This window comes from Haliotis asinina, chromosome 5 (assembly GCF_037392515.1).
Source record: "Haliotis asinina isolate JCU_RB_2024 chromosome 5, JCU_Hal_asi_v2, whole genome shotgun sequence".
Classification (NCBI taxonomy): Eukaryota; Metazoa; Mollusca; class Gastropoda; order Lepetellida; family Haliotidae; genus Haliotis; species Haliotis asinina.
The window spans coordinates 5,311,348-5,383,436 of record NC_090284.1 but is presented as its reverse complement, the minus strand read 5'-3'; the positions used below and the strand labels follow the sequence as shown (position 1 = coordinate 5,383,436).

At 42.8% G+C, this 72,089-nt stretch overlaps 1 protein-coding gene across 1 annotated transcript; it reads right to left on the bottom strand.

The window, feature by feature from the left end:
* Positions 1-26,527: 26,527 nt before the first annotated feature.
* LOC137284780 (bone morphogenetic protein 3-like) lies at positions 26,528-71,759 on the bottom strand. The gene is made up of 3 exons (XM_067816759.1): positions 70,860-71,759; positions 36,951-37,933; positions 26,528-27,958 (listed from the first exon to the last, which is right to left on the bottom strand). Exons 1-3 carry the CDS (start codon positions 71,155-71,157, stop codon positions 27,767-27,769), a joined length of 1,473 nt encoding a protein of 490 aa, XP_067672860.1. The 5' UTR covers positions 71,158-71,759; the 3' UTR covers positions 26,528-27,766.
* Positions 71,760-72,089: the final 330 nt, after the last annotated feature.

The following is a 72,089-nucleotide window of genomic DNA, read 5'->3' as shown; positions in this document are numbered from 1 at the left end:
GTAACGCTGATCTATCTGTATTGCAGGTATGTTCGAGAACAGCAAGACATCGATCGGAGAAGTACTGTGGTTTTATATCGTTGCAGACATAGACAAACATAAAAACAATCTCCGTTCCGAGAAACTTGAAAAAAATGTAATGATTCCAGTTGCCACCAGTGTTTACTCCGCCAAACAAGCCCCAGTAGCTGGCAACTCCAGCATCAGCTACAACCACATCACACATACGATGTCAGGAAGTTTTCTTCAAAAGAGCTGTTGATGATAAGTGTCCTTATCGTTGCTTTCCGTTTCTTCAACAGTTTATATGCATGAAATATTTGCGATAACAAAAAGTATTTGTTTACTTGAAGGAGGAGGCGTGTGCGGCATAAATCGTTTGATCCAATATTGATGAGAGGCCTGTATACCAACAATTAATGTCCATGACGATGATCACAAAAAAGGAGTGTTGTTTGTTTGATCCCAGAACCGCGGGCTGGAAATTAGTTTTTATCGTACATATAGATCTACGTCTTCTAAAAGGAATGCCATGTACAGATGGGTAATTGTAGACTTCAAGACGAGATACGTGATAGTTGTTCGTTGTGATACGTTACAGTCCCATTTGATGATGTATGTGGTATTTGTGTTGCAGGTTCCTTGGAATATGATGAGGGGCTCTTGATTCATCATATACGGAATCCTCGGTCTGTGAGGACCAATTGTATCGAGTAGGGGTCAGTGACCCTTTGACCACCGTGACCCCACTTACATTAATCCTGTTATATCCCGCCGTATATCGCTGAGGTTGAGCCATGGTACATTGACGATCTCGGGTGTGTGGGCGAGACTCTTAGGAAATAATGTTTTCTCCTGTTTTCCACAAAAATATTATGTTTGGATGGACCAATGTGAACTATATATTAAAATGAATTAAACAAAAAACGTCAAACACCGTGACAAATTGTGCGTTGTTTGCCCAAACTCATGTAAACTCAAATCTAATCAAGCTTCTGCTGACAACAACGACCTCGCAGATATTCAACAATGCCAGTTTCTCTCATGTTTCTCGATCGTACGGGTTTATGATCACATCTTACTACCTAGTTTGCAACAGATCCACAATAAAAGAAATCCGAATGTTTTTTGTGTTGTGTTCTATTCTGCGATTTATGATAACCAAGTTCCCGAATTTGTTGGTAGTTTCAATTGCGTTTCGAAATGTCAAGAGGCGCCACGTTTCTTTTATTAATTACTGTTGTATATATATCGTGACATTTTCAGCTTAACTGGGTATCCTTATCACAAGCCAGCTTCTTCTGTCCATTGATGTCTGTGTTAACATCTGTGCTGTTAGACAGACCTTATTCCAACTGTTTGGGTCAGGACCATCATGAGCAGAATTTGCCTCCTGCTTTCATTAAAAACTGTTGTATTTTTTGTGACATTTGAACCTTAATTGGTTATCCTTATCACAAGCCAGCTTCTTCTGTCCAGTGTTGGCTGTGTATATATGCTTACATCTATGCTGTGAGCCAGTATTCTAACTGTTTGGGCCAGGTCGATCACGAGCAGAATATGCCGCTCGTGGAAAACGCACTGAAGTTGGAAATCCACTGAAAGGTATTTTGCCCATTATAGAGTATGTGACAAATGATAATGCCACGTACATGAGTATATAGCATAACGACAATGTGTTAGATACTGGTGTGTGGCTTTATAGTAATACCTGGTATGCGAATATATGGTATAATGTCAACTTTATTGAGTAGTCTCCTGGTGTATGGCTTCATGGTGATATCTGATATATGAATCTATGGCAGGTGGACAGAAAAAAGCCCCACAGTACCGAAGCCTCATAGACAATGCCCCTCGGACAAAAACCTTTTTGGACAAAAGCCCCATAACAATGAGACAAATGCCCCAAATTATGTTTTCTAAAGGTGGTCTTAGTAGGTAGGTGGTCTTGAGCAGGCTGGTCTTGAGAAAGGTATTCAAGATATTACGTTTGAAAAGGATTAATTAAGACACTTATCTCATCCTACAGCGTGGCGTGGAATACCAGGATTTCAACTTGGCCACACACTAACTGACACTCGACTTCTCCACTTTGCCAGGGGTGACACACCCACCAAAGGATCATAGAAACTCCATGACCAACAGGCAAGAAAAGGCTGCAAAACCAGTGTATGGACTTAAAACAATGTGAAAAGTGTTCCAGTTTCTTGAGAATGTTGTAAGTTGTGACATGTGCTGCATTAAGAAAATATTCTCAGACTGGATAGGACTAGGCTAAATGTTTGTGACTTGATATGACAAGTGGTGCTGCTCACAAAATACGTCTTCAAATGCTATGTTGATTTATATATTAGAATGTAAATAGTCTTCTTAAATCTGAATTGTTTTCGTATATCTTATCATATGAGGCGTTTGTCTGAGATGTATGGGGATTTTGTCCAAGGAGCCTTTGTCTATGCGGCTTCGGTCCTGTGGGGCTTCTCCCAGGCAACGAAATGGCATAATGTCAATTGCGTTGAGCTGTTATACATTTGTTTATGTTAATACCTGATTTCTGAATCTACAGCATAACATCAACTGCGTTGAATACTGATATATTGCTTTATCGTAATACATCGATGATGGTGTTCACATAATGAAAGGTATGTGGATGCATGGCATTGTGATATTTCCTGGTATATGAGTACTGGCAGTTGAAACATACGTGCAGTATGTTGCGCTCCCCGTTATACACATACGTGCATATATTTGGACTTGATATGTAATAATGGAACACTGACATGATACACACTGCAATAATGAAGTGATACATGTAAGTAGATTATTTTGATGAATTGTTAAAATCAATGTAACATTTCAACTGGAAATGCAGAGGTTAAACGCCCTTTCCAATTAAATGATGTGGACAGGCACGGAGGCTGTGGTACCGTTATTGTTATTTCATTATTTATACATAGTTCAGGGAGAGTTTCAGTCAGTGGATCCTATCTCCGAGGCCATGGCGGTAGACAGGAGGTGCACTATTGTGTCAGGTTCTGCCGGGAAACTCTCCCGGGAGCAACAGCCAATAATTAATGGCTTTTTTATGCCCGCTTTCAAACTGCACATTTAAAGTACGATCAATAAAGATGATGTATGTGTTTTGTAATGCATATATACACTGCCCTCTCTCTAATCCTACACATTTTAGGTTTTTAAAAGTTTATCGTCTCACGACTGCTTGTTATGTCCTTAAAATGGAGTCTTGTCACGCGCAGTTCGGGATTGTAGAGGTGATTCTTACAGTTCGTGACCATTCCGCAGAAACTGGCGAGAGAAGTTTGGCAGTTGAATGCAGGTTTTGATACACTGAATATACTTTTGGTTTTCGCCCTCAGACCAATTAATACGTGGTTTTCCTTAATCTATTAAGAAGTGTCATCTCAGTAAATACAGATGTATGGGGCATGTGTGTTCAACACAGGCGTTGTTCTGTCACTAACAAACAGTTAGTATTACAACATAAAGTGTTCTATGTTCTATGTTGTGATTGAATGCAGTCACATTTGTATCTGAGGAAGTTCATTTCATAGGGGCACAAAGGTTAGATTTCTCATCCAAAACCTATATAAAGCAATGCACCTCAATCCATCTCCTTCAGCCATTCACATTCACAGCACACGTATCACCAGTGGTACTGTACAACTGTACAGAATAGATCCAATAAGGAATTCAGTCTCTTCACGCGCTACTAAAGCACCCAGCATGTCTGAATTCACATAACTTCTAACGACGTCAAATCCAATAATGTAGTACTTAATCATGGGGGGAAACGTTAATTACTTGCATGAAACACTACAGATTAATTTGCCCTGTGTAACTGTTGGTGCTCTTAATAGTACTTGGCAAGGTCGCGTCGTTCAATACTCTGACATCGATTTAAAGTGAGTGTTTAATCATTTAGTTATCGAACTGTCGAGGGCCACATGTGGTCATCCGTTACGTGATGTGCTCCAAAGTTGCAACCCACCTCACGGAATTGTCGGACGTGTTCTGACATATTATGCATACCAGTGCATTGACACCACAGCAGCTGGTTTGGAGAGGACAGTAGGTCATGTTGAAAGTTTTATAGGACGTCGCGTGAACGTTCGGTTGAAAACAGCTTCAACTCTTGGCGATGAACATCTATCAAATTGGTCACGTGAGGGAATGAAAATGATGTACATGTAGATATGGCTGTCATAACTGATCCAAATGATTAAATCTTATCAAACATAGATTTAGTAGTTGATGTTAACAGCTTGAAGATTAATGTGCTCATTTAGATAGATAGTGTCGAAAGTACAGTTATTACCTCCCTTAAAGGGGCCCTTTTATCAATTTGATGTCACGCTGACTTCACGAGGCGTTACTCAGTGCTGTTGACTACATTACTTGTGTCCAGAGGTCAGGTTCAGTATAATGTAAAACGTACCAGTGTAGTGAAATCATTGTCTTCTGGTAAGATGCCATTTATCTCTATACTAGTCATCAGAAGTTTAGACACACTTGAAGCACTCACTACATGTTATGTACATATATATGGTTACATCGAAGCTGAATTTCTTCACTCACTTGGGGGAACCAACTGCAAACCTTATGCAGATGTACTGCAGGATGATCATGCATCAAATTGCTGAAATGCATGTGCAAGCATCGTGCATGTGAACAGTTGTGTTTGGGTGTAAAGTTTTGTTAAGAAGTTGGCATCATTTCTTGAACTCATGACAATAATCTTTTAAATGTTCAGGATTTCTTTTACAGCACATCAGTTCACGTGTAAACATGTTTGTAAACAGTGTGAAATATTCTGCAAAATATAGTTTAGAACAGTTGACTGAAGTACGTGGCTACATTGACACCCATGAGTCTTAACCTTTGATACGTAGTATGTTTTCTTCACTCTTCATTTATATATACTGAGTCAAAAAAGAAACTTCACATTCCTTCTTCAGGGCACTATAAAAGAACAAGAGATGGTTAGATGGTTAAATTGTTATTATTTCATTGTGGAGATCTGTGTGATGTACTCGATGCACTGACAGTGCCACAATCAGATCCATTAGGCTACACCGCCGTTCCAAAACATGGGTATACAGAATGTCAAGTCACAAGAATAAATATTCGAAATCTCTCAGTTCAATATTGTGTATGGCCGCCCCGCACATTCACCACTGCCAAACACCGTCTCTTCATTGGATTCTGCGCCATTACTCTTGCAAGGCAGCGCCAAGTTGCTGCAAATTCTGAGGTTGGTTCCTGAGACCACGAAGCCTTCTCCCAGGTGCATCCCAAACGTGCTCTATTGGATTAAGGTCAGGGGATGGCCAGTCCATGACGACGATTCCAGCGTTTTGAAGGAAATTTCGTGTCAACATCGCGGTATGCGACCGAGCATTATCATACTGGAACTGTAAACCAGGGCCATGAGCCGCCATGAAAGGAACGTGTTCACGTGTGAGCAACTGGTCGCGGTTAGCAGCAGCTGTAAGGTTTCCACGGAAGACCAGAAGTCGGGAACGGTAGTTCCGACAGAAAGCACCCCACACCATGCAACTACCGCCCCCGAATCTGTCGACTTCCTGTACACAATCGTGGCATTTATAGTACCGTAAGAACAATCGTTTAAATTTTTTTTCAATTCTTAAGGCCAATGCAAACACATGCAAATGAAGAAAACTTCGATGATAAGATCACGTGATCGACTGCACGTGCAAAACCCGATTTGGCACTAACGTCATGTGCACGACGAATGGATGGGTTTGAGTGGGTTTTGTTAATATTTTTCTACAGTCGAAAGATGGGGATCCCATTTCGGATGCATGAATGTATCATCAGAGAAAAAATATTTATTTTTTTTAAAAATGACATTTTGTGAAGTTTCTTTTTCTTCTTTTCAGTATATATTAACTCTTCAGCATTAGGAGTGTACACCTCCTCCTCTACTAACTGTTCAGCATGTGGAGTGTGCATCTCCTACATTTACAGGTCGAGAGGGTTTGTTGGTTAGTGTTATTTTGAAAGATCGCCCAAACACGTAGTTTAGAATATTAAAATCCATGTTCACCGATACTGTACTGTAGATGCGGGTATCGCCCTAAACCCAACATCGAATCAGTTCAGAATCTATTCTGAATATCTCTACTGTTGACGGAGCAGAATGAAAATAATCACAACGTCCATCCAGAGAGATGACTTAAATGGCCTGTTTAATGGTTCTTGCAGTTCTCAATCACATGTTCTGGATTGTTGCATCGATAGCATTCAGGAAGACATCTGGAGATGAATATGAAATCGACAATTCGAACATCAATTATACCGCAAACTCACTCACTCACTCTGATTTGATGAAGTACTACGCGACACATGACTGAGTCACAATCTATCACAAAACTCTTGACTAATTTCCATAATGCAAACGTTCATGTATGTAGATTATGTCCATCAATGATTGTGGCTTTGTAATGGAATTAACCTGTTATCCATTAGCTCTGACACCAAGAATCAAAGTGCTAAAGACTAAGTTTGAACTCGGACCACATTTCATGCCTTCGTTTTTAAGCTTGATATTGATCAGTGTGAAGTTAGCTCACCGACCGATTCATCCCCAAGCAGGCATTATCTATACTGAGATCCCACTGCCCACCCAGACCATAACTAGCTTCCATGTCTACACCCACGACAGATAGTCGATATTAGCTGACTTCAGCTCTCAATAAGTCCCTCAAACCTTCACATATTACTTATACGCCATATACAGATGACGTCAGCATCTACTGGTTTAATATCAACAACATGCTTTTCTTGGTGTTGAAGAGGAGTTACAACTTGGAATAAACATACTGATGGGCTTTAAATTAACACTTGTATGTGTAATTGTTAAGAAAGGTTTATTTATGCCGGGCCTGTAGTTTATTGTATATTGTATGTTTATATACGTTCCACCACTTCATTTCTCTTCTTGGTATATATTTCTCTCATTACGCTCTTTGACAAGACGTTTTTATCCTAAATCAGCTGGGGTATTTTCAAGGAAGACGCCTAAAACACAAATTGTGGAGGCAGGCGTTTATTCTTGGTGGACGTTATGTTTTGTTTTTCACTGCAGGCATTCATTCAAGACAGGCGTTTATTCACTGTGACCGTTTATTCATTATGACGCAAGCTGTTCAAGACAGGCGGTTCTGTAACACGGGTGTTAACAAGACAAGCGTTTATTCACGACATGCGTTTATTCACGATGGCCGTTACTGAGGCAGGTGTTATTGAAGACCCAAGTTCTCCACGGTAACAGCGTTCACCGTGTGCCTCGTCCCAGAAGCTGCTGAGGAGTCGGTTTCTTGTGATGTGGGAGATGGACTTGAAACGGCACACCACGCTTTACAACCTTTAGCATTTGCAGATTACATTTACAGTATCGGCGACAGTTATTTCTTGCTTTTCTTTTGCTCAGCGCATGATGAAGTAATCATTTAAAGGAAACATGTTCATTCAAAATTCAACACCTCACAAAATGAATCCTCGGAGGAAATGGTGTTATTTGTGACTACTCGCCAGCACGAAATGGTGACGTCATATCAAATTTACTTTAACAGTTAATAATTTCCTTTCGGGCCCTCAGTTCATTGTAAATTGAGGATACTTCCAAGTTGATGGTCACATACACGATGGCTGTGTAAGACTTAATGCAGCTGTCATCATCATTAGAAACTAAACTTTAAAGGTCACACAAAACCACATGTTTCTTATTGACTTCCATGATGACGTGTTGGCTCTTAATACAATTGCCAGGACCTTGAGAGTCATTGCATGTTCATATATTACCAGCATGGCCTTTAGCTGCAATAAACACCTCATTTAACCAATTCCTTTCCCGAGTGCAAGAAGCTGAACACACCAACCAGTTCCTCACGTGAAAATATCTCTGCACACATGTTGCACAAGAAATTGAATTAAAATTTAAAGCGCTGACTATTCAAAAAATGCGGTCAATTTTAATAACTGGATGGATGAGCACTTAAGAAAACTAATTTCTTTCAGGACATTATCCAATCACCACTGCCACATGCCACGATCAGAACTGAGGTTGCTCCCTGAGCCAGTTTCATATTAGTGTAGTAGCACCTGATGCTTTCGGGCAGGCATTCTCTCAGATACTTTCGACATTTCGAGATTTCAGAAACTTGTGTTTATTCGTGTTGCGTTTGGGGATTTTCAACTCAACTTGAAAAGGGACAGATTTTTTATCATTAGCTGTCCAAAATAGGTATCAGAATTTCAGGTTCACGCCCACAGTTAATAGAACATAAAACACCGCAGAATTTTGTTTAGGCTGGGATTCTGCATGGAGATTGAATAGTTTTCAGTTTCTGCATTATGTTTAGTGTATCACCGTGAATAGAAACCAGTCTGAAGGAATATTCATATTTTCAATAGTTTCTCGGACAATATATTTTGTTTCGTTAAACCTACTCGTCATTGATTCTTCACATATTAAACAGGATGAAGCTCTTCTAAAGTTCATTTTCAAACAAACAAACTTCATCTTAAAAGACGTCGCTGGCTTTGTATCCAATCAGGTGTCTACGTTGGGAAGCTAAGCATACCAATCACAACTCAGTTTCACTTCTTAAATTATCTTACCACCCCACCCCCCACCCCCACCCACCCCAAAAAAAAAAGATGGGCAACACAAACGGTGCAGAGGTTCTCTAAAAGAGGAAGAAGGACTTCTTGCATATTTTGTTTTAAAGTTTCGGACCTGTCAGTTTGTCTGTATGGTTTCCTCCAAAATCTGAGTCGCACTGTGAACAAACCTTTGCAGTTGCGACCGCTGTCTTTGTTGACGCTGGCAAACACGGTTGTAACTCCTGTTTAGCTGATTGGTTACTGTGAGGATGCGGAGCCAGCAAAGGGAGGTTACAAAATTATAGGGCCGAACCGTAGATTCATCCATGGAAAAATGGGGGACTTATCGGAACGTACGCGTATACCCTGACGATATCGAGGATGTTCTCATGGACGCATCCCTGAGTCCACCATTGAGTGAATGTAGTTTTGCGCCGCAGCATATTCCAGCCATATGGTGACGGTCTGTAAATAATCGAGTCTTGACCAGACAATCTAGTTATCAAGAGCACGAGCATCGACCTGCGACATTGTGAACCGATGACATGTGTCAACCAAGTCAGCGAGCCTGACCACCTGTGCCAGTTAGTTATCTCTTAAGACAAGAATGGCTTACTGAAAATCAATTCTAACGCGGACACGACTAGGAACAGAACATCGGCAGCCTTTTATGCTGCAGTTCTGAACGCTAAGAACGCAGCTTATAAATTCAGAAGATTGTCAGAAGAAATAAGAATCATTTGTCTCATCACCACTACATGTATATCTTTATATGGCCACTCCAGACTATGCGTCTATCTATTGTTTTTGCGTGTCCCTTGGGTCTCAGCCGACTATAACAGACCCACACTTCACGTATTATCATCTACAAAGAAGGGAATTATTTCAAGGCTTCATTTTACATTCATATCTGAACCGCTTCATGTTATTCCCCTGGCAGCGTTTCCAAGGCAAGAACAAAATATTCCATGTGGTTAGAATCGCTCGCCCGCCCACATGTCTCCTGGCTACTATCTTGCCACGGAATGTTGTCATGCCTACGATGTACACAAACAAATACAGTTTACCCTAATAAAGTCGCAGATCTGAAAACTGTAGTCTATTTTGTCACTAAACAGCCCTGAGGGAAACAATTTACCTTAATCTTTCAAAACGGAAAGTAAGTTTGGAAATTGGAATAAAAAACTATAAGACCTCATAGGACTGAAGATGAACATTTGTTCATGAACATCCCATGTGAGTTGTGGACTTTAACACGCTGCATGTAAAACATACTCGCGACGTAGTTTCTGTAAAAGGCTGTTGATAAAACGAAAGAAAAATACATAAGTTGAATGGCAGTAAACGAGTAGAAAACGGATCGATAAGTTCTGAGCTTCAGGCAAAATGGTAATCGTAACAGTGAGTTATGTCTCCACACACATCAACTTCAACTTCATTTATTCGCCAAAGACCACCAATGGTGGTATGAGAGTACATGGTACACACATCAATCTTTACATACAGTCAAAATGGCGGCAGAGTATGACAGTATATTAACAAATCAGTTGATGATATGACATGTCTGTTACCTAACAGTTCTTATAGCAGAAGAGATAACATTCACAAATTCACAAACTTTGCTAAGTTTTTTGTACAGTAAAATGTAAACAAGTAAACAAAATTTTATACGATACAGTGTTTGAGTGTTTCAATAATTTGGTTGGTATTAATCTTTTCATAGATTCGTTAAAGGCAGGACAGTGAAAAATATAGTGAAACTCATCTGCAATTGCTGGGGAGTCACATAATTTACAGGTTCTATTTTCTCTTGGAATATTATTCCAGCGCCCGGTTTCAATTGGTAACCAATGATTGGAAGTTCTGAATCTTAATAATGGAAAATAGATATATTTGGGCAATAACAGAAAGGTTTCAAATGAGGGTAGAGTTTTGATATAGTTATAATATTGTCCCTTAGAGCTCATTTCTATGTTATTCCTCCATTCTTGAAAAAAATTATCTGTTAACCTACCTTCTACCATATTCAACAACCATGTTTGACTAAAATTCCTCGGGAACATATACACCTTGCTAAGTCCGCATGAGTTTAAGATATTTTCAACAAGTTTAAGCCAAGGATGGAAATGATTAGTGACATGAGATTATAGATTACCTGCGATAATTTGGATTGGGACATGGTCCTAGTAAGTTTATGCCAATAACTAATTCTTTTGGATACATGAATACTGATAGGATATCTTCCGAATTCACCATATAAGAAGTAATTAGGTGTGGACATTCTGAGACCCGTGGCCAATTTTTAAAATTTTGTATGTTCGGTTTCAAGTATATCAATTTTACCATGGCCCCAAAATTCAGAGCCATACAACATGATAGGTAAAATTATTATATCAAACGCTTTAAGTACGCAGTCTAGTGGTAAGTCATTATTTCTTGCCATTTGCAACAACAAAACATACATTTTTTTGCCTGTGTAGCTAGTACATTAATACCGAAGGAGACCTTTCTATTTCAGTGAAAATTAAACCCCAGGTAGTTATAATTATCTATTATTTCAATTTCTTTTGTGCCATAATGAAACGATAGCTCATTTACTCTACACTTCCCACTTCCAAAATTAACAACTTTAGTTTTATCACTATTTACAGTCAATCTCCATATCTGGCAATACCTATGAAACTGGTCCAGGGACCTTTGCAAGCATGCCACTGACGTAACAAATAGTACGGTGTCGTCTGCATATAAAAGTACCAGAAGCTGTATTACATTCATATCATAGTTGTTAATGGATATATCAACGCCATTACAATCACATGTTTTAACCATAATTTTTAATCATTTATGAATGATATGATGAATATATATATATATATATATTAATGAATCTGCATGCAAACGCCGATTAGCACATGAAATGAAACAAATTAATTTCAAAACATGTGTGTTTTCGTTTGGCAACATTGCCTTGAAATTCAATCGGATGGATAATTACATGCCGTGAACATGAGGTAGGAGATCTCCGAGAGCGAGTGGGAACTATACAGTACGACATGCCGTGAAGGCAACAAGAGTACTTCCCCCTTTCAAACTCCGCTTTCAAAATAATGAGACGCTCTATAAAGATCTGTTACCACGCCAGACAGCTGCTGAAATGTTAAAATATGGACGCCTTATTTAATCCATACGCTCTGTATATAACATATTTCTATTTTTAGAAACAAGAATAATCTGTGTTCGTGCACGTAACATCATAAGCATCACTAAATATGTTCTGAATTACCTTATTTCTGTCTAAAATATCCACCATTAACAACATCTTATAATTATAGTTTTAGCCTTAATTTATAGCTTAAACCTCAGTGCTCTGTCCTTTATAAAAAAGGGAAACTTTAAGGGAATAAATTTGGAATTTGTCTTTACCATATCTACATTCCAGATATGGTCTTTGAGGGGCATTTAGATATGGACAGGTTCATGTCCGATCGTGTGATGGGCTACATAGTAATCCATCGCACCGTCACCTATCAAACAGTCTCAGCACACGACAGCGACTCAATTCTTTCCTTGTCGGCAACAGTGAATCTGTGACCGTGGGTTCGGATCCCAATTCTCACTGATTATGTTTCTGCGTTTGTCACAGGGGTCACAGGTTGCAAACAGGATCCTTTCCTCCCGTAATAATATGACACAAGAAAAATGAGAAACGAAGAATATTTTTTAAAATGACCTGCCTGTGCATATGTACGGGAGACTGAGAGCGTGAACAGCTTCATATGTGAACTATGCATTCTTCGCAGGGAGTGACTACCTCTGCACGATGTTCTGGATATAACCTGTTGTAGAGGTGTGCAGAGGTGTGCAGATGCGCAGTGCGTAAGGGTATGGAGTCAAATTCCTGTTCTGTTGGTGTCAGAAAATCTGCTCTGGATTGGATTTATTACTCAAATGGCGGCCATTCTACTACTGCGATGTCAACTTCGTCTTGGTCGCCAATACTCGGAACAGTAGATGGACAGGGTGATTACATAAGATACACCCCGAAAAGGCTTCTGTACATTATGACTTGGTGTCACCTGTTGAATTCCGTCACATATATTTGCGGACGTCTCAGGTAGCACCCCCGGATCGGCCAGGTGCGCTTAGTTGCCATAATATTTGGTATTTAGTAAGCTGAGTGCTTTTGTTAATTACCAGTTTCTGTGCGAGTTGCATTTTCGGCCTAAGTAGCGAATATATATATTCGTTTCCTGCGAGGCGAGGTGTCCTGCAGTCAAAATCTTCTGGATTCTAACGCCAGTACGTAATTGGCAGGACAACGTCCTAATTTTCTCTTGTGTATTAGAAGTTCTGATCCTCAAATTGGGTGATTGCTTGTCATTGACGACATGGGTTGTTGTCGACGACATCAATCTCTCTTCCTTTTTCACGTAATTACGTACAGAGTGCCGTCACGTGTTACCGGAACATTGCCAATACATGTGACGTTAAACAAGTACATGCAATTATTCAATGTTGACAATTCTGAGCGTTGAATGTCATCTGTTGTGGCTGCAAGAAGTGGACTATCGGGGCATTTTACAGACGCTTCATCCACCACGTCCTAGAGAGATACACACCGTGTGAATTCTCGGGTTCCGATGCATGGGTTGTTTCTACGTCTGTCATGTGAGTCGTATATGTCTATTCAAAGAACAGACAGTGGCGAGAACAGATCTGACATCCAACAATGGCGAGAACGGATCTATCAACGGATCTAACACCCGACAGTGGTGGGAACGGATCTAACACCCGACAGTTGCTTGAACGGATCTAACACGCGACAGTTGCGTGAACGGATCTAACACCCGACAGTGGCAAGAACAGATCTAACATCCGACAGTGGTGAGAACGGATCTAACATCCCATAGTGGTGAGAACGGTTATTGTACCCACAACAGATGAGGGAACACATCTCAAACACTTGAACGGAACGGATCTCACATACTCGACAGTGGCGAGAACAGATAAAAAGCTCGTGGCAATACAGAGAAAATACCTAAGACACTTGGCAGTGACGAGAACGCATCTAACATGTTTAACTGTGGTTAGAACAGATCTTAGACTCTTGGTGGTAGAGAGAACGGATGTAAGACACTTGGCGACAGAGAGAACTGATCTAAAACACTAGACAGTGGCGAGAAAAAATCTAAGCCACATGACAATGGATCTAACACTCTTGGCAGTGTTGAAAAAAGATCTAAAGCGGTAGAGAGAACACATCTAATATTCTTATTGATAAAGGGAACAGGTCTAACACCCACGACAATGGTGTGAATGCATTTAGCTTACTCAACAACAGGGAAATTAATTAACCATTCTGGCGAATGCCACAAAGAGTATATTGTAAGGCGCTTCAACCACTATTCAAGTGAACGAAGATATACTGTTGTCTTATGTTGGATATCAATACAGCTTCACCGATAGCGTGAATGGCTGAAGCCTTCTGTACACTCTATACATTTCTGTATGTTAATAAACAAGTGGTTGTTTGGGGGAACCATGTGTGACTACATTCTAGTGATTATCTCACTTGAGACTGACATAGAAGGGAGACAACCTTTGGTGCCCTCATTTAATAACAATACACAAGCAGAACTCGTGCAAAAGAAAAAAAACATGATAAATTCACAATTAATAAATCCGTTTTAATTTGCTTGTGAGCGAAACTGAAGAGGACTACAATTAACCAAAAACTTTTAGCAAGGACAGTGTTTTAGTTTTTGGAAGATAAGCAATATTATCGTTCCAATCAATAAATATGTAGGCTCCACAAAAATGATGTTTTTCGCCAGAAGAGTATTTCCGAACTTCAAAGGGTTTCGTCTACGCAATGGGTTTGGTGTAACGGCCATTGTATTGCAGCGGTTCTTATTTTTACCCATTATGTGGAAATGAAATAGTTTAGAAAACGAACGAGATTAATTTTATTTTATTACAGAAATGTAACTGGTTAATGTGTGAAAAAACCTGATCATCCACAATCTCGTCAAGTTATTGATTCGGTATCTTCAACATTCGGTTAATGATTTCTTCAGCCCAAGCGTTCTCCAACAGTGAATACCCGTGACACGTGATTCATCTGAATTAGTTCAGCTTCATCACCATTGATTGGCCGTTCTCGAATGTGGCGCACACTACGTTGTACAGGCAGCGTCAAAACACACACGCCCCCCCCCCCCCCACCCCCCCACACACACACACACCCACACACACACACACGTACGTACACACACACGCACCCCCGCGCACGCACACACATGCAAACGCGCGCACGCATGCACAGTCATACAAACACGCACGGCCGCACACGCACGCACAACTCGGAAGCACACACGCATACATATGCTCGCACACATACACACACGCATGCATACATATGTACAGGCAGTGACACACACGCACACAGGGCCCCAACACTCGCCGTGAGGTTACTGAACAGCATATAATGTTACTTTCGGCCTTAAAAACTGTTTGTCTCATGGTTCCAAGCTGTATTACCACTAGCAGTCCCATAGCAATCCACACTGTGGCCCAAAATATGGCCCAAATGACCTGTTTTCCTAATTATTTTACTTGTGGTCATATAACATGGACACAGTCTAGGTGAGATGTTGTCAAGTTCATCACCATCATCTGGTACATGAGAGTATTTCCTTGCTCCAACCGTTTTCTTATCACCACCTTATACTCCCCGTGACCCATGAAGGTCCCGGGGTAGAATAGGCCTTCAGCAACCCATGCTTTCTTGCCATGAAAGTCGACTAAGCTTGTCGTAAGAAGCGACTAACGGGATCGGGTGGTCAGGCTTGCTGACTTGGTTGACACGACATCGGTTCCCAACTGCGAAGATCGATGCTCATGATGTTGGTCACTGGATTGTCTGGTCCAGACTCGATTATTCACAGACCGAGTGCGGCGTAAAACTAAACTCACTCACTCATACGCCCCGTCCTGCTGCTAGTATATTTGCGGTGTCAAACATGCGGTTACATACTAGTATGTCAGTACTGTAGGCAGTGGTCGTTACCACAGGTATCAAATCCTCATTACTTTATCTACATCTGAAATCGGTTGGGCAAAGACCACTAACTAGCGTGAGTATTGATCAAGACCAGAAACATAGCTCTTATTCAATAATGTTTCTAACTACAGAAGAAAGCGATGCCATAAACAATCTCTTCATTTCCTTCCTCATAAATACCGGGCGCTCATAAAACGCAGAAGTAGAATCATCTTTGATAATTCCCCTCATGTGCATGACAAATAAACTAGGATTGCGTTAGTTCTTTCTATTCAGATCACCAATACACGAAGTCGGCCGGATTTAACGCAATTGATCGGCCCTGAGAATTGAGTTATGTCGGAGCGAGTGATGCCAAGTGAGGGGTGCCTGATATGGCAGAGCTACTTTACAAACACTGTAAGTTGGTTACCACGGAGGGGTCATCGATGACAATAGGGTCGTGATTTGGTTCAAGATGTAGTTGTAACGAGCTGCCTATCGGAAGAAGTGGTCACGTGGTCACTTTGCTACGGTAGTCGTGGAATTAGTTTCATTCACCTGTGTGATTCGCGGCTACGTACCTGCCATAGTCAACTCAGATCAATATTCCAGATACACAGATAAGGCAGAGGGGCGATGGAACAGGTAGATGGCGAGGGAAAAGATAAAGAGAGTGTTGTGAGGGAGACTAGTATCTGAGAAGGAGAGAAAGGGTATCGTTGCCGAAACTTAGATAGAAAGAATGAATATAGGAGGGAAATAGGCGAAGAAAAAACAGGTAAATGATGATAGGAATAAAGAAATGAGTGTTAATATGTGATGGGGTGAAGGAGGGTGGGGTGAGGGGTTGTTGAGGGAGAGAGATAAGGTGATGGCGAGAGATGATAAATGATGGGCAACATGATCGCAGAACAGAGATTCTGTTCACAAAATAGTCAATTCTTTAATGCTCCTCATTCGTCTGCAAATAGTCATCAAAACACACGGTGTATTGTATACAGCGGGAGTTATTATTAGCTGACATCGATCTTCCAATGATCTGGACAGAAAGCTCGCTCTGGATAAAATATTCACACAATGCAATACCGCATCAACAACTTGGCTTTTAATGCTGGTATCGTAGCAGAATGACGATAACCTGTGTGGTGGTGTTAAGCGCATGTTATCGTGTGTATTTGATACCTCTAATTAAGGCTTGAAATAGAAGTTTGAAGATTGAGGTGAACACGTTTGGGTAACAAATTTACACATAAGTACAAAATAAACAATTATTTATTTACATTCTTTACATCATCTCTGTTGCGAGTTGTTTTGGCTTCTGTAGTGAAATGGTACCGGTCAAGGATCCTGTGGAGAATGTCGTCAAATTTGTTTGTGATAATTCGAGTGGTATTGTTGGTTTGGCGGTTTGTTTTAGGTGTCGGTTCAACAAAGCTGCTTTAGTCTCCACTGTCTGTCGACGGATACGTGCTTTAATAGGTTAAGATTGAACTTTCTTTAAACGTCGCCCTGAAAAACAGTGCTAGTGAGTTCAAATGAACTGGACCAATTATCGGTTATATGAAGCGCGTGTATTTTGGCCTCGTTTGTGTTTTAGCATTACATGGATTTCTCAAACCCCATTTAGACATATTGATCGTTCAGCTTACGAACCACCAAGGATTCTCAATGCCTAGAGAATACTGGTGGTCCACATTATTGCTTGGCTTGCTTGTTCCACACATAAACTTTGGAGTATCACAGAATCTGCGGACATGCAGTGAACGCAGGGTAAGGGGGGTTTTAGTAGGGCCGAGGTACGCCAAACCCCCGTGCAGGCACTGTTCTCACGTCGTAGTCCTTTTCAGGCGGCGAAAACTTTTGATTTCATAATTTTAGGAGAAGTATATCGCCATGCGAACCCCCAGCCTCACGGGTTATCTGGCACATATATCTTTATTAGCTTTGTGTGCGAAACTGGGCTCCTCAGCTAAAATCTTTTCACAATTGATCTGATAATGATGCCCCTGTAAGTGCTAAATAACCGTCATAAACCCACGCCGACACGTAGCAGGGCTCTCTCTCTGTGGGGAGACGCTTCATACCAGTCAGGAGGGAGGGGGAGAAGCAGGGGGTAGAAGGAGGGTTAGGAGCAGCGTAGGGTTCGGTGTGGTGGGGTTGGGTTAGGTCTGGGTTTAGGAGGGACGATGAAGAAAAGGGGGGTTTGTTGTAACATGAACACAAAGGACATGGTTCTGCCATAGCTAGTCATAAAAATGTTATAAAAGCTCGTGGTATCAGGATGCTACTTAAATTGAGAACCAGAGCAATGCTTTGTCTCTGAAAAAAAAACACTTTAATTGTGATGGAACCAAATACTTGCATTTAAATTGAAAACTGAGTAAAACTATACCAACCTCATACTGGGCTTTAGCATTGGAAAGGACTGGGTGGAAGGGAAGATAATACAGTTCATGGACCGTTAGGCAGACTGAGGGGAAGGTGGAGGGGGCGATGGGAAGGGGGAAAGGGTGGAAGCAGGGTGAGAACGGTCCACGAACACCTGTTCATCTTACTTAAGTCACCCCTTGTGTGCCTGACGACCGCATCTACATCGGTGCTATGTACAACCAGACTTGGAAGATGCATGTGGATAAAGAAGGCTGCATGACCTGTGTATTCACAGGACATTCACAAGACATCCACCAGATATTCACTGAACATTCACAAGGCATTCACAGGGCATTCACAAGACATTCACAGGACAGTCACTGAACATTCACAAGATATTCACTAAACATTCACAGGACAATCACAAGTCATTCACAAGACATTCACAGGGAATTCACAAGACACTGACAAGACATTCACAGGAAATTCACAAGACATTCACAATACATTGGCAAGACATTCACGAACTCCCGACTTGAATACCCTCTTACAGGAGTGGCTTCTTTTTGACTGACATCAACATCTTGACCCTTCACCCTTCCCAACACTCATCATACAAATATCGTTGAACAAACATAATAAAAACTGACCAAGAGTATCATTAGCATGCCGGTTTTCATGGTGTCAAATATACACAGACAATAACAAGCATGCCTTAGACATTACAGTGTAACAGAGTAAGACACTCCAACATTTACAATGCTCTGTGGCAGTTCTTTCGGAAATAAATATGTCCATTACTGCATATAGCGTTAAGCCGGCAGCCGTCTGTCATTAACACATTATCTGGTATATTTACTTCATCAAAAGTGAGTTTTGACAATGATAATAAACAAAACATTTGAGTGTTGTAAGTGGCACTGTGTTGCGTAATAGAAACTTGGAACATGGTGTTCTTGGAATGACAAAATAGTTCACGATAACACATTCCCGGCTCTGGAGAACAAACACTTTGAAACATTTTTTTAAATTGTCGCAGTTGTTTGTTAATCAGTCGGTAATCAGTAATCATAGATCAGTTAGCTGTCTGTTGTGGATGCTGCTTGTAACAGATGTAATCTTTCGTCGGGGAGTACACTAATGCTTAGTCTCTGAATATATATAATTTGGCTAGCAACAAACAATTTAGATTGAAACAGAGCCCCAGGGAGACCAGAGATTCAGGACCCGAGGAAATCTAGACTTGCTTCATTTAAGGCTTAACGTTGCGGAGTAGGATTGGCAGCAGGAAACATCAGGTGGTTCAGGACTATGAGACACGACCATTGGGAAGGATGTGGGGTAGTTGTGGATAGGAGGTCATGCACAGACGGATGGTGACATCAGTGGGATAGAAGCTACTGGCGGGCATCATTGTCTGGTTGTCTTCTGGTGACATGCAGACATTAGAGTGTTCCTATATGATGTGTGAAAAACAGTGTACAATCGATGGTCTGACAAACGTTCTTACTGTAGTGTACAATCGATGGTCTGACAAACGTTCTTACTGCAGTGTACAATCGATGGTCTGACAAACGTTCTTACTGTAGTGTACAATCGATGGTCTGACAAACGTACTTACTGTAGTGTACAATCGATGGTCTGACAAACGTTCTTACTGCAGTGTACAATCGATGGTCTGACAAACGTACTTACTGTAGTGTACAATCGATGGTCTGACAAACGAACTTACTACAGTGTACAATCGATGGTCTGACAAACGTTCTTACTGCAGCGTACAATCGATGATCTGACAAACGAACTTACTACAGTGTACAATCGATGGTCTGACAAACGTACTTACTGTAGTGTACAATCGATGGTCTGACAAACGTACTTACTCCATTGCCACGTTTATTATTCGATTGTGACCCATGAAGTCGTTGTCTGATCTGTTGAAACAACACCACCAAGTATGATGTACACGGCGTAAACAGGGATTAATCTACGGCAATATGAATAAAATAAGCAGCACTTTGCCCAAAGGAAAACATATAGCGAACGTGGGGTTTCACCCAATGTGATACTATTTTAAACACCGCTGTGTTATATCTGCACGCAGTGTGTATAACATACGCATTGTTATCCAGTGAAGCGCGCGTATGCTCTCACTCTTGTATTGTAGCACCCCCAGTACATTCCCATCTTGGATTCCACCTGCAGCTAATGTGAGTGTTCCAGCCATTGAGACCTCATTAAATGTTAGTTGTACCTGAGCGTTTCGCGTCAACGCCAACCCTGTCTGTGATGTTGCACGGTGCCGCAGTGTTAATAACAACAAGGGATCCTGACCCAGACAGATGATCTTCTATACAACAAAACTCCCCAGGAATATGAAGAGATAGTGAGAGGAGGAGGAGAGAACGCGGGCGGGGTGCCCTCAACTACCCCCAGATTGCATCTCCCTGTCTCCTACGCCAGATTTGACGCATACGCGTAACATACTTGGCTTATAGGATCTTAAACAAGTCTCGCGAGACTGCCGCCTTTTCGCGTGAATCCACGATAATCTGTCGCCACTGTAGTTTACCGGTGGTGACATTAAGAGGCCATTTATTCCCCTCAAAGGGACGTTTGATTAAAACATGTCATCTTTCAACGTTTTCGGTTAACTGAGTATAAAGTATTTCCGGGAAATGTTATCTAATGCAACATAAAGTCTGTGATGTAGCCATGGTTTGCGGTTCGAGGGGCGTAAGAGCCCCACCCTCCCCCTAAGCAGCAATAGTTCGATTAACGTGAGTCATTTCACCACTTACGTAGGGGTTTCTTAATAACGTACGAGGGAACGTCCTGAGGTTTGGGAGGAAGTGCGTTTGATAGTACAGAGATCTTTCTTTGCCCACTAAACGCTGTTACAAGTCGCGGATACCATAATGAATCAGATACCGGTTACACTGAAACAATTTTTACATTTGGGATTACACTTTCTCAGTAAAGCCTTCCTTCACCTGCTTTTGGCGTGAGATGGTGAGTTTTTCAGAGGACATCAGAAATGGGCTTCACACATTGCACCCATGTGGGGAATAGAACCCGAGTCTTCGGCGTGACGAGCCAACGCTTTAACCACGTGGGTACCCCGCCGCTCCCAAGACTGCAACAACCTGGAAACACTCTGTATATAGTCCAACACCTTTATAGCGACTTTTTAAGTGTCAAACGTAGGGGTGTCTTGAAGTAATGGCTTATTTAGTCAGCGGTTTCTGCAAACTAGGATAACTCAAGGTATTATTCCAAGGTCATATCAACTTCGACACAAGAATGTTGTTTCCACCTGATCCATCAAGGATACGTGGACTGGGGACTGGGAATCGTTGTTGCTCCAGGAGCACCACATTGGTACGAGTTCCCGACTGACCCACCAAGACTACATGGGCTGGGGACTGGGGACCGCTGTTGGCCCAGGAACACCACATTGGTACGAGTTCCCGACTGACCCACCAAGACTACATGGACTGGGGACTGGGGACCGTTGTTGCTCCAGGCGCACCACATTGGTACGAGTTCCCGACTGATCCACTAAGACTACATGGGCTGGGAACTGGGGACCGTTGTTGCTCCAGGTGCACCACATTGGTACGAGTTCCCGACTGACCCACTAAGACTACATGGACTGGGGACTGGGGACCGTTGTTGCTCCAGGTGCACCACATTGGTACGAGTTCCCGACTGACCCACTAAGACTACATGGACTGGGGACTGGGGACCGTTGTTGCTCCAGGTGCACCACATTGGTACGAGTTCCCGACTGACCCACTAAGACTACATGGACTGGGAACTGGGGACCGTTGTCGGCCCAGGAACACCACAGTGGTACGAGTTCCCGACTGACCCACCAAGACTACATGGACTGGGGACTGGGGACCGTTGTTGCTCCAGGTGCGCCACATTGGTACGAGTTCCCGACTGATCCACTAAGACTACATGGGCTGGGGACTGGGGACCGTTGTTGCTCCAGGTGCACCACATTGGTACGAGTTCCCGACTGACCCACTAAGACTACATGGACTGGGGACTGGGGACCGTTGTTGCTCCAGGTGCACCACATTGGTACGAGTTCCCGACTGACCCACCAAGACTACATGGACTGGGGACTGGGGACCGTTGTTGCTCCAGGTGCACCACATTGGTACGAGTTCCCGACTGACCCACTAAGACTACATGGACTGGGGACTGGGGACCGTTGTTGCTCCAGGTGCACCACATTGGTACGAGTTCCCGACTGACCCACCAAGACTACATGGACTGGGGACTGGGGACCGTTGTTGCTCCAGGTGCACCACATTGGTACGAGTTCCCGACTGACCCACCAAGACTACATGGACTGGGGACTGGGGACCGTTGTTGCTCCAGGTGCGCCACATTGGTACGAGTTCCCGACTGACCCACTAAGACTACATGGACTGGGGACTGGGGACCGTTGTTGCTCCAGGTGCACCACATTGGTACGAGTTCCCGACTGACCTACCAAGACTACATGGACTGGGGACTGGGGACCTTTGTCGGCCCAGGAACACCACAGTGGTACGAGTTCCCGACTGACCCATCAAAACTACATGGGCTGGGGACTGGGGACCGTTGTCGGCCCAGGAACACCACATTGGTACGAGTTCCCGACTGACCCACTAAGACTACATGGACTGGGGACTGGGGACTGGGGACTGGGGACTGGGGACCGTTGTTGCTCCAGGTGCGCCACATTGGTACGAGTTCCCGACTGACCCACTAAGACTACATGGACTGGGGACTGGGGACCGTTGTCGGCCCAGGAACACCACAGTGGTACGAGTTCCCGACTGACCCATCAAAACTACATGAACAGGGGACTGGGAATCGTTGTCGGCCCAGGAACACAGCATTGGTACGAGTTCCCGACTGACCCACCAAGACTACATGGACTGGGGACTGGGGACCGTCGTTGGTCCAGGAACACCACAATGGCAAGAGTTCCCGACTGACCCACAACAAGCGTTTTATGCCTCTAATGTTCTTCACATACTCTCTGTGTGATATCCACGGTGTAAAGGCGACCCGACAAGGAGGTGTCCATGTGTGAGCCAGCCTGTTATATACACAGGTAAGCCTTGCGCTTGGGACCGTGCAGCTCCGGAAGTAATTGTGCACGGCTGCATCGCATTCAAATGCACAATCGGAAATAACATAGGCTGTATTTAATATATCCCACTGCTTCTGGCAGAGGTTTTGATGTACTCCCGCCAGGTGCGACAGCATCGTTTAAATTGTGTGTTGCGTCACAGCGCCCACCCACCGTCTGAAATAATGGCAGACCGACAGCGTCCCAAAACGTTTACGTATTTTACTTTTGCTTCGACCACATACCGGATATGATGCAATGTTTACAAGAACTCTTTTAGAAGGTCATAAACTTAAACGTTTTCCGCATGTCCTTCTTGGTACATAACGTATCCTAAATGAAACACCTTCGTTTAATGCCCTCTTTCGGAATAAAAATGAAAAACTTACAAATATGTATGTGTATGAGGCGGAAGGAGACGGTAAGTGATAACTGCGACAAGGGCTTCCGGCTAATCACCGGTTTGGCGCAGTAAAACACTTTAATAGAATCCTGATGTGTTTCCCTCGGTATCGTGAAGTCACGAGATATCTCGGTCACTGCGTGATTATATAACATGCATAAAGCATACACACCGTGTTACATTATCAACATATAACTGTGTGTGGTGCAAGCCGCGAGAGGTGGAACATTCAGCCAACACGCGGGGCGTGACATGAATCCCCAAGCAGGCTGATGTTCTCTCAATTTCGTTATATATATGACTGGCACTTATGATTAACCCTATCCCGGAATAGATCAGTTTGATGCACGAAAGCTAAAGATCATGCTGATACACGAATTACTAAAATAGCAAAGTTGGTTCCCTGGTTCGGGAAGAGATTTATGATACAACCATATGAAATCTTCGCATGTCACATTATTTGTTAGGTTAGGTTAAGTCTTCTGGGTTCAAACTCATCATACATATTCAGATCGTAATTTTGTTGTTCAAGACGAAACCTTGCCGCCATTAACGTGTTAACCCAGTTAAGGGGCACTCGTAACCCTTACCGACAAATGAATCATATAGTCAGGCTCGTTGGCTTGTCAACAAAGTTGCTCCCAACATTGATTGCTGGTTCGTTTTGGTTATTTACAGATTTATAGAGCCTGATATTGACATGCTAAACATACTATGGTGTTACACTGACTTCGGTCGAATGACAAAATATCACAAAATATGCCGGTTCCACAACGGCAATGGAACTTGTCACGGTATGGTGTAGATAATATCTAACGTCAAATCAAATGGTTTCGGGTACCAACAATTTTGATAGTGGGAATATATTTTAAATTGCTGTGAAAAAGTGTTTCTCTTGATAATCCAAAAATATATGCTGGATGACTGAAAAACATATAAGAATTGTATGTTTTTAACACAAAGAAAAATCGTATCAGAGGCACCATTTTCCCTTACACAGATTCCATCGTTAGTAGAAGGCTTAAGAGCGATGTAAATTATGTGAATATGATGAAGAATTGTGTGAAAATCAGTTATCTAAAGGTTTCCGCTGCTTGAAGTCCAGAGAGATGTTTTGTAGCGTCGATGAAGTTTTCTGTGTCACAATGCCCCTTCTGGTACAGTCTCTCTCCCTGTACGATTGACCTTAATTGAGATGTACTTGCACATCGTGCTGACTAACTGGTTACACCTCTTTCATTCAACCCCATCCATTCACGACCGCCCAACACAAGTTTTTGACACCCACGAAAATCATGATGATCGCGGGACAAGACTGCTAGCAACATCTGCATCCCGGGTCAACTGATGCAGATCTGTAGTCCTTTAAGAAACACATTGAAACAAAGAAACTGTTTCTGTTGAAACTAGTTACCAACACTTGCAAGCACCAAGAGACAGTTATGTAGGTTATCCGTGAGTGAGTGAGTAACTTCAGTTTGACACCGCTTATAGCAATATTTCAGTAATATCACGGCGGGGGAAACCAGAAATTTACCCTTTGGAGAATCGAACCCCAACTTTCGGCGTGACGAGTAACGCTTTAACTACTGGGCTATTGCACCTCCCCTGTAGATTTCCAATAGTAGGGAACCACTGCTGGAGCTCAAGAATACCATGTTTTTATTCCCTGCTGTGAATCGTCAGATCATAAGAGAACGACAGACTCAGTTTGTTTTCCGGTATTTGTCCACGCGCTCGTGAAATTAAAGAGTCATCATTAGAAGATTGATTTCGTGCTTTTAAATGAGAATTAGTGTTCTCGTGTCTCATATTGAGTGAACGTGGCAAAGACGTCCTGTGATGATATCCAGCTTGAAGGATCGGTTAGCTCAAATAACCTGAGAGCACCCTTTGTCCCTCCTGCGCCTAAATTGCCCAAATAACGTGATGAGCTTGCTTGAGACAGTGCAAAGTCGATGATAGGCAAGGATATGCAGCGCATTGTTCCTTTGGAATTCAAACGTCGAGGTGACGAAAGAAAACCTGAATTAAAGATGCTTACACACTTCATACTACTCCAAACTGGTAGAGGTATTCTGAGTGTTATTTGGTGATGATGTATGAATAGTTTGGGAATTGGACATTGACCGGACTGCCATCAAGGCTCAATTCAAGCATTAATATGCAAATATGAACACTAATGTACGTTGTTGTCTCACGACTTTGGTGATCTTGAAAACAGGCAGTGTCCGAAGTTTGGTAGTGTTGTTTTGACTTAAGACATGGAGTATGGGGCACTAACCATTAAAGTCTTCCCACAGGTAACTACAACGAAGATATTAGGTCCTCTGCTTTTACACCATGTGATACAAAATATTAATGAGGATGTGATGTCTAATATGCTGGAAGTACCCCAATAGGAAAGACAACGGCAGTTTTACGATCTAACTTGTCACGTGTCTCCTTGTCCTACTGGAAACTAGGTCAGCACACAACGTTGCAAACATCTTTGGCGGAAGCTGTGTGATCAGCATGACATGAATTCGACTCCATCTGGACGAATGTAAAGTACAATTCGTACCCTTGTTTGTCATGACAAATACAACTCATACTATTGTGCGTCTTGACTAACACAGTCCGTACCGCCGTGCCTCGTGACTAACACAGTCCGTACCATCTTGCTTCGTGATTAACACAGTCCGTACCATCATTCGTCTTGACTAACACAGTCCGTACCATCTTGCGTCTTGACTGACGCAGTCCGTACAATCTTACGTCGTGATTAACACAGTCTGTACCATCTTGCGTCTTGACTGACGCGGTCCGTACAATCATTTGTCTTGACTAACACAGTCCTTCATGCAATCCCTGAGAGCACAGAGTGTAATGCCTGTACCATTAACACTGACCACATGTCTTGCGCCAAGAACAAGGCACGCCTGTATACAGATACTGACGGAAACTCTTTATTGACAACACAAATGCCGTATCAAGACTTGTTTGGCAAATAGATTCAACCCGCAAAATGACAAAAGATAGGGTCACGTACGTAAAGATGTTTAAATAATAGTAATTTTGTACAATGATAAATGTTGAGGAATATGTACATCACAAGTCCGACCTGACGAGTGTCACGTGACACCTTGAATTATGACACGTGAAACAAACTATGAAAACAAGCAAACAAACATTGATTTCAAATACACCACGTCGCCCTGTACTGCGGCGATTAATTCTGATCCAACAAACTTGGTTCCTAGCCATAGAGTAGATGACAGTCAGTGAATAACGCGGATGTGCTCAGGTGAGTTGTGATCAGGTCGTGATATATGTATTCATACACAGCCTCATCTTCCATCTCGGCTTTGTACACAAGGCGAACGGCAGTTCGCGAAGAGATGAAAGTGTTAATGCAAGATATATTTAATAGTCTTGTGTGTCTAAACCTTGACCATATGTCAAGGCCAAACAGTATATAGAGGTAGATGTGACCGACTGTCCGTCTGTCCGATTGCCCGGCCTTTGCCACAGGAAAACGCCAGGACATGTGGTCTGGATGTGACCCAGAAAACAGTATGTACACGTGGTGACATGGCCAGGTCTTACAGCTCCCGAACACGGAGGGAAACAGGCAGCAGGAACGGCCTCTTCACTCCATTAACAGGTGCTTTTTATGACCACGCATGCGTAATCACCCCTCTTGTCCCAGGAATACGTGTTTCTTCACAAAGGGAGATTGACATAAGCCTGCTGCGTGTGGGTATCAAGGTCGGTTGATTCGTGGCACTTTCCCTTATAACAGCATCAGGATGGGGCCATGTTCGGGCATCACTGAGTCCTAGCTACACACGTGTTTCCTCTCATCTGACGTTGACACCATGGACCAACCATCAGTAATTATGCAATACATACACTATGAAGTAACGCTGCATAAATTATATGCCTATTATACACATATGTCGACCAACTATTACCAACAATTACAGTCTAACAGTCACAGCAGGATAAACACTGTCTCCTCTCCTTGCTTCTCAGTCCCCAGGTAGTACCTTGAATCGTAACTGTTGATAACGGGCTCTGCGTGATCTCAGAGCCGTCGACCACAACCACGATGTAATAACGCTTCGTCAGGGCCCTGCAACCAGTGACAACGTCGAAGTGATGACGTCACACACAGCGCACCCTATCGACATGCGCACGACTGTACTGTCATCCCCGGGTAGTTCTTCAGCACGACGTTCCGGTTCTCGTCGAAGTAGAGCAATGTTACGGAGGACATAGCGTCGGGGACACAGCACGGGGCGGGCACATTGGAGTAGATTCCTATGGCGTTTACTATGCTCTGTATTGTCGCATGGTTGGATGGTCGGAGGCGCTGAAAAGAGCAAGAAAACCCATTGTTAGACATGGGATCACTGACAATACTTCAAAAATAGAAGTCAAAAGTCAAAATGATAATTCAACCATAATGGCAATGGTTCGACTTGTCGCTTTCTGGTATATGAAAAGATGGGCCAATAAGTGAGTGATATAGCTGGTTAAAGGGGAAACTACTGACTGGCAAGACGCTGAGAACAAAGACGAAGGACAGTGACCATGTCGACAGCGACAGATGTACATCATGTAGTAGTCACGTCGACTTCAACGACACAGTCGACTCCTAAAGGAATGTCCTCGTTAGGAACAGTACATCAACAACAGCCATTCTTACACAAGTAAAGGAAGCGTTGAATTGATTGAGGGGATATGTGTCTCAATCACGATACCCGCGGGAGACCCAACACAATGTACAAACATGACATAAATAAACGTCCACTTTTCTTTGATATCATACAAACGCGAACCACATTTAATTCCACTCATGCTTCATTTACCGTGCGTCATTCATCCAATATGGGTTCGGATAGTTAAATCTATTTGTTTTGAGACATTAATCAATGTAGAAAACTTTATAAAAAACACTACAAAGCATTCTTGTAAGGTTGGCCTTCTTGCCTTAATATCGGTCACATGTTTCCCAATTTGCTCCTCTTGGGTTGTAATGGTCTGGAGAGAATATAACTGCGATGAAGTAATTCAACGCTAAGATTCATTACTCCCGAGGGGTCAGGAATAATTCAGTCTTTGAGCAATAACTATTAATTTTCATGCTTTGAAGCACGTATGAATACAAACGAGAAATGTTTCATTACAACTGCGCATTGACCTTGAACTGACCTCCAGCATCTCGCGCGCCGTCTGCTGTGTCGTGGTAGGGTATGCGAAATAGAATGCACAAAAACATCATTAAAAACTACTCAAATATGGATAATTTGTTAATCAAAACGTAGCCGGCCTGACACGTGTCACGACTGTAGATAACAATGGACATAACACTCCCCACCCCCCGAGACACACACCCCCCTCCCTTCCTCTCTTCTCCTAAAACCAACGAATGATTCCCATTCACGCACCTGACTGTTTTCATGTTACGAGTCTGATTCCACCGCTGTGAGCCAGTAATATCTTTGTAAGATCACTTAGTATAGGTATGAGCGTCTTAAGGTAACTTCTGTGTCACATTAGGCGCGGTGGTCTGACAGGCCAAAGCCAGCTATTGTGAAACACTCACAATAAAGGGTGACTGATAAACTTTTAGCAAGTGTTGGATTCTGTTTAAATGCAGTGAATCTCTTGACACTACTTTTTCAAACAATTACCTACCCACGCGGCGTTGTATTAGCCATCCGCGCGGCAGGAATTCACCTATCTATGAAATATGACCCTCCATTGGGATCCCATGGATCTCTTTGACATACATGAATCCGCCGTAAGCTGGTATGTCCAATATTATTCGGTTTAACTGAACCTAGCTCCTTCGTTGCCCTCTTCCCAGCCCCGCATTGTCCCCGTCACCCACAGGGGGCTCTCACACCAAAACATCAAGCTTACATGGCCTGTCCTCGCTAATACCCGGGGGCGAGCCAGAACCACCCGCAAAGAGGCACAGCGCGGGCTGAAGGGTCGCAGACTGACGTTGAAACACGTCTCCATGGCGGAGGTTGGGTGTCTCTCATCTGGACACCTCCAGGAGACTTGCTGGCCCTGCAATCTCTCCCTGCATTGTGTCACTAGACCTACAGACGCTAAGGGCCTCTCGCCAAACAAACTACACATGAAAACATCGGACCCATACTGGCGGCGTCCTGCCTTCCTTTTGATTGAAATTAAACGATGATGGATCTGTTGGGATAAGCGTCCAGGTGCGGGCCGCATGTTAACACCTGGCTGGAAACAGATGACGACGTCAACACACCTGCTGTTGTAGAACAAGGGACATATGTCATAGCTAATTATCTTGTTTATTACATCAACTCAATATGTAATACAGACGCTCATACTGAAACAGCACTGTATTTCTTCGTGGAAGTGTAATAGCGAGAACTAGGAATATGGACATACGTAGATTCCGCTAACATGTCGCAGAAGCAAAGCAGAGGGATAGGTAGACTAACAACTAATCTCTGAAAGGAACATATTTTACAGCAAAATGTTCATAGTTAAAAATATACTGAAAAGGAGCCATGAGACTTTCTTCATTTTCTAGGTTGCCACATGTACCAGACTTGCTTGAGCTTTCTTAGATGTACTTGCTTCGACGCTGTGTGAGAGACAGGTTGTACCTTGTGAAGTTGAGTGAAGGTTTTTAAGGCGCCTTAAACAATATTAAGACTATTTGACAGCCATGTAAATCATTACGTCTTGCAATGGGAACCATGCTGGTACCATTTTGACCAGCAATCTACGGGGACTCTTTAATACGAGCAACCAGCCAAGTCGCATTCTGTACCTATCCAGTTGTCAGCAGATGTCTACAAGGGAAACGAATGGAAACTAAGACCTGACTCGGACCCGATAACTTGTGTCACGTGATGGCGGTGTTTCGCGAGAATACCTGAAACCTTGACCTAAGTAGAACGCATTCTGTGTGAGAAGCAGCTTGTTTTGGGAAGTGGGAAGACGTGTACCTATGGAAGTCCAATACTGACGTCGAGATGGTTACATAAAATGACGAATTAACATAATGTCAAAAACACATGTGACTGCCCATTGCTGTTTTATTGGCGTTCGGAAAAACAGGTAGATGTTGAGATATTGGCGGAAAAGATGGTCTAACTGAAGGTGATGATAATATCACTCATAAATGGGATCACGACAATGAAGTTCAAAACACGTGAAAACAACAAAGAAATAATAAAACAGTAACCATGGTAACAAGGTCATATTTCTCAACAGCTACCAAACTAATAAACATAACAAGTATACCTTAGGGTAATCTGGGCAATGGCCTCATACAGCGCGACATCATTTTATCATTCTGTATTTCTAAGACGTATTCCATCTGACAAAACACCTGTGGGCAAAGCATGTCTGAGGTATCCCTGCTGGTAGTTCTGTCACTGGCATCGTTTCTGCTATAGGTGGGCGGGTCGCACGAGGGTCGTAACTAAACACAAGTTTCCAATATCTCATAAACCAACTGATTAATACGCAACCTGGCGGGAGGTCCACCATATCGCTATCGGAAGCTCAGAACGATTGCTTATATTTATAGTTTTCATTTCAGGCATGTTGTGATTTTACGTCTTCCTTAACACGACTAAAGTCGGACCACACAGTAAAGGCGGATAATCAAAATATGGCACCGTTTACCTGTTCAGAAAGCGTATATCGCAAAGATGAGCACAATATAAGAAAGCCACAGGTATCAATATAAAACGTACACCTGGTTACACGTACTTGTTTATACTGAAAGTGTCTGCGCCCATGACCCTTTATGGAGCATACTGAGTCAGCCCTGAAGAAACGAGTGATATAAACTCAGATGAAAGTGTCAGCGAGTCATTTATAGGCTTTTCCTATCGTGATCATGATGAATGTGTTGCGAGTCGACCACAACGATGTCTTGTCATTCATAAAGAAGCACTGCCAACTGACTGTACTTGAAATCATTTTTCTGTCCGCTACAGAGCGCCACCTGCTATTAATGATGAGGAGGACATGTTGACTTGGGGATTTTCTCCGGCTTAGCTGGACTGACCTCCGCTCTCAAGGTCACGTGGGGTTAAAGATAACGTCAGCCACTGTAGCACAACGTGGTATCACAGGATCGCCCAAACACAGGAACTTCCGCTCCCGGGTTTTCATCCGGGTAACCGTGCCAGTTTTCGGCATGTTGTACTTAACCTAACACTACATAATCTTGGGAACAACATAAGAGATTACATGAAATCATTCGTCGATCACGCATCTCCATGTGTATTCATCCTGATGGTGTTTTTCACACCTTGTCTATCTGTCTGTTTTGTGGAAAACATCTGGTACTTGACCATTGTCCAACCATCTCATTTGGGTGCCTCATCTGTCGTCCAGCCTTCTCATTGGGATACAGACATATGCAAATACCCTACCCGTTAACCGCCCCTTTTGGAGTAACCAAACACCAACGTTTTATGGCATGAGGTTATGCGACAAGAGGTAGAAAATAGTTTCCCCATAAACCTAAATATTCAGTCAGTGACTATCCTGAATCTTTACTGATGCTGTGATGTGAAATAGGATGTAGCTACAACCAAATTAAACATCGAATTCTCCTGTGCCACGATAACGTTGAAACACTAATTGTACAATTAGTCTCACATTGATGACAATATAGACTATTTTTAGAAAGACAAAAGGATCTGACATCACACTTACCTGACATAAGGAAAACACAGTTCTATTCTTTTACAACATATCTTGTCTGTCCATAGGGATAAAACATATCAATGTCTTAATGTCAGGCTGCTTCATCATAACGACTGTTTTTTAATGTAAGCTGCCATGCAGACCCCGAGGTAAGTATATCCAAGAAGGCCCATGCAAGTGGAGATTTCCACAGCTTCTGAAAATCAAGAATGTTTCAGGGCTCCTTTTCATTATATGTTACTTATTTACTTTGAACTGTGTTTTCCTGTAGACTAGTTTATTTCAGTCACTAGTTGTTAGTCTAATTCAGATCCCACTACATTGTGTATCTGTGACTGATCCACGTTGAAATCTCTAGCAAGATGATTATCAAGGTGCGGACTGATAGGAATGAATAGAACGATAAGCCGCATACTGAATCAGATACTTCCAGTAATCTCAACAAGTCCATATTCACTGGCGAGATTACAGCAGGTTTGGTCATATAATGAGTTTCTCATCGCCTTGTCATTATATATCATAAAGGCACTTTCACAATTAGTCTCATCCGAGAAATATTTTCATCTGAGAGACTTGCTTCAAGTCTGCTAACAAGCCAGCACAGTGAGTTATCTACAGACTACAACCACAGCCATGATCGGAGAACTTGGCGACAGTGTGGCTCCCCAATATTCTTAAAAATGACTGTCGGTCACTTTTATGTTTCTCGTGGCCTCCCGTGTCCGACCCAGCAGACTGAAGCATCCCGTGTATGTCCAGACCGGCATTCCTCAGCGCGTGCCTCCTCCCTCCCCCTCTGTCCCCCCTCCCCCTATATCCTCCTCCCTCACTTCTCTCCAATCATGGTGTAATCCCGGCTAGCTTGTACTCGTTCTTTTACTCGTGCAGATCGTGTTGTTTCGGAAATCTTAGATGGCTACACTTTGCTGTCGATCAGCTTTCTGGGACAGCTTCCTGCAGTGTGTTATCACATTGTGACGCCTGCATATACAGGAGAATCGATCAGCTTTCTGGGACAGCTTCCTGCAGTGTGTTATCACATTGTGACGCCTGCATATACAGGAGAATCGATCAGCTTTCTGGGACAGCTTCCTGCAGTGTGTTATCACATTGTGACGCCTGCATATACAGGAGAATCGATCAGCTTTCTGGGACAGCTTCCTGCAGTGTGTTATCACATTGTGACGCCTGCGTATACAGGAGAAAGTATACGTTTGTCGTTTTCACTGTCTTACTAGATAGTCATTCTATCATTTTCTCCTCCCGTGTCGTGGGTAAATAAGCCTGCGTGTGCTCAAGCTAACGTCTGGACTACATAAATAAACTGTATCACACTTACGTTCTTGAGGACACACCTTCACCTTCAAATGCTTATATTCGTAATCCTTAATAGCTATTGCTTAAATAATCCACCTATCTAACTGGACAATCATGACCTTTTGGCACTGTAACTGACAAAAGTTCACACGATCAAAAAAAAGCACACGATCCTTTCTGAATTAGCCTATTTCTTAATGTATCATTCTTTAAAACCGCTCCCACAATCTTACTTTCATACTCCCTTAAACCGACTCCAAAGTATGGATGATTTAATTCTTAACCTTGTCATACATGTAATATATTGTTGCCGATAGTCACGCGTGTAGTACTGCTAGTATTATAATCCTATATCGCCGTTCACTTTCTCACATGTATAATCCTTTCTATCTCCCACTGTATATATAATCCCATTGACAGTATCTGAAGGCTGCAGCTAAGCTTTCACCACGGACACAATACCTCACACGAGAAACGCCTGAATTGAACCCAGAAGCAGGTGCACTACCCACTGGGCCCAACACTCACCAACCATCTCCTTATTTCCAATGTCTGATCTCCTTTGTCACTGGCAGTCATGAACAAATTTAACACAATGTGAATGTGCCGATGATACATGTTGTGTTAATCTTACCAATATGGGATTGACTCACGATATGTGATGAAATATTGCACTGACTCGACAAACCAACGAGGCAGAGTTGAACGCCGTCCTGATCTCGGGCTATGGGCGCTGACGCATGGATTCGATGTTTAAATATTAAGACACATTACTGATGAGAGAGCTCCGTGCAATTTGAAGTGGTCTCCACTGAGCCAGTCATGTCTAAACGTCGTGTAATGAAATTCCCGCAATTCCAATTGGTGTGTGAGATCCGTTTAGCAGTGAATATCATATGAGCGCTCATCTAGTTTAGGATCGCAAATAATTGAAATTTTGTGCCTGAGAGATTTCTATGAACAACAATAATTGCTAAAACGCCTTGTCAGTGCGTGTCACAGACGCATTCTTAGCGTGATAATCCCTTCCCTGCGCAAAGGAGACGTCCTGGGTGAAGTTTCGGCTGTGTTTAAAAATCCTTTTTGACTCATTCACAACATTTACATTACAAGTATAAACTAACACACTTTTCGAATCGACGCAGCGAAGTCAAATACGGGAAATATTAAGCAAGCGTCCTCTTGAAGGCAGTGCTTCTTTAGTGTGCCTCTATGCGCCCTTCATTACCCTGACAGAAGCAGACAGCTTTTAATTCAAGAAGTCAGAGTCCATTAAACTCCTGCATGACAGCTACTTACAATAAGCTGGTCTTAATCAAAACAAGCACCGGTGCATCCCCCTAATTGCCTTGCTTGAAGAACACTGTAATCTGCAACCTTTTGCCATTGCCTATCGAATGTTCTTAATTACGCTTATACATAACATTCTAATACGCCTATTAACTCCCAAACTGCTATTTGTCAGCACTGTCAGAATGGCGTATGGGGCTAGGAATGGATATAGTGTTGATCTTAGGACCTGTTTGGGCTGGGAACCGATATAGTTTGGGTTGGGAACCAATATAGTATAGCACTGAGAACCGATTGGAAAGCGATATATAATAGGACTGGGAACCGGAGACCAGAAATTGTAGTGACTGAGTTTGACACGACGGTTTCTCGGCTCGATCCTGTTGAATCCTGCTGACAAGAGACAGGATTTAGGACACGTGTTACAGTAAGTCCTCCTACCTTCATGCATGACTGGAGGACTATCTTGAAGCGACATCAATATCTAAAACAGTTAACAATGCAGCATACCCCTGTCGCTTCGTCCAAACCTGCTTGGTCACCGTCTTTATAACTTCAGACCTTTTGCCTCGTTAAGCGAACACACATTGGACAAAATATTGTTCGAAGCGGTGTAACTCCCAACACACTCACATACACGCCATCGTGCGCCATTCCCTGACCATCACGACCATTCCTTGAGATGCAATCAAGTATCAGTCAATGGGCAACGCTCCTTAGTTTAAAGTTTCGACAGACACCGCAACTTCAACCAAGTGTGTTTCTCTATGTGAGCTCACTCTGCTAAGATTAATGTAGACTTCTGCGCTACCCACCACAAGTACACTACAGCCAGAAATAAGTTTACGACAATAGCAGTCGGCGGAGCATCCCCCTGTTCCAAAAACAATAAGAAAATGGTGCCACCACAAGTGTTTGCAATTTACCATCAAAGGCTTGCATATAGGTGCGACAACGGTCTTTCGCATACAGAGGTGCATTGCGTAAAGGGTATTGTCATTTGCAGGAGGCACATTTGCAGATAGGGCGTGCACTGTTGTTCTCATCTAAAAGTTCCCCGGTTCTGTCAAAAGTCCAACATCGGAACCTACACATGCTGCACGTAAACTTCAATTTACTAGTCAACCAGTCACTACATGGATCTAGGTCACGGGCAAGTTTGTTTGTTTTTTTTATCAAAACAGACCACACAGATCAAACTTTGGTATGTACGTCGAACACAATTAATGCTTTCATATGGATCTACTTTACAGATCAATATTTTAATGGAACTTTTGATCACAGGTAAGACTTTGATCTGCACCTTAATCACAGATCAGACTCTACTCTTCTCTACTTATAGATCACGGGTACGGTTTTTAAAAGATTAAACTTCTGTTTCCAGTTTGATACGGCTTTCACCACAACCTTGTATTACATAAAGACGTGCATCTTCACAGATATGTTTATAATGGACCAGTATCTCACGTCATTAGTACCAATACCCGTATCAAGGTCAAAACTTTCGAAATAAAGTTTAAAGTTTTGTCTTCTACCAATTTAAAAATAGCGTTCGACATATTATACGACAAGACCGTTATATATGGGAGGAATCTCATGTCCACGAGTATCATGCTCACAGATCAAGGATAATAATGAGACCTAAGGTAGGCTCCGAAGCAGCCAGCGGATCCTTGTTAATCGATTGGACGCATAGTTCCATGGAGAACGGATCAGAGGCACCTTTAACCAGAGGGCCTCCCATGTCGAGATACACTTTCAAGTTCAACGCCCGCCCTTTCAACTGAAACTAGTTCTGAATTCATACAGAAACCGTCTTGTCTGGAGGCAACCAACAGGCGTCATATTATACATACCATATGATCTTCTGATACATGCTTAAAGGCTGTAGTACATACTGGCCAAGAAATATTTACACACAATGACCAAATGATAGAACCCCTCACATTTTCCTGTCGTGCCTATCATATTCTGATTGCTTATGGCGGTGGTGAGATGTAAAAACAATGTGAAAGGTTAATCTAGTAACGTACCTTTGTCAGAGGGAAGGGGCAGGTACCGGCACAGTAGTGAGCTTCAAAGGATTTGGGGGAAATAATCCACTCTCCCCAACCGATATCGGCGAAATCCACAATTAGTTTTCGTTTACTACACACATTACTGGGGTTGTTGTCGGTGCTGGCTTTGTTGTCATGGTAATCCTCCCATTCTTCGGGAAGCTTCAAACGCCGCTTATTGGACTTCTTGTTCTTCTTCCGGTTGCGCCTTCTGTGTTTCCTCTTCCGCTTTTTGCGCTTCTCGGAGGGGTAAGGGATTAGCTGATTGTCTGTCAGCTTCGTGTGTGTCTCCTTCCTAGCCTGCAGTATACCAGGGTGTGTTTGTGGAATGTTAAACTTGTTGTGGAAACGGTTGTAATCGACCGCGTCCTCCGGGATCTCGTTGTTGAAGATGGACCTCTTGGCTCGGACTGCAGAATCCTGGCTCGGTATTCCGGTTCCAGACAATGAATCCAAAAGCGGAGACCTGTTACCTGGGGCAGCTGTAGAATGTATCACGCTGTGCCTCTGGTTCTCCCTGTGTTTAAGTGACTCTGCAAGTTTATCCAACTGGTCCAGATTAATGCTCCGTGTTTCATTCGAATACACAATAAGAAACGGCATAGAATGATGCCGAACAAATCTTTTTAATGCAACTGTCCTCTCTTTACCGTTTGATTTTTCTGTTTTGAAACTTAGGGCAAAAAGATGAGGGCGTGGCCGCCTTGCTGCTAAGCAACTAAGCACAGCGTCCGTAACGTCATACGACTGCCAGCCATATGCTGAGTTTCTCATTGTTATTTTGCCATTTTGGCTTAAATAATGTGGAGCTATTTCATATATATGCACATCAACATCTGTCTTTTTGTGCCAAGGTTTCGACCTTCTTTTATATAAATGCACTTCTGCACTCAAAACTTTTTCTGTTGGTGCAATTGATGATAAGTTAAAGATGAACATGGCCTCGTCATTCACTTCACCTGAAACACAAAAAGACTGTTAAAGCTGCAGTGAACAGATGGATTCATTTAGAATGTAAAGTATTTGAAACGGTATTCGGTTCAAAGGACTTAAAATGGTGTATAATTTTTTTTCTATGGTTATATTCAGATGCAATCACGGTGAAAAAAACCTGCTTGTCAGTGTTACTTGCCCGTCTTATACTGATCTGCCAGTGTAATGCTCCACAAATGGAGAGGGAAACACGATAACTACGTTTTCTAAAGATATTATTCATACGACTGGGTCAAATTTTCATGTGAAACTTTCCTATCTCTAAATCTCAGCAGGTGGCTAAACGCACGCTCAACACGCAAACTCACATCATTATAAATAATCCCAAAATGTCGTATCTTATTTTATCGGAGAGGACTGAAAAGCGCTGAAAATGTCTGATAACATAGTGCGAGTTTTGCAGGACGGTGAAGACTAATGTTTGGAGATGACACGGTGCACGTGAGGGTCTCCTTCTGTTGCTGGTAGGAGAAGACGGCCAACATTTGCTGGAGCAACACCAATCGTGTCGGTACACAATGTTTACTACCACCGGAAACGGAAGTTCGCCATTTTCATATTGAGCGCAGGTAATCAGAACTTGATTAAGATCAGAACCATTAGTTTTCCAATCTGCACGTTTTCCGTTGTGAACTAAAGCTGCTAAGATTTCATCTGCAAGAAGAGGTAAAATCCTGTCAAACGATTATGGGCCGATAATTCAACCTTGGGGAGGGTTGGCGTTAAGAGAGAGCTCTTAAACAGGAGAATTTCTTTTTCATCTGGCAATTTATTTTTTGTCTTCACCGTGAGCAAAGTGAGATTTTTTTAGCTTTACACGGGCCAGGTTATTTTTCTAGGAAAGATTCCAGCACCTTAAATATACTATTACACCTCTGTTCCCTTGAAGAGAGTCATTTTATTTCATCAACTCTCCCTTTGGCCATTAAATCATCTATCAGAATTACTGAAACCTTGTGACCGCGTTCGCTGACATATGCAACCATTATCTTGCCATAAATATATATGTTCTACAAGGCCACATGGATGTTTTCTCGAGGCCCTCTTTGGTGATGCCAAAAATAATCTTTCCCATTAATCTTCTCGTAATTTGTCGAGTTTTCTCATCTGCTTATATATAAACATTTGATAGATGACATCTGTACCCCGAGTAGGTGCATCAAAGTCTGTGGTGTAATTGTTTTTGGAAATGTTGCAGATGGTATAAAACACGCAGCGTTGTCATTAAGGCGTTGGTAATTAAACACGACCACATGCCTAGACTTGCACCAAGGAAGAACTGAATTATATGTCTGTGGATGTATTGTATTTCTGTCTTTATGATAGGGACGTCTACATGAGCGGGCAGTACAAAGACACCAGTCGTTTCGAGGGACAGTTTGGTCTTATACAGTATTATAATCAAGAAATGAACGTCAGTTGCTTCGGAGACTTGTACAAGTTCAGCACATACACAACAGTGCCTAACAACTATCATGTGCGATATATGTAATCTTTAAGTCATCTGGGCCGTTTTCCGGAACATTAATGGGAAATGTTACTCACACTCTTGTATCAACTTCTAGACCTCGATTTCCCTTTTACGTTTAATTTCTAGCTCTCGATTTCCGGGATTTATGTTCTAGCGCACATCAACTTCACGACCTGGCTTCCCGTCATTTACCAATGTTTTCCTCATTAGATAAGATAATATAATATAAGATATTTTATTGCATGACGTTGTATTAAGGATCAGTGGCAATATTCTGTACACTACAAATATGAACATAAAGATACAATGTTATATAAATATACATAGGTGATCATACTAGTTAGAGGCTATATGCTACATATGTCGGGTACATAGTGAGACACAAGAAAACAAATACGGTATAATGTATATAACAATGGCCTAGGGTGATCAAGAAGTGTTCTATATTAGTTTGAAATTATATACATAGTAACAAATTATTTCTATACTACTAGGTTGATCATTTCTAAACATGAGGTTAAATTTTTCTGTTGTAGAAAGACTTTTCAATTTATTATTTTGAGTCGAAAGTGACTTAAATAAGTGGCACCTTACATCCGAATATTTCGAGCAATACATGAAGTGGTGCTCTTCATCTTCAAGGACTGAGCATTGACTACAGAGACGGTCTTCCAGAGGTGTTGGTGGTCTTGTTCTCCTACCTAGTTCAATTTGTAGCCTATGATCACTCAGTCTTAACTTTGTAAAGTGGACACGGTGGGGTTTTTTTATTTTGCAATGTTCAAGGTATGGTTTAAATTTGATTTTTGATTTAAATTTTCTATATGTTCTAAGTTTGTTCCTTGAATTTAGTGAATTTGGTTTATCTTGAACAGAGGAATGGAACATGTCAGTAAATTTCAGCTGGAGGTCCTTGAGGACGGAGGAAGAGGTTAGGTTAGTTTCGTTGATGGTACACTTCTAGGAGGCAACTAAGTTTATAGTACCATCCAATTTTGTGTTTGGCAATTTTTATTGACTCATTGAAAGCATGTTTCAAAATGGTATTTGGAGATTGTAAAATATGTCTGTAAAATTGAACAATGGATTTAATTACTTTGAATAATAGGGGGTACCCAAGTTCTGCTCTGTATGCCCAGTTGTGTGTTTGCGGAGAAACACCAGAGTACGTTTGTAATTGACCTATATGTTTCCAAAATTTACGTGGATCTGACTGCGATAACGATTCGAGTTTGCGTAGTTGATCTGTTTTGTAATTGCGACGTTTTCTCCTGATTGTTCTTTTGTAGCAGTTTTTGGCTGAAAGTGCGAATTGTTTGTCAAGATCACTGGAGGTTTTAGCAAAGGTGGCATAATATGCCTCCATATTCTCCTTACCCTCTTTGCATTCTTTATCATACCAGGTATTTTTAGGTTGAATTTTGTAGTTAACTGCTTTAGCACAGTTTGTACTTGTCAGTTTCAAAATGTGTGAAAAGTTAGATAGGTGTTTATCACATTCCCGAGGTGTTGTTGGAGGCGGTGATGACATGAAAGCTGTAAGGAGGTTTTGTATATTTGGATTTGATAGGGACATAGCTAAAACCTGATCACTGTCACTATGCCATTTTCTTTTTTAGGAGGCTTAGAGAACATCTTATTGTTTTCCTGTTTGTTGTTCGAACTTGGTTGTGATGGTAGTGTAGATCTATTCTTGTATAGTTTAAGTGAAAGCTGGCAGTGGTCTGCTATCCAATTAAGGGGCTTAATGTTGAAGTTGGAAACCTGTGCGTATATGTAATCAGATACTAGTGTATAGTCCACAGCACTATGGCCATTATAGGTGTGACAAGTAAAATTTCCAAGTCTATCCCCGACACTTCGCCCATTTAAAATGACTAATTTGCATGAGGTAGCTAGGTCAAGCAGACATTTTCCATGATTATTTATCTTTGTGTCCCTACGTTGTCTAGGCCTTTGAACGCTGGAGGCTATGTCTGTGGGAAGATCAGGTAAATGAACAAGGTTACTACTATCTACGCATTCATCTTTACACCCTGTGCGGGCATTAAAGTCACCACCTATCATTTGATGACCTAGGTTAGAGTATTTTGTAATTTCTGTTAGAATACATTCAAAAGGGTCATTTTTTGTATTTATTCCAAAAGGATGATCCCTCAGGAGGAATATAAATAATGCCCATATAGATATCACTTTTAGAATTAAACAACTGCCTATCAATTCTTATCCATAAGGGAAAAAAACACTATTTGATTCTAGTCTAACGACATGTCTAAGTCTGTCCTTGCAGAGGAAGGCTATTCCTCCTCTGTCACAGTTCATGGCATTCCTTCTAAGTCTGCTGATGGTATAAAAAACCCTGGAATGCTTATGGGAGTGGTTACCTCCCATGTTTCAGTTAAACCAATAAAGTCATATTGGTGTACACATTTACACAAGTAATCCATTTAGATCTCGAGTTGTTGTAACTTGTATCTTGTGAAATGTGAAACTCGATTGCGAAATGGTGTCCATGAACCGTCAAATTACGTCTTCTAAGGTTCGGCTTCAATATTTGTATCGTGATACTTTCTAGGTGGTTCATTTCGACGCCACGCTATAAGACACCTTATTTACACATGACAGTCCGGCAGGTGCATATACCGGTAGTTTTAGAGATAAAGAAAGTTTACTGGTACACAATCTAATCACGAGCAATCACGGTTTGCTGATCCACAATAACTGAACACCATCTATTCGCTATCTGAATGCCCCCCTCGATCAGTGCGATTCACACCAAATGGCCTGGGTTAGTGGAATGTCTATATTTCGTTTAAATCTCCGGAAACGAACGATGACATATAATAAAAATCGCACCAGGAAATGCACGTGGTGTGGTTCTGTACTCCAGCGCCAGGTACAACAATCGTGGATGATCCTCCCACCGCCTACTGCCTTATTCTGAATCTATACTGGAGCGACGGAAAAGGTAGAGTATAGCAAGAATGTATACATTTGTTATCACTGTGTAGATGTAGATGAAGTGATGTGTCTGGTGGGATAATGCCATCAAACGTAGCCTAAACATCCGCATTGTTTCACCGATAGCAATGCAACCAGATGGACGGCCAAACAGTTTAAAGATATAATTGACTAGAGATGCTGTGTTGTTGGTCTAGAAATGGATCATTAGGGATCTCCTGTTACATTGGTCTTTACGTGTATGTAATGTTAAAGCAGTACGTCTTGCGTACGTCAACATTACGGCGAGGATGTAGCAATTACATCGTTCAACGACATCGTGACCTCACAACATCGGCTGTAACACGTGTGTTATGTGATGGATGCGTGTTCATCTCGAAACAGGCATGTCCCACACCTACACATTGGTGCACGTCTTCAATAATCAAGATATCCCTCCGCGTTACAGGGGAACAGCACTTAGCGGTAATAAGGTCACAGGGTTATGTCGTGTGCTCCTGACATCCTCACAAAGTAGATCATCCGTTTACCTAACACGAATATATATATATGTATATACCGAAAATCACCATTTCTTTGCTGTTTTGGACACAAACCAAATATTTTCCTGCAGAGATCTGACACTGGTGGGAAACAAGCTCCAAAGCGAAGTGTTTACGAGCAGTGTTATCTTCTTGCATATACTAGTTGTGACTTCAAATCCTGGATTCAACTTGATTACAAACCTTTGAGCTAATTGGCATCACGAGAGCTGCTAAACTTCATCTGAATTTTTTCGCATAAATGCTAGTCTGTTGTACAAACCCTGAACCAAATATATCCAAGAAAGCCCATGCAAGTCTAAAAAATGTGGCAAGTCTAGATTTCCTTAGCTTCTGGAAATGAAGAAAGTCTCAGAGCTCCATTTCATCATATATACATATTTTCTTTTTGCTAAATTATGTTCATTTTACATAAATGACAAAGATGAATATAATTTCTTTATTAAAATGTACGTGTTTTAAACAAGGCAGGAGGGCGAATTATCAAGAAATACAAGAGATAATTCTACTTTTTTATCTGCACGATTCTTTTTAGAAAATGTTTGATGATCACGAAAGGATCAATTGTAACTATCTGGCTCTTTGCTATTGAGATCAGTGGTGGTCATCTCTTCAAGACAAATCCTACTTTTTCACCCACGACACAAGATTGGTATCCACCCTCAGTTTGGTATTTATAATAATGGCACTACATGTCTTTATAACTCGTTTCATACCGTGTAGACCTGCATGTCTCTAAGGTAATACTTAATAGTTTCAAGGATAATTTCTGAAAAAGATTGATGTCCTTTGACACCTCTTATCTAGACTTGTCTCTTTAAAGGACAAGGGCTTTGCATTCTGTACAACCGTGATGCAAGGCAATGCGAAGTCTGTCATTCAGACCCTGAAGCCAGTATATCCAAGAAAGCCCACGTAAGTCTAGAAAATGTGGCAAGTCTACATTCACTTTTTGAAAAGGAAGATGTTCTTCGCGTTTCTTTTCATTATATTTTATTTTACTTTGCTTTGAACATTTTGTAGGGGTGGGAGGAGAAAGTATGTTCATTTCAGACTAGTCGGAACGTACACACTGGACAACGAGGATACACGTCGTGATACATGTCGGGCACAGCAGGGAGACAACCGTGCCAGATTCAAGGCCCTGTACACAATGCTATTTTGCATGTAAAGTTCTGGACGACAACCATATTTGACAGGAGAATATAATAGACATGAAATTCAAAGCTCGTTCCTGGACAAAGTCACCCTATCTGCAACTAACTAAATTTTCATTTTCCGCCACATGCCTGCCTTTGTTTTCGCGTCCACATATTACTTTCATTTAGATGTGAACATGTTGACTCAAGATTGGCGGTATTGGTGTGAGCCCCAGGACTGACCAAGGCCGTGATAGTTCTTCCATTTCACCACCGTCGCTGTGGCAGATCTAAACATCTCCAGACGGCTAGCAACGACACCGTTTGATGGTACCCTCTAGTGGAAATCAGAACCAGGCCCCAGAATGTGCTTTAAACAACTCTCTTGACACAGTTGTCGCCAATTTTGACCACGTGTACTTTGACGCCTGCCAGGTTCAACGAGTGGATTGTGGCTGCTGCCTGTATGAATGATGTCCTGGGACCAGAAGGACCAGAAGGAACCACGGCATTCCGGACCAAGGGGGAAACAAGAGCTGGGACCACAGAGGCACCAGCGGACGGATACACGATGGGGAACATGATGGAACGAAAAAGGGGGTCTAGAGCGATCTAGAGAATTGTATGGTCCTAAGAATACATAGAAGATTCAGGAGTTCAAGGGAGACAGGAGAATTCTAGGAGTCAACGCGGGTCAATATAGTGTTATAGGGAGTGTGTGAGTGAGTCAGAGACTGAGTTTAATTTTACGCGACACCATATTCCAGCGGCAGTGTATGTCTGATATAAATAATCGAGACTGTAAAGACAACCCAGTTTTCAACAGAATGATCATCTATTTACGGAACTGGGATATGATGACACGTGTCAACAAGGTTAGCAAGCCTGTGAACCCGCCCCCGTTAGTCGCCTCTTACGACAAGCATGACTTGCTGATGACTAATTCTAACCCGGTTATACGGAACTAGCGAGAAGGAAGGAATCGTTACAGTTTAATGCCGAACATGCATGCATGGTGACGTTCATTACACGCACAACGAGATTAACTATTTCGCGAGATTAACCATAGTCGCAGTATAGAACTGGGTTCAGTATAACAGACGTGTCCACTCCATGATGTCGAAAACTGGTCGTTCCACACCACTGAAATGTCCGCACAGTCAGTGGCCATGACGGCTACTCTCTGGGATCTGCACCACAATGTGATCTCTAGAACTGCGGCATTTCACTGAGGCACTATCGCTTCAGTCTAAAATAGTAGTCCTGAGACAAAAAGCATGAGATTGGAATCAATATGTATTTGTTCCATGTTTACTATTCACACGGGTGCGTGGGACTGATTAACATACTGAGTCCATTGTTTGGTATTTCACCGCCATGCACTACGTGCACATAGTTACACATCAATAGTTCAGCTGTCAAGTGTATATGTATTGTATGTAAAATATATTGCATGTCACTGTCGGAAATAACTCGGAAGGCGCCTTTAATCTCTTTTTTTCTATACGTCAGTTAGCAGTGGTAGACAGTTTGTAGAGGGGCAAGGAATCAGCGTATCCTTGTACCGATCAAACACGCCTATGACACGCCACTGACAAACATAGTAATATCACTAAATATTTTCGGTGTTCCGTCTGTTTAGCCAGTGCAGGTGGCTATGTAGACTTTACAAGTCTTAAAGAAAATGATTACCAGTTTATATCTTAAACACAAGAGTACATAAACAATCTGAAAAGGGTGTCCCTGGTTAGACTGGCAACCTCAACTACCTCCTACTCTAGATATGCAGATTTTTAGGATAGAATTACTATTCACCATTACTATAGTATTTAGTGCAGACTTGACGCAAGGCTAGTGGCAGTGACAGGGAGGAGCTGCGGTTGCTAACTTGGTCCCTGAAGATCGCTGTGCGAACAGGCTGAAATGCTTGGCGGGTCAGGAGCCAAATCTGCAGACAAGCATTTAATAGTTTCTACAAATAAGCGCCTGACCTTTATGCCTTTACTTATACAACATAACATGGCTAAGAATCTCCTGTAATAGTCCCTAAAGAACAGCGTCAAGTGCCGCTCTGATTTCCACATTGGGAGGGCGTGTGCACACATGTGAACTGACATCCCTTGATAAGCGCTTGCTTTATGTGGTTGGTGGAAAGAAGTTGTTTGGAAAGATGTATCTCTCCCATGCTATCTGAAGATCTTTGGGGAGTTATAGGGTTGATGAGTAACCACACGATTCCATTCGTGTTACCTGGCAATAAAACGGGGACACTCATACCCCGGCAATGCGGAAATGTTGCACAATTATTATGTTTTGTGTGTTTACGTCATTCTAGATTGTTGATAGGTGTCATAATTATGTCGTTCATAGCTCTGTGCGCCAGATACTAAACAGTGCAGCGCTTTTTAGGTTAAATGTAAAGCGTTCTTGATTGAGGACGCTGTCCAGTGAACAGGTTTACTAGGGGATTGTAATGTCAGAGGTACGAGTGGATTCCAGGTCCATGTAATTTAGTCAATGATTCGGAAATAAACTGTCGTTTGTCAGAAGCCATACTGTGTACCAATCTCAAAGCTGAAAGAAAGAACATGTACTAACAATGCATTTCGATATGTGGGCTGCCAGGTTTTGTTTGAGTTTCACAGTGGTGCTTCAGTCACTATGAACTAGTGTCAAACACTACCGTGAAGTTCGAAGAGGTCAATATAAATACTTCCAGTTATCTGAGTTTCGATTCTACCAAAATTAAAAGAAGAAAGAGTGGATAGAGGAAACCGCGCATTTGCTGCAAGAAAGCCATACGTTCGACACAACAGAATATATTCTCAAAGTGATCCCACATGTTTATAGTGCTGCCAGCCAAGGCTTTAAAATGACGTGTACCGCCACAACCAGCGGCTCCTTCAGCGCCACAACAAAATGGTAGCTTGACAGCTCCACATCTTGTAACCCTGATCACTAGGCTCTGAATACAAAGTGGTCATACATATTACGTGTTATATATTGCGTCGCCATTTCTATGTTACGTCTAGTGCTGGGTTCCATCCTGGAGTCGAACTGGCATTGTCAGAATGAAGCACCTTCAAACAAGCATGAACGTTTACGTTGTTGACCGAGCGTTATCCCAGATATAACGTGTTAGACGAGGCCTCCGTGGCTCTCTACGACCCGGGTTGACCACTCCTTCATCTTACAGCTAGTAGCGACCAGTGTGGATCAGGTGGTAAGGTAAAAGTAACCCGACATGGACCATTGATCATGATGCTACACATAACAAAATGATATCAAATTTTAACTTAGGATACGCCCCATTTTTCGGTGTCTCGGCATGAATTCCTCACTATATACTCAGCGGCATTATTAAAGGGTCACACAACCTATATAAGACAATACTATTAAAATATGTCGCACTTTAAACTTCTAAACATGCACTTAAGCTGCATCTGTAATAAATCTGTTTGTGCCCACACTGACAGTACAGACAGTGTACAGACTGCGTTCAGTTGTTTCTTTTTCACCTTCAATCTTCACCTTCAAACGTTCTTAACGTCACTTATACAAGACAATCCTTATGGACAACAACTTTTTGGTTTAGTTTTCGTGACTTTTCTGGGTGGATAATCTTATCCACCTGACGAAGGGGCAAGAAGTAGCCCAGAAACGCTGTGCAAAATACACCAAGAAGTCGTTATCCACAAGATTTGTCTTGTACTACCACACCAACTGCTAAAATGAGTTTGAAGAATCCTAACGTCACTGTTCTTAACAGCCATTGTCCACACAAAAAGAAACATGAAAAAGATATGTCTGTGAGACCAGGATATAGACAACACACTAATAAACTGTTAATCGCCCTGACAACACACCCTGACCTATATGAGGCTTGTTGCAGTATGTTTATGCCGGACACCCTCCATACCCAGGTGACCCTTGACGATGCGTATGTTTCCCATATGGACACAGTCCTACATCCCCGCGATGTGTTTATCGTTTACTCTCGCGAGAGTGACGCGAGAGTCTTCACATTCCCAGAGTGCAATAAAGATGAGCTTTATGTCGAGCGCTGCTGTAAAACCTCATAAAGCCCGGATGTGGATGTAGCAAAATGGCGAACACTGGGCCGATTTGTCCGCATTACGTTATCACTCCTCGCCATCATGGTATTGACGCCATGGCGGTATACCACAAGACTGCGACCTGACGGCCATATTTCATACACTTGCTTTTGTTGGAATCGGTTACACTTGGGATCACATCAAAGAAAGCCACGACCACACAGGAAACGTCTTCGCCAAATAGTTTCGGTGATATACTGTGTTTAAATATGTCTAACTCTCTCGGGGACGTTATTTCGTTATCATTGAACTTCCGGCTACGCTCTACGGATAAAACTTTAAACATACATTATTCAATGAAACCTGCCTACAACGGAGTTGTGATTATATACTTGTTCTTGGAATGATAAACTGATAAACTCCCGTGAGTGAATGAAAACAACATTTCACCCCCACCACTCCACATCCCCATCTTCAGTATTTTGAGCCATATTTCTCTGAAAGGTAACGCAAAACAGATAATGACCTTTTCTTTTCGATTGTCCAAGGTTTATGGAAACAGATCATTTGTTTTTTCACAGCCCCTCCACACAGAATATTAATAAACATCCCCAAATGAATCATTTCGTGGAACCTGTATTGTTAAACACAATGTCACATCCGATAATAACATTCGTGATAGAGAACAAATTGGCAACAAGTGAGGGTGTTGACTTCCGGGAAGGTCCTAAACAGTACAACACCATGTTGTCTTGCTAGCCATTACAGCTCGTTATACACCGGCCACTTAGTAATTGTTGGTATAAACACTACATTAGTGTTTGCGGTAATTACTATTACTGAGCGGTTATCTGTACGGGGGACCTATTTGTTTCCAGAAGAAGACAATATATAGCCGGTAGGTGGCGCCTATCAGAGTACACCGGTACACAATATTTAGACCAAACTGGGTCCAGCATAATCTCCTCACATCAGTTCTTTCCAAACCGATACCGACTCAAAGTCGAGTCTGGCTTCAAATGATTCAATCTCTATTATCTAATCGAACACAGAGCCAATTAAAGCATTACAGCGGCACTTACACGGGTGAACGGCTTTTCGGTGATATGAAATTTTACTTTGCTGGTATGAAGAATGCTTCCAAGTGTAACGACTCATAGGGTGACCGTGGTTGAAGGAGTAGTCTGTACTTGTGGTGGGGGTCGGGGCTGAATAACACCATCTCAATAACCCATGTTAATACGTGTTGTTTAATCTGTCAGCATGGTGCCAGAAAATGGCTCCAATGGTTCTACCTCACAAGTACAGGCGCTGATGAATCACGTGATTACATACCACTTGATGATAGTATACTAACAACTATAGTAGCTAATCACCAGCGGTTGTCGCGACGCTCCACTACATAATCCATTCCTGGGACAATTTAGGCAAATTTGGGTCGAGTGGGAGATACCTGATTTCATGTACAGTCTGACCAACATGGAAACCTCCATTCAGAGTACGGTTATGGTAGCACCTTTAACGACGGTTCGGTTGTAGCGCAGACGGTGGAACAGACAGCTGGATGAGAGGTAGAGACACTCTCACTGAGAAGCAAATCTTGGCTGCTAATGTCGCCAAAATATAAGATATGATTGGGACGTGTGGGTGTTTCTCAACCCAGCCCATCATTCCACCTCCAGTTCCACATTACCGGACGCCAGAATGTGCCTGGATCTTCACTGTTTGGGGTAGGCGGCTAGGAACAATCTCACAAGCAAATGGCGACTGCCTGAATCACCAAACTACTTAATGAGTCTGCCCTTCAAACATAATATTTACTCTAATTTTACGGTAGGACCCTTTTAATCTGCCTTGTGTATGGCCGCCACTAGATGCGAGGCAAGAGGTGGGGCTTATCTTGTGTTTACTGTGGCGAGACTGTTAGTCCCCGCTGCCAGGTTCGAGCGGACAGTCGCTGCCAGTAAATACGCTTTTTCAAGTGGTCATTGTGAGACGGACAACAAAGCTATAAACTTTGGGGGCTTAACCCTCCTCAGGCGCCAGGACTCTCCCTTGGGTCTTCCTGGCTTAGATAGGAGACTTTAATACTCGCCACGACACAGCGTGGTCAGGGGACAGCAAACACTGGACCCTGAGCGGGAGGGGGGAGGTGAGCAGGACGCGGGGTAGCCAGGAGACTGTTAAGAGATTCAGACGATAGAAGCAGTCCTTCTGCTGTACATTAACCGCTATCAAAGACGGCGACTCTTTACAGAGTGTCTTGTCTCAGCTGTTGCGGTGTTTAGTTGGGGTTTATGAGACGAAGCTAGTTGGAGGTTCCTTGCTAGTTCAGTTTACGTCACAATTCGTGTATTGTGTACCTCATGTTGGGAACAGTCAATGATGTCAAGTACAGCTGTTGCCACAGTCGTGTCCAAGTGTTGTCTTGCAGACAGTGTTTGGTCGATGACGAATATTCTGTCGAGAGCTAATGAAAAATTTAATGGCAATTTAAAATGTTTTAGGACTGCCACGAAAACGCTTTTATCAAACCAGCTAAGGATAACCCCAATTATGGTTAAGTAGTTTGAGTGCCATAGGAGACAATGGTACCATAAAATGATATTGGAATTGAAATTGAAGATATCCCACTTCTATAAGCGCGTCAAGTTTCAGCATGGGGGCTGTGTGTTGAGTTTGGCTTGATTGGGGCAGCACATAGGGCAAAGTATGCACGTTTTTAAAGATATATCTAGGAGCAATGTTTGGCTCATGTAACCTAAACATGTTCACCGTTTGGTAAATGTAATCTGTCTAGGTGCAATGTTTTTAAATATAACCAAATTAGGTGCAATGTTTGGTTAATGTAATCTAGCCATGTGCAGTGTTTGGTACTCGTAATCTAGCCATGTGCAGTGTTTGGTACTTGTAATCTAGCCATGTGCAGTGTTGGGTAAATGTAGTCTAGCCATGTGCAGTATTGGGTAAATGTAATCTAGCCATGTGCAGTGTTTGGTACAAGTAATCTGTCTAGGTGAAAAGTTTGGTAAATGTAACCAAGTTAGGTGCAATGTTTGGTAAATGTAATCAAATTAGGTGCAGTGTTTGGTAAATGTAATCTAGTCATGTGCAGTGTTTGGTAAATGTAATCTGTCTAGGTGCAATGTTTGGTAAATGTAATCTAGCCATGTGCAGTGTTTGGTAAATGTAACCCAGCTCTGTGTAATATTTGGAAAATGTACACACCATCATCTGATTTTATTCGTGAACAATATTCTTGAAGATGTTATGTTTGACGTCATAAAGCACAAACGGTTACTTCAGCAAATCATATAGAGAAAGAATGTACGAAATGTTTTAGAAAAGATATTTAATCCAAACGTGACAAAGATTCATATCTGACGTATCGTCCAAATGACAAAACTGTACTATTCGATTCTAGAACGACACATCCGATATACCCCGGTGCCAACCTAACTGTGCCCACCTATCACCGGAACATGTTTACAAACCTGGATACCCGTATCACTGTGAGGGCAAATTACAATGGCGACCCTTCCTTGGAGCACCCTAATTGATTTTATATTGTTATCTGCCAATGTAAATCAATATGATTTATGAATTAAATTGATCCGAGCACTTAGCTCCAGCTTAGCTGACGACCTCGAGAGGACACGACGCGGAATACAAATATAGTAGTAACACAGTTACACCTGTCCAGGCGCGTTGGGGTGGGATGGGGTGTATACTAGAGCCGGAGAGAGGCTCCTCGGATAGGCGGGGTATCACGGAGGAGCTGACACGAGCTCTGAGGGCAAAGAAGGTTTAGTGGTAGCGTCGACACAGGCTCTCTGGTAAAATAGGGTCCGATGTAGAGTTGAAAAAGGCTCTATGGGTAATCAGGGTCCAAGATAGAAGTACAACGGGTTCCGTTATTAATTGGGATTTAAGGAAGAACTAAAACGGGTCTGTAGTTAAAGGTCTTAGGTAGAGTTGAAATGAAATGAACTCTGGTTAAATAGGATTCAACGTAGAGTTGAAACGGGTTTAGTGGGTAAATTGGGTCCAAGGTATATTCAAAACGGCTGTGTGGATAAACAGGGTTCATAGGAGAGAGAGGGAGAAAATCGGCCCAGATTTTGTGGGGTGTTCGCCTACTCCATTGATGAGCATCTCAAGAGTCAGAAAACAACATGAAAAGAGCTGTTAATCAATAGCGCCACCTCCCTGATCAGTAACATTACATACAGTAAATTCACCTAATTTACTATAAAGATATCTATGACCATGTTCCATTTCAAAAGTAGTATAACGGCACGGTCAGAACCTTGGCAATAATCTACCTCATCATGTACTAACACCGCAATACACAAATCCCTTGATCCTTCTGAAGATCACTCGCCATGAATACTGTCTCATTAATTATCATCCTTTGTCAGTACACAGATTCACCGGACCTCACATTTACACAACACGCCTACACCGAACAACTCCGTTCGTTCAACACAGGTTGACGTTCAGACCCAAAAACCCAGTTCCCGGTATTTGAAGTCCGAAATAACAGTATTTATATTAAGAGGACCAACAAATGGTGGGTTTGCTAGGCTATGACCTACAGGCCTTCTTTGTATGTCACTGGCCATCTTGTTTGCCCGGTGAACGCTGAACTGGCTTGTACCATAGTGCTGTTGTCTTCAAAGCGTGCACTGAATGGTTCCTGGCCCACACGCCCACCACTGGCTCCTCCTTGGGTATATTTGTCTATCGGAGAGTCACGGCCAGCGTGTTGGCCCTCACCGTCCACTGTTATACCACGACAGGGGAGCCGTATCAACGCAATGATGAGCACACATCCCAGCTTTTCTGTAATTAACAGGTATACGCCAGTATAGTGAACACTTTGGGGTATGTTTAATATGTTTACAAAGCTTCCATCGTGTGTGTCCTCGCAGTACGTTATTGTGCATGAAACCATTGTGTAGCGCTTGCTGGGAATAACGTTCGCCGCCACGCGTGACGATACCAGATGAGTATGCCTTATATAGATGGGTTTGGGACAACCACAAATTCGTCATTCCTAACGATGTTGGTACGGGTTCGATGCTCATATTACCCTAATGTTCAGGCTTAATGGTGTCATTTTGTGAACTTTGAATAAAAACCGCTGCTATGCAAAGACATGAGGTGGCCGAGTGGATAGTGCAGTCACGTGTCACGAAGTGGGAAAGAGTTTGATTCTCACTATGTATGGCCATACGTCCGAGTGAGTATTGTTTTACGCCGCCCCAAACCATCATCCAGCAATATGACTTGAGCGACACCAGAAACAAATAGGGTACCCATTGCCGCACCTGTAGTTCGACTTGATGTTCTGTAATACACGACCGTTTAATGTAATGCTGCTGTTAAAATAATGTCTACTCACTAACTCACCACGCTGAGCACAAGTCTACTTAAATGGGACACGAAGGGAGGTAACTACCGAGCCAACCTCATGAAAGAGTTTACGTTGTTGAATGTATCTTGTACATACATACAATATAGGCTGTAACGTCTCGATGGCTGAACCTTTGATGGGAGGCTCCTCCGTGTATAAAGGCTTCAAGCATACAATACAGTCAATCAGCGAGGTAATTAGTCGTCCGAGGATGCTATGATGGGAGACTGGGGTATCAAAGACAGGCGGATGTAGAGGTAGCTGGGATGAGAGTATCTCACGGAAATCACGGACAATGACGAGATGACATCAAAGATGCAGGTAGGCTCTGACCCAGCGTGGATAGAATCATTTACCTTTTCAGTAATTAAGCAGCACAGTCTTGTCGTATCTTTTTATAATATAGATCTATTACAGGATCTCTTCCTTCAGACTGGGCCTGCTACTAATTACTGACTTACTGCTTTCCCGTAGATGATACCCGCTTGGCGTATACAATTATCGAAGACGTGGAAACGTGTCAATATCTTGTTACAAAGTAGTCGCTACTGATGTGTGGGGAACCAGAACGAGTAATCTAGCTGAACGAGGAACCGGGATTCCTTCAACAAGCTTCGGTTCCATAGTGCTTTTGCTACTGGCTACTCTCAACACAACTTTAATTAACTTTCTTCCGATGGTATACACAATATGGCACGATTCTAGCTGAACTTAATTGAACCTCGTATTATATTTTGCTTTCATCTAAAAATAAAAAAAATAGTATATGAACATATGTTTTTGTTTCTTGTATAAATTCATAATGTTCGGTGTTGCAGTTGGATTAATTTCTAGTCGTTTCAGACATGTGTTTTCATATAAAATGGACCGTAACGGTGACAGGCAACCTGTAAAATCAATGAAGATTGGCGATGAGGTGCCAGTGAGTTATTGAGCTACTGACTTTCATCGTCTCAGCTGAACGAAGTTTAAACGTTTCTAAACGAGCTCTCCACCGTCTTCCAAAGCGTATTAAACCAGGTATTGCCAGCGTAACACGTTCTTACTGAACTGCGAGAGGGTGATGGTGGTGTTATTGCAAAATGGAAATGTATTAGTTCCTCAAAAAAATACCCTTCCGCCATCGATTGCGCAGACAACATTTGGCGGGAGATAGTGGCACAACAAAAAGCGGAGAATCCGTCACCTCCCCTCGGCTTCATCTTGTGAACCACTGGTTGTCCCATTCTAAAAAGCGTTTAACTCTATACTACATATGAAAATAAACTTTCTTTAAGAGAAAAACGTTCGGCAGTATATTCAGAACGCAGACCGTTTTGACGGCGACGTGCTAGCGCCTGTAGCTACACTGTATCGACATACAGAAACACCGTCTATCTAGATTTACATTTTCACAAGTAGGCAGCTCACAAAGCTAGATCGTCAAGTGGACGGATACTCTTGACAAAAACGTCGAAATTATACCACTGGCGTAAAATATACATATACACAAGGCACGATCTCTGGATAATGGTAGACCAGCGCGGATCCAGTATCCAGGGACTGCGGGGCGGACAAGAGTAAAGATTCTTGAAGAACACTTCCACATGATAGTCAACGCCATGGATTGAAATGTTACATTCCTCAGAATAACGGATAAAGCATCATTCTCTCATGTAGTAGATACAATTGTAACATGGTCCACCATCCAACGCTGAGCGGGACGTGAAGGCTCATGATGAACGATCGATGAAAGTGACAACTTTGCATACCTTTCAGTATTAAAGTATGAGAGTCAAAACTGTACCGTGAAGAATTCAGAATCAAGTGTGTAGGTTACACATTGTCCAGCTACAGGACTGATGGTTTGACCGTAGATGTGTAGATGTCCCGGAACTGTCCCTACCCCTACTGATTGTTGAACTGCAGGTGTCCATGTCACCTGGTACATTAGATAGCATCTAGTCCGCGATAATAACTGACTACAGCTAGATGTTGTTTAGCTAGATCAGCTTACAATATCTAAAATAATGAAGTGAATTAGCCGTACGCTGTGCCTTGTATTACTACAGCGATATACAAGTCGATTTAAGCTGGCTGGACTGACAAGGACGTTTATAACATGACACAGCTAACGTTCAACCGTCAATTTTCCCAACTGAAATATAGTCGGCGTTATCTAAAACACAGCAGGATTTCAAAGATACCTTCTTAATAGGTCTTATCCATTTCAATTTGAACACGTCACGTGCCCTATTATCACATGCACGTGTTTTAGTGCAGCTAACTGACAGCCATTCCGGGTCAACGTCTGACTGATGCACGCCTGGCTCGGGGATGAAAACCGCGACACATTGAGCACTTATGATCGCTCCGGCGCAGCTGACGTCACGATGTCGACGTTAGTTGGCTTATAACGTGACAATTAATGTTTCCTTGTTCCCTGAACCCTTGGACATTGAAATAAAACGTTTCGTACATTCCGTGTTTTATTCTTAAACTATAGCTCACGAATCTTAATAAAATATGTGTTTCACCTTCGCACAGGGATTTTTTAACAACATTTTATGCTAACTGTAGAGATAATCGTTTTGATTTTGGCCGACAGTTCCGTTATTTTTTCTATATGAATAGTCAGGAATTTACAGAAACAGTTGTCTTTCTTTCCTGAAATTATGCCGAGACAGCATCTGTTCTGAATTATTTTTCGACCGGCTATAAAAAGCTCCTGGTGACCTCGACATTTTTTAACAAAGTGACATTAGAGCTTCGGCTGAATAACACCTATTGTCACAGGGCGAATATCGCTTTTCAAGACACTTAATGTCCATTGCTCGATATGACTGAATTATTTCTTTAAATACTTCATTTACTTTTGAAAGACATTTGTGTTAAGTCCATGACTAAATCAGCCTTGGTTTCTGTGCTGGTGTATTAGAATACAAACTCGCACAGGTACGGAAACATTTCTTAATGGGGTTTTGATAAACGAGCCTAGAACAGCGAGGAAACACATTACTCGCTTTGAAACCAGGGGGTGTTGTGGCTCCAGGGTCGTAGTCTGTCCCCCATAACACTTAAATGTGGACGGTGATATTAACAGCAAATTTGACTGACACCTGTCCGTTACCTGAGTGTTAAGGAGCAAATGATGACTGTATCTTGCACGATGTAAATCACACCAGCATCAACTTCACCAGCCATTGCATGGTCGTCAACGTGCCGAGCAAAGAGGCGTGGTGCTGGAGGGATATACACAAGCAGTGACAGAGACGTCACAATGAATGTTGTTACTGTCCCTGTCGTGAAGTGACACAAGTGTCGGATATGTGACAGCATGTCGGCATCAACAGTTTAGCCGGTGGCGGTTTTATCAGTCATATTTAACTATTACAGTCGCAAACACACATCGTGACACAGAATCCAGTCGTGACATCATCGTCACGTTCTCCGTCCATTTCCACGGGATCATACGGCAGTGATACGTGACAACAGCACCAGCGTGATAACACTCTCTGTATTTATAAGCACGCTTCTCGTCGTTTTTTATATGAATCTTTCATCGGTGGTATGTTATTAAGATCGTTAATCCTAGAAAATATCGCCGGTGTACTCAGACACATACGTGAGATGCACATGTGACATGTCTTAGACGGTTGGAAAGTCCCAGCGAGTTGTATTTAAGTTGCCCGTCACTTTGATACATGCAATGTAATTAAATACAATCGTTCTGGGATAGTGAGGGCTTATGTTCCCAAACAGAGACTGTGTCCAATGGCTCATACATGACACTTATACATGCCACTGAACCTAAACTGAAATATCTGCACGGACCACAGTGTTAAGTCCTCTCTAACAAATGAATATAATCGGAAAATTCCAAATAAATGTACAATTGTTAAGCAAGTATATGTATGTGTGGCTAATGATGAAGAGACTTCAGGTCCCGTTCCGGAAAGCCATCGTAGTGCTATGTTGATCGTAACTCTCATACTTTAACATAGACTCACAGATGTAGTAGTGCTATGTTGATCGTAATGTAGTACCGCTATATTGATCGTAACTCTCCTACTTTAACATAGACCCACAGATGTAGTAGCGCCATGTTGATCGTAACTCTCATACTTTATCATAGACCCACAGATGTAGTAGCGCTATGTTGATCGTAATATAGTACCGCTATATTGATCGTAACTCTCCTACTTTAACATAGACTCACAGATGTTGTAGCGCTATGTTGATCGTAATATAGTACCGCTATATTGATCGTAACTCTCCTACTTTAACATAGACCTACAGATGTAGTAGCGCTATTTTGATCGTAACTCTCATACTTTAACATAGACTCACAGATGTAGTAGCGCTATGTTGATCGTAGTGTAGTACCGCTATATTGATCGTAACTCTCCTACTTTAACATAGACTCACAGATGTAGTAGTGCTATGTTGATCGTAACTCTCATACTTTAACATAGACCCAAAGATGTAGTAGCGCCATGTTGATCGTAATATAGTACCGCTATATTGATCGTAACTCTCCTACTTTAACATAGACTCACAGATGTAGTAGTGCTATGTTGATCGTAATATAGCACCGCTATATTGATCGTAACTCTCCTACTTTAACATAGACCTACAAATGTAGTAGCGCCATGTTGATCGTAACTCTCCTACTTTAACATAGACCTACAGATGTAGTACCGCTATGTTGATCGTAACTCTCCTACTTTAACATAGACCTACAGATGTAGTAGCGCCATGTTGATCGTAACTCTCCTACTTTAACATAGACGTACAGATGTAGTAGCGCCATGTTGATCGTAACTCTCCTACTTTAACATAGACCTACAGATGTAGTAGCGCTATATTGATCGTAACTCTCCTACTTTAACATAGACCCACAGATGTAGTTAGTAGCACTACGATAGCTTTGAGGAAGAGAGTCCTGGAGTCCTGGAGTGCTTTCTCTTACATTCCACATATCCTACAAAGACAACTGAACACAAACTTCGTGTCAAAAGTTCAATGGTAAAAAACTAATTTATAGTTAGGAAGGGCCCGATTCCACAGTGTTCTGAGATGGTACAGAAGAAGCGGGTGGACAATAACCTTTTTCAGTAATGTATATAGTGTGTCGTGGAGAGGGTGATTGGAAAACAATCTTTCAGTGCCTAAACGTTAGTTTTCAGTGAGGCATGGAATCACCTTCGCCATTTATTCTCCCTTTAGTCACCATCTCACCACTGAGTGATCTGCCTCTATTGTTGTGTCGACATGTCCATATTCCATGTGCATATTCTGGGCATGTAATACATCTTATATTGCATGGTGGGCGTCCATGGGCGCCACTGTGTAACGGGCCGACGATGGGACGGGAGTATTACAAAATCGAATCACAAGACAGATATTCTATCATTCTCGAGAAAACTGCACGAGTGAAGAAAAGGAAATATGCAGATGCTATTCTTGTGAACCTAGCGTCAGAATTGTCCCAAACGTGTGTGAGAAACAAGAAACTTGCCAGAATTTCGTGGTTGAAACTCGCCACCGGTCCAGACCCACACTTCATAAAAGACCTCGAAATTCCTTAAACGCAATTCACAGAGACGTTCTAAGCTCCAGGCAAGCCTTGAAAAGAACTCCGTGCGATGTTCTTTCAACTTTACAGTCCTTAAGGTTCATTTGGCACCGATGTAGATTTGATTTGCGATTTGTCGTCTTAAAAAACGGAAGCCATGTTAGCTGGTGCCAAAGTGAGAATTGTCATCACATTGTTGTGCGGAGGACGACCCGCTCGTGGCAAGAGGAATCCCGGCCGTTGTATGCCGGGTCCCCCTCGTACCTGAGTAAACCCCCTAAAGATGCCCGGTGTTGTCGGGCCTCTATCTTGCACCAAATCAAAGGCAGCCCAAGCTCGTGACTCAGAGCGCCTCGTCAACAAGCCTACAGTAAACAGTTTACTTTCGCCCTCGCCGACAATAGCCAAATTGACAATTACCCCTTGGCAGCAAAGTGCAAATTGTCTTAAGACGTTGATTCGGTCAACAAGGCAATCCCCAGCTTTACGTTGATGTCGCAAAACCACAATGATCTTAATGGGCGATTCCATCTACTTACAGCAGGCCAAACACGGCAGAGGTGTTAGCCAAGAAGGGCATCCTTGACATGCCCTAAACTCTGATAGCGTCAATGATCTTATTCACCTTCCCTAGAAATAATGGTCTTCTGTGGTAACAATGCCTATAATGCTTCCTAGAAGAGAGGGCCCAGTTGTTGCCAGTAAACGAACTAAGTCTTATATCTCTACAACACACCGCACAACATTTCCTCAGTGTTCTAGTAAACCCGTATATGTCCGTCCTACAACAGTATGGTGTGGGGAACATGAGGGTATACCTGACTGAAATAGTGAAATACAGGTGAGTTACAATGCAGTCCACGTGGGACAGGTAGGAAGCTAGTCTGGTATACTGTTATATTGAGGCAAAACACTCAGGTGTAGGTAAAATACGACAAACAGGTAACAAAGACAGGTGTGGTAAAAAGGTACACATACCAATGAGACGCACGAAAGATACAGGTGTGACAAAATCAGGGAATATGTGATACCGTGTCATGTGCACAGTATGGAGGAGCGAGATACAGGTGTGCAGCAGGTAGGTGCAATAATCTGATGCACGGTGTGGCTAGGAAACGCCCATATTCAAATCCGACGATTTGAAAAGTGTAATTATCATTTGAAGAATATGACAACTATGTTGTGGATTTTGATTCTCTATACAAAAGAACGTACTTCATGGCCGTACTCGCACTTCTCCTGGAGGTTAACGTATTTCCACTCAGAATAATTTTGCGTAATGGGCGTACTTATTGCGTCCTTTAAAACTCTGTTTCCCAAAAGACAGAACGATTATTTATCAAGCTATGTCTACAGTACCTAACGTTCATCAGCGTGCAGTGATCAGTAGTCTGTTTCTGACAGTTCTATCCTGCCGTTGCATCAACACGAATACTCCCAATCAGATCTACAATACCTAAGTATGTCTTTAGTTTCTGTAAACAAAGACATTCTCCGACATCCTTTCCCCACTGTTTGTCAAGACCAATGAAAATATGAAAATATTTTCATTTCAGTTATTAAATGTTAGTAAGCACTGTCGAATGAGGTTTAGCCACTCTCAAGGTTGTGGGGTAAGCGTTCTCCTCCAGCCAACCACTAATCGATAGCAGTAAACGTTCAGTATCCCAAGAAACAGTCACAACACACTGAGTACTGAACATCCTTATTCAAACTACATTTTCAGAGGAAAATGAAAAATATCGACATTCATTACAAAAAATGCAAGTCAACACATATGATCTCGAATCGATCAAATAAATTTATACAAACATTTTTGTGAAGGACCCGTACAGCAGGGCTGCTTGATCTGGTTGTAAAAGGTTACATGAAACAAACGGTGTGTTTCTGATCAGCTCTAAACATCCAACGTGACGAGAATGTGTAACGTATCAGTTTTTTTGTAAACGTTAGTTTATGCATGTAAAACTAGTGTAACTATTAAGCGTAATATATTTATGTGCGTAAGTCGACATCCGACGTCGACAAGGCACTCGCGTGTGGCCATGTTGATTGTTTACCCGGCGTATATAGGTCGGTCTTTAATGCTGGTTCCCTGTTCTATTTGCAACCTCGCGATGAGTTCAGCTTACTGTACCTGTGTGGTAAACCCGTCACCCTGCCATTGGGGACTTTATCTGCTGAAATTATGATCAACGATGCATTTCTGTGATTCTCGCGAGACTTGGGGCCAGCTAAAGAACGATAAACATGCGCTGGAATGTTGTCTATGGGGAAATTCGTCGCACAGTAACATAAGGTGTACCGAGATTTTACGTTCCGAGATAAATAACATGATCTAGTACAATGTACTTTATCAGTTGAAATACTAGAGAGGTTGTTGCCATGTGTCCGGCTACACGCTGTATGTGCTGGGTTGAAATATTGTTACATCTACAGTTTGAGTTGATTTTTATCAGGTAGTTTGTTTTACACCCAAATGTGAATCGGTTAGCAGACTGGTAGAAAATGTCCAGTTTTATACACAACCTTGCTCGTGCATACCCGCAAGTGATTGAGATAGTCGGTGTTGTCGATATTTAGGCCTGCTCACGCGCGCCGGAAGTGGGGGTCAACCCAAATCTGCTTGTGTGGCATGCGTTGGTCACATGTAGTAAATCTGTGAACGATATGAAGGACAGCCACTCCCGACCGAGTCCCTGTTGATAAATGGACCTTACGGACAGCAAACGGTCCAACTTTTCTTAACACTCATATATCCCAGCAATCTCCGACCAGACCCTCACTATCCCTGATACACGTCTCCCTACCAGATCCTCACTATCCCCGATACACGTCTCCCTAACAGACCCTCACTGTCCCCGATACACGTCTCAATACCCTATCCACGATACACGTCTCTCCACCAGATCCTCACTATCGCTGATACATGTCTCTCCACCAGATCCTCACTATCTCTGATACACGTCTCTCCACCAGACCCTCACTATCCCTGATACATGTCTGCCTACCAGATCCTCACTATCCCCGATACACGTCTCTCCACCAGACCCTCACTATCCCCGATACACGGCTTCCTACCAGATCCTCACTATCTCTGATACACGTCTTCCTAACACCCTCACTATCCCTGATACATGTCTCCCTACCAGATCCTCACTATCCCCGATACACGTCTCTCCACCAGACCATCACTATCTCTGATATACGTCTCTATACAAGACCCACGTTATCCCCGATGCCGGGCCCCTATCCCGATCCAATCCTCGCTATCCCTCACAAACTTCCCATTACACAGTAGGTTGATATCCTGCCTCTGCCCTGGTCTGTTTTACCCATCTCCGTCCCGTCAGTAAAGTCCAAGTACAATGTTCAGACTTCAAACAGTCATGGCGAGTTTGGGATGTTTCCTTGAGATCCTGAGGCGAAACATCCCCCCATGAGCCACAAACAATGATCCCATCTAGGAGTTGTGTAACATAACACCTATGTGTGTTTAAGCAGATAATGCAAGGTCGGGCCTTCCGGAGCAAAGTCAAATGCGTAACAACCACGTACATGTTAAAATTGCTAGACCTTTGAAACGGTACATTTGACCATCAGCTCGATTCCATACACATAGAATCTTACATGATATATAGCATGCATCTGCCATTTGCTAGTTACTAATAGTGAACATCATCTACGAAGCAATTAGGCCTGTACTGAACGCCATTGCAAACCGTCAATGTCCATTGATCCCCAGTTGCACTGTGTTAACCTCTGGCCTGTTTCTAACAATATGCTTGCAAAATGGAAACTACCCACCGATCCGCAAATAAATAATGACTGCTTTTCCGTGGTGTGGTCCTATAAACCTTTCATATTTCCATAATATGTCAACAATTGCCGCCACTTCCTGCATCCGTGAGCCCATTAAAGATGGTAGGTATCGGGGCAATACTCGTCACAACCCTCTTCCGTACACTCCCTGCATGGAGCTTGTGCGGTCTATGGAGGGGAAAGCGGAATGGAGAACTTCAATCGTTCGTGACATCATTAGTCGCAAATGTTCAACATCAAACGTTTCCAACATGATTAAGGACACTTATATTCCCGGGTCACTGTGTGGTATATGAATATTCCTGTTGGAGCTGAATAATGTAAATGCATAGTTATGTTCTTACCACTGATTATGACCATCAGTGTATCTGTAATGGTATTCGTGTTTATCCTGTTCAGGTACAACAAGTCCTACTTACCGTCAATGGTAAGGGTCATATATTTCTCCCTATGTTTCCCCACTCGGTGTTATACTCCGTTATATTTCTCTTAGCGCGTGATATATGTCAGTCCAACTCAGTCTTTTGGTATAACGTTGCATTCCCCTTCCACTGACGAGGATATACTTATGTACGTTCTGACATGTCCCCCATGATATCTCTTCCACTGACGAGGATATACTTATGTACGTTCTGACATGTCCCCCATGATATCTCTTCCACTGACGAGGATATACTTATGTACGTTCTGACATGTCCCCCATGATATCTCTTCCACTGACGAGGATATACTTATGTACGTTCTGACATGTCCCCCATGATATCTCTTCCACTGACGAGGATATACTTATGTACGTTCTGACATGTCCCCCATGATATCTCTTCCACTGACAAAGAGGATATACTTATGTACGTTCTGACATGTCCCCTATGATATCTGTTCAACTGACAAAGAGGATATACTTATGTACGTGCTGACATGTCCCCCATATCTCTTCCACTGATAACGAGGATATACATATGTACGTTCTGACATGTCCCCCATGATATCTCTTCCACTGACGAGGATATACTTATGTACGTTCTGACATGTCCCCCATGATATCTGTTCCACTGACAAAGAGGATATACTTATGTACGTTCTGACATGTCCCCTATGATATCTGTTCAACTGACAAAGAGGATATACTTATGTACGTGCTGACATGTCCCCATGATATCTCTTCCACTGATAACGAGGATATACTTATGTACGTTCTGACATGTCCCCCATGATATCTCTTCCACGTAGTGTATGTCCAACTATCCATGATTATGTGTCCCTGTATATAGTATATATGGGTATATGTACGTAACGATAGGGGCCTCCCATGTCAGTCAGATGGGTATATGTACGTAACGATAGGGCCCTCCCATGTCAGTCAGATGGGTATATGTACGTAACGATAGGGGCCTCCCATGTCAGTCAGATGGGTATATGTACGTAACGATAGGGCCCTCCCATGTCAGTGAGATGGGTATATGTACGTAACGATAGGGCCCTCCCATGTCAGTCAGATGGGTATATGTACGTAACGATTGGGGCCTCCCATGTCAGTCAGATGGGTATATGTACGTACCGATAGGGCCCTCCCATGTCAGTCAGATGGGTATATGTACGTAACGATAGGGCCCTCCCATGTCAGTCAGATGGGTATATGTACGTAACGATAGGGGCCTCCCATGTCAGTCAGATGGGTATATGTACGTAACGATAGGGCCCTCCCATGTCAGTCAGATGGGTATATGTACGTAACGATAGGGCCCTCCCATGTCAGTCAGATGGGTATATGTACGTAACGATAGGGCCCTCCCATGTCAGTCAGATGGGTATATGTACGTAACGATAGGGGCCTCCCATGTCAGTCACATGGGTATATGTACGTAACGATAGGGGCCTTCCCATGTCAGTCACATGGGTATATGTACGTAACGATAGGGGCCTTCCATGTCAGTCACATGGGTATATGTACGTAACGATAGGGCCCTCCCATGTCAGTCACATGGGTATATGTACGTAACGATAGGGCCCTCCCATGTCAGTCAGACGGGTATGTGGGCGTGGCGTTAGAAGCCTGGTACGTAAGTCAGATGGGCATATGCACGGATCTGGTATACAGGTGTCAGATGTTGGTATGTACATGAATCAGATATGTACATACACGTGACGGGACGCCGATCACACACGATCACACACGTCAGATATTTTCAGACTTCAACACGTGCGTGTGTATAACACACTCGCGGTATATACTACCTGGCAAAACCACAAGTTTCCGTAATGTGGCAAACTCCAGCACACAGCTTCCCAGCACCTCGGGTGACTAATAACATGTTGTGAAAACGGAGAAGCATTGCTTCACACCTGAACGAAGTGTCCGACATCGCCTTGCCACAGCGAGGTCTTCTGTTGCCATGTGACAGACACACAGCACATACTGACCCGGACTCGACGGTTGTTGTACCCACCTGACGGAGAAAGCACCTGTACGTCAGCCTTCCTCATCTGGCCAGCTCACCTGGCGATGCTACACACTTGTGCACCTACAGACTTTCAGGCATTACAGGGCTGCTACACGACGTCTTAGCATGGAACAGGTGTTGGGATAACTGTGCTGCCACTAGCTAGCAGCTGTCAAACGATGTATCATTCATAAACATATTTCTGAAGATGCGTTGCACAGGTGCACGGAATCATCACTAAACATATTTTTGAACTGGCAGATAACATAAGATTTGGCGAATAAGTTCAACTTGTTTTATGGGGATAATATCAGCTAGTTCATGCAGTGTCTGTTGTAATTACTTTATCATGTGATGTTCGTGATATTAGGTTTTTTTCAACGGGTAATTTATAAAACATTCCTAATGTTTCCATCATACGCAGTCAGGATAATAACCAGGCGTGCTACCTGACGGACAAGTAAACATTAGGCAGGTGTTTCTGGATCATGAAGAAGTATTTGTTGACGCTCAAATAATCACCTCATCCTCACTTAATACCCAGGTCCCTGAAATCTACACCTGCCTCCTATAGGTAAAATGCAGGTGTTCTGATAACCGCGTCTACCGTCAGGCGGGGCCCTGCAACACATCGGTTACATGGATCTCACGACATCCGATTTCACGACGTCCCTTTCGGCCTTGGTCCGTGTCCTCGCACCTGCATGAGGTGATGGCGAACTGATGACTTCACGTACTGAACACAGACACACCTGACTGTGGCGAGCTGATGACTCTAGGTACTTATTACAAACACACCTGACTAGGGCATGTTGATCTGTGACTCTAGACCTAACATCTGCACACGCCTGACCGTAGCATGTTGATCTGTGACTCCAGGTCTGACACCTGCACACATCTGACTCTGTCAAGTTGATCTGTGACTCCAAGCATACCCACATACACCTTACCAGTGCAAGTTGATCTGTGACTCCAGGTCTGCCACCTGCACACACCTGGCCCTGGCAAATTGATCTGTGACTCCAGGTCTGCCACCTGCACACACCTGGCCCTGGCAAATTGATCTGTGACTCCAGGTCTAACACCTGCACACACCTGATTGTGGCAAGTTGATCTGTGACTCCAGGTCTAACACATGCATACACCTGACTGCGATTCGCTTAACGACTGAACTTCACTGTTGTATAGAGTCGCAGGCTCAGGTAACACACAGTCCGCTTGAAAACCTACCTACAAATATAGTTGTTGTCATACTTTAAGCTTCACTGCCGACAAAGCCGTTTACGTGCATCTCCTGGAACAGTTGACTACACGCACGCGAGTGCCCAGACCCCCTCATATGTTAAAGTACGGGTAAAGGCAGATTATACCCGCGTTAGCCTCTTGCGGTGTGTTAAGGGGATTAAGGTGTTTGATAATTCAACCGGTTAGCTACCTCAAGCTTCAATACGGTTTCCTTCACAGGCAAATACCAGGACCATATCTGGGTTACGACTGTCAGTTTCAGTGAGGTTTAATATCGGGTATTCTAGTCGGGAACACGGTCTTTAATCAATGTTCATCCTGGTTGACACTATCTGTGAGACTTGTAGAGCGGTGTGGTTGGCGAGGATATGACGGTAACAGTGGGGTAACGGTTGACACTATCTGTGAGACTTGTAGAGCGGTGTGGTTGGCGAGGATATGACGGTAACAGTGGGGTAACGGTTGACACTATCTATTAGACTTGTAGAGCGGTGTGGTTGGCGAGGATATGACGGTAACAGTGGGGTAACGGTTGACACTATCTATTAGACTTGTAGAGCGGTGTGGTTGGCGAGGATATGACGGTAACAGTGGGGTAACGGTTGACACTATCTGTGAGACTTGTAGAGCGGTGTGGTTGGCGAGGATATGACGGTAACAGTGGGGTAACGGTTGACGCTATCTGTGAGACTTGTAGAGCGGTGTAGTTGGCGAGGATATGACGGTAACAGTGGGGTAACGGTTGAAGATTTCAACGACGTGTAACACTCAATTGTGGGTGAGAATAACGGTTTGATCCAGACCACGACAAAGATAATATTTACGTTAGTAAATAGCACAACAACTGCCGCCTTTGGTGGTGTTTGTTTAGAAATGAAATCCAGCGCAGAACCAATAGCATAGGAATGTGTACAGTTACCTGGGTTAAGTCCATTCACTGTTTCAACCTAAATGTTTGTAAGTTTCTATTCCATAGATAAATATGTTTTACACCACGCAGCTAGGGTAAACACCTGAGCAAAATGTCACCTGGTGAGCCTGTAAGTGTATTTATATCAGTATTTTCAAGTGAGGTCTTCAGTCACATCAACAACGGCTACATGGCCGCACGAGTTCCCTAAGGTCCCGAGGAGGTAAGAAAATGGCTCCAATGAAAGTACGGGATCTCACTTCGGAGGGGGCGGTAGTGGAATGGGGACTAGGAGCACTCACCCACCCCTGAACCACAATGGCATCTAACCCGTACCATATGCGTGTAATAACGCGCGGCAAAGTGCTCCAGTATAAATCATATCTGCTTTAGGGAATCCTAACTCAATGGAGGTAGTAAGAACTGTACAGAAGTTCGCGTGCTTGGGTCCGTTTAACCCCTTCCTCACACACCCAAGACAATCGCACGCACGCACGCACGCACGCACGCACGCACGCACGCACGCACGCACGCACGCACGCACGCATGCATATGGGGAAGCTGGCGTCATGTGGCGAAGGAGGAAGACGCCTGGTCCTTCGAGATTGAAGTGGTAATGAATCGGTTTAGAATGTTCGTTTCCCAAAATTTCTGCCACCATCCCAGTGGATGCGATACGGGTGCGTCAGACAAGTACCTGCGTTCTACACAGTGCTACAGGTACACCAACTCACCTGGCATTAAATCCCCACCCCCTCTCCTCATTTCCCATCCACCTCCAGTACATGCAGGTCTTACGAAACGCTGATCTACGTGCGGTTTACCTACATAGATATCCAACATCCGTTTTAATCAATCCTTCACAAACAACAAAATACTTACACACAATACCGTTTCCTTTCAACCACCAGCCCACCGTTTGCAGCTTATGCTTCATTACAAACTAATACCTGCTCTTCCCCTTCCCCCACTCCATGAGATATAACCCTCCTTTACCTATGAACACCTGCGCGTTCTGCTATACTATATCCTTCGACCATCTGTTCCACCGGGCCTGTCACTCACAGTTACATCAGATATAAACATATGCACTATCTTCACTTTATGCATTTATATACTGATTACCTTAACCCTGAAAGCTCTTCTTGATCGTGTTGTAAGAAGAAGCGCTAATCAGCGTCACAAACACGTGCGAAGTCAGAGATTTCTTATCTAACAAACCGTTTTTTCTTTAATCAACTTGAATTTAACACATCTAATCCCCGTCAAGGGGTGTATATTTTGAACACGACGATTCCTTATCATATTTAATGTTATTTTCTGTTATAACTAAACAAATTGGATTTTAATACGATAGCTTATTTTTCTAGATTTTTTAAAGAGATATTCACATCTGCTGGAGTCGCGCAAGCGTCATTAGTTAAACGCTTATATTGAACACGTGCAACACAAGACAGGCTGTAATTATTAAGAACATTTGACGGGGATTTATATCTGATGAATGCGATACTGAGAAAGCGTCATTACGGCATCTGTTCCTGCACAATTGTTCTATTAGCCATTTCACATGGCGGAAAAAAACGTTTCCGGCGCTTATATCCAACTCGACAGATTTACGGCGATAGCAGATATATATATTGACGCCATGCTAATTTTGAAGAAGACAGGGTCGTGAAGTATGATTTGTAGGGTCGCTGTTTGTTGTTTTGCGACAACCTGTCGTTTTCAATTTTCTCGCCATAAGATCGTCTCCGTTGCGGTCATCCCTGGGGCACGACTGCCTCTTGCTACAAGTTGTACAATTGTGCCCCACCCCGGGGGAGAGAGACTGGCGAGGGAGGCAGGCGGAAGGGGGTGGGGATTTGACACAATCGAGTTAACTGAAATGGGGATTTTTCTTCCGTAGAGTCATTTTCCTCTTTGACTAACAAAGAAACCAGGTTTTAACCTATGTCAACAATAGGAGGTGACGAGATCACGTCATGTTAAGTTTTGAACGTTCAGTTTTTGTAGAAAGCGTATTGATACATTGAATTATGTTTAAGAGTGTGATGCTTTTTGTGATTCCATTTAAGGGTTTGTATGTAATATTCGAATGTGTCGTCAAAATCAACTTACATTAACCCGAAAGTAAATATTTCATTCACTTAATCCAATTTTGGATATTTACCATTTAGAATTTGCAGTCATCTCAATGCAGCACATAAATCAATTTCTAACGGAACATCCTTTGAAATCTCCCCAAGAAGATGGTAAATCGATTTGTTGTAATTTTGAGATATGATTATCAAAAGATATATGAATGAGATTTGATGGACAGAATGTAGGCTAACTTTGAAGTGTTATAATATACTTTGACTCTAATCTCTATTACAAATTCCACAGCCTCGGCTCGCTGGTTGGGGTTTTGCTGTACACTTCAAAGGGACTTTACATCAGCCTGGTAATACACAGACAAGCAGAGGCTCGCCGGTTACGTTATTCAGCACCTGGGGAAATCGCACTGGATTAAACAGTATGCATCACCGCCTCAGTAGCTTCTCAACAAAACACAATTTGACGAAAAAAACAAGTTTCAATTAAGACGGACGAGGACAAGTACACATGTGCGACAAGGCACATGTTGTAATCAACACACACCGTACACACTCAGTACGGAAGGTTTTCTAATTACCACGTACGGTAGTAATATTTTAAGACCGTATCTTTCATCGTTTAACCTTAGTGTTTTTAGAAGAGGACGCACTAGCTGTGAAATTAAGACTTCTATTACCTTTACGTCGTAAACAAGGGATTTATACACTGACGACAAACAGCTGGGAAATTGTGCATGTTTTCCTGAGGGTAATTTTCCTTTGGGGGTAGCTTTTGCCCTACGACCGATCTTATGTGCTTGCCGTCTACCCCCTGACACCCGTTTTGTTGGATCGCTCTGATAGGAGCGGGGTAAGGTTAGGTGTACAGTCGCGTAATCTTCCACATTCAGTTTCTTCCACACACTGTATCCACTGACGTTCTCACATTACAATCGCTAGTTTCGGCGGGGAGTGCGAGGAACGTTCCTATGACAAGAAACATGACCCCCGAGGGTCCGTGTCGGGGGTCTACTCCAAGGGGCTCATCCCCCTTGTAATCCCTCCACCATGTGGAAGCATCCGAATAGTGTAAATCCCCCCAGTCTGCTGGGGCCTCCACTCCGGCAAATTGTCAGCGATAAATGAACGGACTACAAAGGTAGGCAGACGGGCCTGTAATTAGCCCGTCATTAACAGGTGTAATGTGGAGCTGGCGCTTACCACTAAAAGAGCAGTTATAGAGCTTGTTACCCACCTATTTCAGCATGAAGACTCCTCACAGTGTTTCCCAGCAACTCTTCTTGGTGACTCTCACTGAATTTGTATTTTTCGTACAGATCCATTATGTACTTGGGTGGGTTGGTTTCTTTTTCGTATGGGTTTGGTATCTCTCTGGATGGCCTAGGAGGGGTGGTGGTGAAGCCCAGCAACTTCCTCACGGCCTCGTGCAACAGAATGTTTTTCCCCGCATCGATGGTCGATCCTTGCTCCTTAGTCACAACATAGTGAAATAATATGTACACAACAATCACCAAACACGATGGATTTTTCATTTTGAAAATTCACTTAACTTCATCCAGTACGATAAAACATAGCAGATACTCTCGTTCAGAGACAACTTTCCCGGTAGACAAAGTCGCCCACGGCGCTTAGTACATTTCACGTCACAATTAGATTGTGAGATTTAGACATACTGCGGTCTTACAGCAGACTGGTATTCGTCCACGGGAAGAGAAAAACAACGTGTTTACTCCAGGTGGGTTAATCTCGAAATCTGTGAATCAAATTCTACACGTTCACAATTTAAATCCTGCGCGTCCAAGTTGTCAAAACTTGAGAAAAGTTTGCACGTAACGACTGAAGCATCGAAACACCTGTCCCGTGAAAAAACAATAGAGAACCACTTTTCTTCTCGACACTTGTGAGCCTTAGTCCTTACTCCGCCAGTGGCGGCCTACTATGCTTCTTTTACACGTCAAAAGCTGAGTGAATGCGCCCAACACAAGCCCCGCCCCCTCGCGTCCAGTGGCGACAGCGAGAACGAAGAGAGGTTTAGCAGCCCGGCAGTAAGCATACGATCTCTGCGGCAAGAGACGACTGTGTGTTGTAGTCAGCTACGGCCGCCCAAGCATACACTGGTGGTATCTCCGCAGGCAAGGGGACTAGCCGACGCACGGCGTATATACGTTAGGCGACGGACGTTGTAACAGTAATGTGCACAGGTAGTGAGCACAGTTTGTGTGACTGACAGTAGACACAGCTGAGGTTGGCATCTGTCTCTCTCCTTGGACAGCGGATCCTTCAAGGTGTAGACCAACCTACAGTTTTATAGCAGGGCTGTAATCCCTGCCAGTGTTTAATAGAAGACCCGGTGGGTTGTAAAACAATGAATGTGTTTACAGACGCTGACGCGGACTGATGCCACAGACTGTTTTTCCCCGATAGTATCAGAAAGGGTAATGTTTTCTAAAAGCGTTGTATAATT

Coding starts and splice junctions, on each gene's coding strand:
- LOC137284780 (XM_067816759.1), bottom strand. CDS start 71,157: ATGAAAAATCCATCGTGTTTGGTGATTGTTGTGTACATATTATTTCAC. Junction 37,934..70,859: donor GAGTCTTCATGCTGAAATAG/GTGGGTAACAAG, acceptor TTTGTGTTTCAG/GTGAAGTGAATGACGAGGCC. Junction 27,959..36,950: donor GCCCCTTCCCTCTGACAAAG/GTACGTTACTAG, acceptor TGCTCTTTTCAG/CGCCTCCGACCATCCAACCA.